A 70706-nucleotide genomic window follows, 5' to 3' on the forward strand; every position below is an offset into this window, starting at 1 on the left:
AGGCATTCCAGGTGTTTGTGTCCCCAAATAGCTGTTTACTTTTCTTCTGCAGCCCTTAGAACACTTAGTAGTATCTCTCTCACTCCAGGGCTCCCCTTTGATATTAGCCCTCACCCTTCCCTCAGGATCAACTTGATCCAAAAGATATTGGGCCACACCTGACTCTACATTCTCAACTCCAGCGTTTCAATCTCCACTAACTTCCCTCCAGGCATTTACCATGTTTTGTAGAGCTAGGCTGCAATGCCTCATTTCACCAATAGGGAGCAACCTAACATTTGACTCAGGCCTGTATTTCGGGAGAGGGGGTGCAGGAGGAGGGTGGGAAGAACAAAAGGCAGCAGAGGAAGTATCTAACATATCCCCGTGTCTCAGCCTGAAATTTTCAAGTTTGAAATGTTAATTGTTCTTAAAATACCCTTTTTAATCAGGCTTTGAAGTCGGATAATCCTGCCTTCTCTCTCTTTTTTTTAATGTTTTATTTATTTTTGAGGGAGACAGACAGAGAGAGCACGCTTGAGTGGGGGAGTGACAGAGAGAGAGGGAGACACAGAATCTGAAACAGGCTCCGGGCTCTGGGCTGTCAGCACAGAGACCGATGCAGGACTCGAAATCACAAACCATGAGATCGTGACCTGAGCTGATATCAAGAGCCAGATGCTTAACCAACTGAGCCACCCAGCTACTCCAGTCACTCTGTCAAGGGCACTCTATTAGGCCTTCAAAGAGGGTCGTGACAAGGAAGAAATCAAGTGACTACTTTCAAGGCATTACCTGATAACTTGAAAGACATCCACAAGACTGTCAAGCGTCTAATCAACTTAAACATGGCAACCGCAGGGGTGGGGCAGTTGAAGCCCATGATTGCCCTATGGGGCGGGGGGAGAGGAGGGAGCAGTGGGGGGAAGGGGCAGAGTAGGAGAGCCAAAAAAAAAAAACTGGTTGTTGATGTCCACAGGATGTAGTCGGGCAAAATGTCGGAGGAAAATGGGGAAGACGAAAATATTTCTCAGGGGACAGCGTCTCAGGAAAAGACACCCTTGGCTTGAATGGAAGGTGCAGACCCTGATTTTGAGTTATGAAGATGTTAGTACCAACAGGAACCCCAGAGAGCATCCAGCCCCAAACTAATGACGGTCAGGGCCACCGTCAGTTAGACACATGCCTGGCCTAGAATGTGCCGCCCTGACTTCCGTGTCAGGGCTCTCTCCAAGTGTTGAGCGAGGATGATGTAACACGAGGAAAGAAAACAGTTATTACTCAGAATTTCCAACTCAGTTTTGGCAACTCCCTGAGTGACCTTACGGAGGTTGCTTCTCTTCTCCGAGCCTCGTTTGCTTATCTTATCAAGCACTCACTGTATGCTTTGCTGTTCCTGATATTATATATGTTCATTCATTTCGTTCCCATTACAATCCTACAAGGTAGGTATGATTATAACTCTCCCCATTTTACAGAGGAGCAAACGGAGGTAGAGGATAGTAACTTGGTTAAGGTCACACGGCTAGCAAGTGGCCGAGTCAGGTTCAAACTGGGGCCGTCTGGCTCCAAACCTGTGCTCGCGACTAGTAGGTAATCCCTCCTCTTCGCTGGCAGGGCTGGACTAAATGACCTCCGAGGTCGATTCCAGGGCTGATACGTTAAGGTTCTGCCCACCTGCTTCCTCTAGGACTGGTCGAGGAGAACCCAGAGTTAAATGCTCGTAGATGGCGACCGACAAGAGAGACAGAATATGCAACCAGTGCCTAAGAAAATCCTCCCCAAATGGCCACGTAGCCTTCTGCTTTTCGGCGCGTTCTCTCAGTGGCTGCTTCCGTGCACAGAGGGTCTACTCTTCCAAATGTGATTTTTGAGCTGCAGCAGAAAGCGAGCAAAATAAAGACAGACTGGTCGGCCGAAGGCCCTCACGTTCTATTCCCCGGGTACAAAGTAAAATTAGCTAGCTGGTGGCCAGGGCTGGGAGATTTATTTTGGTCTGAAGTCAACCCACAGATTAACAATATTGGCAAGAACTAAACAGGAGGGGAAAATATTTTGGACAAGGCTGCATATGTTTGCAGATACATCATCCCCCTCTGCGCGGTGGCCACGGTTAAAGAGGATGGGAGTCGGGAGCAGGCCTCGTGGTCCCCTGTCTTGTGAATCGTCACTTTCTCCGGCATGACGCCAGCCCGCGCCCTCTGGGGGCAATTGCACCGTGTTCTGCAGGACAGAGGGAAGGTGCACAGGAGAGTACACTCCCCATCTGGTAGAAGACGGCCTTGCTCATCTTTTTGTCCCCCTTTCCTTCCAAGACCCACATTCCATTCTGAGGCTAATTCTCAGGCAACGGCTATTTCCGGATTCTCAAGGACTCGCCGAGGGTAGTGTCAGAAAAAATGATCCCAAATTAGAAATGGGCAAAAGACATTATTGGGTGTTCTTGCAAAGCTGGGCTGGGACCTCTGATTGATTTCCTTACTGACTAGGCTGTTTTCCAATCCCGTGGGGGCAGAGGCTGGTTAACTTTCAGATTTTGGGGGCGCCTGGGTGGCTCAGTCAGTTGAGCGTCCGGCTTCGGCTCAGGTCATGATCTCACAGCTTGTGGGTTCGAGCCCCGCGTTGGGCTCCGTGCTGACAGCTCAGAACCTGGAGCCTGCTTCTGCTTCTGTGTCTCCCTCTTTCTCTGCCCCTGACCCACTCGCATTCTGTCTCTGTCTCTCTCAAAAATAAATAAACATTAAAAAAAATTTTTTTTAAGAACTTTCAGATTCTGGTCTGATAGAGATGCAAATAATTTTTTTTAAGTTTATTTATTTATTTTGAGAAAGAGAGAGAGAGAGAGAGAGAGAGAGAATCCCAAGCAGGCTCTGAGCTGTCAGCACAGAGCCCGACACAGGGCTCAACCCCGGGAACCATGAGATCATGACCTGAGCTGAAATCAACAGCCGGACGCTTAACCGACTGAGCCACCCAGGCTCCTCAGCAAATAATTTCTAACCTAGCTACCTCACCCTAACTTTTTTCTATTAAATTGCCTATAAATACGTAGCTCCTTACATTCTTGTTAGAACCGGTTTTAACATCGTAGAGGTTCCCTCATTAGTGAAGGAGTTAAATCAAATCTTTGACCTGTGGTCATTTTCTACGTGCAGGAGGGTCAAGTGTTTTAACCTTCTGAAAGTCCATTTTAACAAAGGAGTGTCTGCATCTGTGGACATGACATTTTTCTCTAGCCACCTCGTCCTCCCAACTCAAGCCTGTGGGCCAACGCTGCGTGCTCCTCAGTGGGTTCCACAAAGCCCCTTGACAGGAGGCGACCACCCGGGCCCCATCCACAGAGATGGGGCTGCAGAGGAGACCCTGGCGCCTAGCCCCGCTCACTCCACCCTCCACTGGAGCATGCTGATCCTTCAAGGAACAGCTGCGGGCAAGGAAAAGGATTCAGGTCAAACAAGAGTCACGAGCCTTCTAGATGGCTCGTGAGCTTGGGCCAAAGAAGTCATCAGTTTTTTTTTAGGAAGTTTGCTCGTCCATGAAACGGGAACAGTCATTTCTGCCCTGCGTATTTCACAGGGGGGGGTTCTTAAATTATTAATGTGCATATGAGTCACCTGGGAACCTTCTTCCAAATACAGAATGGCGGGGTGCGGGGGGGTGCCTGGGTGGCTCAGCCCACTAAGCGTCAGACTCTTGGTTTCAGCTCAGGTCATGATCTCGAGGTTCGTGAGTTCAAGCCCCGCATCGGGTTCCGCACTGACAGCATGGAGCCTGCTTGGGATTCCCTGTCCCTCCCTCTCTCTTTCTCTGCCCCTCCCCTGCTCATGCGTGCGCACATGCTCTCTCTCGTCTCCCTCCCTCAAAATAAATAAATAAACTTAAAAAATTAAAATTAAAAAAAATGCAGAACGGGCAGGTCTGGGGGACGGCCGAGGCTCTCTCCTTCTTCTTTTTTTTTTTTTAATTTTTTTTTTTAATGTTTATTTATTTTTGAGAGAGAGAGAGACAGAGCATGAATGGGGGAGGGGCAGAGAGAGAGGGAGACACAGGATCGGAAGCAGGCTCCAGGCTCTGAGCCATCAGCCCAGAGCCCGACGCAGGGCTCGAACTCACGGACCGCGAGATCGTGACCTGAGCTGAAGTCGGCCGCTCAACCGACTGAGCCACCCAGGCACCCAGGCTCTCTCCTTCTTAACAGCCTCACAGGTAGGCCTTACTTTGAGCAGCGAGGCTCCGAGGCTGGTGTGAGAGCTGGCTCTTTGAAAACCACAGGGCACGGCATAGGTATGCCAAGGCCTCTGGGGACTTATGATTTACACTTAGGGCTCCACTGTCACAAGGCACGGGGCCACGGGCCCAAATAAATCCCAGGACCTGCCAGCTCCTGAACCCACAGCCCGGTGTGCACTTCAGGGTACCCTAAACCCGTTACACGCCCGATCTCCCTTAATCCCCCCAACTGGCCTGTGAGGAAAGAAACCGCTGTAATCCCGATTTTACCAAAGAGGAAACTGAGACCCACACCAGTCAGCACTGACTTTTGGAGCTGGGTCTGTGGCTCTCTAAGCACACTCCCCCCCCCCCCCCCCCCCCCCCCCCCCCCCCGCCAAGCAACCTTGCAGGGCGAGGGTCCTTGGCCAGAGCCGCGGGGGGTGTTTGAAAGGGAGAAGGGAGAACTTTCCTCCTTGCCCTCCTTACCACGTGGCCCCATCCATTGCCCTGGCGTTCTCTGGATAATCCCTCCACCCCCTCCCTCCGCGTTGGTCAGAGAAAGTGAGTGAGAGATTTTCTACCAATTCCAGAGTAGACACATGTTCCCTGAGAACCTAAGGTTTGTGTAGCTTGGTTCTTGGCTCCGGAGGGGAATATGGAGAAATTCAAGGAACTAAAACAGATGCCTGCCCTCAGGGAGGTTACAATCCACTGACGAGTGATCTCGTGTATACATTACTGCAATACAAATTCAAATTGTCCCTGCCTTTTGTTGTGGGAGCCTCTGGTTCCTCTGGGCAGGACCCCTGTTTATCAGCAGACCTTGTGGTCTGTGAAGATAACCCTTCTGAACTTTTTTTTTTTTAATGGCCTGGGAGCTGGGAAGGACAAGGCAGGTGGCAGGTGGGGGGAGGAGGGCGACTTGTGAGCGGCAATTATAGTCTGTTTCACTTGACAGTGTGTGCTCCCAGGGACCCAGAGACTGGGTGCTCCTTTGCCAAATGTAAATATCAAACCAATAAATGCTAATGTAGCATGAAAAAGTGCTGATTTGGGAGAAAGTTCCAATTATTTAGAGAGCTTGTCTCAGAAAGGGGAGCTGGGGAAGGAATTAAGGGGGTGGAATTCGTAGCTCCCTTCTGGGTCCTGGTACTACCCTGGCCACCAGGTTCCAGGAAGAGGGAACCAGCAAAGAGAGACTTGGCGGGGTGGGGGCAAGGAGAGGACAACAAACGAGGCAGAACCAGGAAAGGAGGTCAAGTTTCTGAACATCTGGCACCAGAACAGGGAGAGAGCAAAAGGCCCTATTATCAAGATCTCTGTGAACTTGACACGGGCCTCGATGCATGTGCCTTTGCCCAAGATCATTGTCACCCTGATGCGTTTCCTGAATGTGGCCCCAGCCTCCATCAACCTGCCTCAGGGAGCCCTTTCTGACTGATGGCTCTGATCTCTCTGTCCCCCGCCCCCCTGTTCCCCCCACCCGCAAAACTTAGAACCGCGTGCAGCCTCACCCAAACCTGCCACGCACACACCTCCCAGAGACCCCGGAGGAGGTCTGCAAATCCTTGTGAACTTGACTCAAGGTAAGTGGCCGTTCAGGAGGCTGGGAGATACAGGAAGCCGGGAAGGGAGCCGGGAGAAAAGGCTTGACTGAAGTTAGGAGGACTGGGTCCCAGGCCTGGCTCTGCCTCCTCCTCGACCTCACAAAGACACCACGCCTCTCTGAGCCTGGAGGCCTCGGTCGCTCCCTCGGTAGAATGGGAATAATCGTTCCCACGGGGACAATTAAATGAGACAAAGATATTCGTGCAAGTGCTCGGTAACCTGCAAATCCAGACGGTCACTGGGGCGTGTTTCTCAGCAGAGGAGTTTGCCTGGGAGACGAAGAACAGCGCGGCCCTCGCCCCAGACGGGCTGTAGCCGGACCCCCTGTGAGAATGACATCATGGCCCAAGCTCTGCCAGGCCCCAGGCTTTCCGGGTTCTCTTCCGGGCCCCGGAGACCCTGAGCAAACACCTTCAGCCTCCTTACGGCATTGCTGCCTCCCAACATTCGGAGAGAGAGAACTTTCCGAGAGAAAACTACTCATCCATCATCCTCCCTCCTCCCCCCTAATCCAATCGGGTCTCTCTAATCCAGTCACATTTATCCGTGAATCTTTCTCAGACCTGCCTGTCTCCTTCCCGTACACCCCCTTCCCAGGGCTGCGGCCTTGCTTGAGATCCTTGTGACGTGTGCTCAGACCTTTACGAGTCTTCCTGCTTTGTTCTCTCTGCCGAGTTCCCTCTTCGTCCTCACAGCTGCTTCAATTACGCCCCTGCCCTGAGATTTGGCTTGAACCCTGTGTTCTGGCCTCATCTGGTCTTGGGCTCACAGCCCAGCCCCCCTGCTCAGAGGCCCCAGAACCTGCGCCACACCTTTCCACCTCAGGGCCTTTGCACTTGGCTATTTAGCCAGAACGGCAACATTGACTTGTCCTCCTTGGCCCGCCGGGAACGCAGGACGTGATCTCCTTCCCGTCTCAGGGCCTGCCCAGCTCTTCGCCCTGTGGGACAGTTATTTGGGTTTCCATGAATGTGAACTCCCTTAGCATGAACTCAGAAGCCCAAGGTCAAGGTCTGAAAGGAGAATTTCTAGCAAGGAGGAACAGCTGGGGCCTGAGCCTTAGCAGCTGTCTCTCCCCGAGACTTTTCTTTCCACAGCCTTTGGGATCCTCCTTAAAACCTTGAGCCCACTGTCAACAGAGGTGCAGAAGGCAAAAAACCTTGCGGAAGAATGTAAAGGGACTGGGGCCGAAGACTGTTCTGTGCTGGGCACAAGGCCGGGCTCCGGAGATATAGCAGGGACCAAGACAGACCCAGATTCTGCCCTCCCAGAGAAACCTGTTCTAGGGAAGCCAGCCATGCCATGAGGACACTCAGGGAGCCCTGGGGAAGAAAGAAGTAAGACCCTTGCCAGCCGCGTGTATGACCCAGCTTGGAAGTGAGCCTTCTGACGACTGCAAACTCTCCGGAGATCCCCAGCCACAGGGCCCAGCCAAGGGCCCCATTCCTGAGCCGGAGAAACCAGGAGAGGGAAAGAAATTCCTTCTTCTTCTTTTTTTTTAATGTTTATTTATTTTTGAGAGAGGGAGGGGGAGAACGTGTGCACAATTGGAGGAGGGGCAGGGAGGGGGGCAGAGGATCCGAAGCGGGCTCTGTGCTGACCGCAGCGAGCCTGATGTGGGGCTCGAACTTGTGAACCGCGAGATCGTGACTTGAACAGAAGTTGGATGCTCAACCCACGGAGGCACCCGGGCGCCCCGAAAGAAATTGCTTGTTTTAAGCCACTAAGTTCGGGGGTGATTTGTGACCTAGCAATATACAACGTGCTGTGCCACAGATGACTGACCTCAGGTTGGATAAGGGGGGAGGAAATCAATACGAGATCATTCTAGCAGCTCCCATCTGTTGGATAAATACCCACTGTGTGCCAGGCATCCCGCTACAAGTCTGCACACCTTACGTGACCTGCTCCCCACAGTGAGCCCGACGCGGGGCCTGTGTAGAGATGAGGGGCAGAAATGTTAAGCCTCTGTCCAACACCCCACAGGACGCGGTAGAGCTCTCTCTGGCCCCACACTCTGGGACCCTTTCCTGGGTTCATCTCTTCCCCCTCGGGTGCCACGCAGCTTGGACTTGGGCCAGTGACCTATGCTTAGGAAGGGCGCAGACGGCGTCTAAGAGAGATGCCTCTGTGCGGCGCCCTGGGCCCCAATTCCCACCCGTCGCAGACAAAAGCCTTAGGAAACTGGTGCGCGTAGCCCATTGTATTTTCCCAGAACGGTTGTAACAATAGCGCCCGTCCCACGTGCTCCTCTGCAATGTGACATTGACACTCCCCATGGAGAGACTGGGTCTGTGTCCCCTCCCCTTGAATCTGGGCAGCCTTGCGACTGCTTCCATCAATAAGGCACAGAGGCGTGATGACAGGTGTCTCCCAAGGCTGAGTCATAAAAGCCTGCGCAGCTCCTACCTCGTTTGCTAGAACAATCCCACCTGAAGCCCTGAGCCACCATGCCAGAGGTCTCATTAATGCTGAGGCCACTGGGCTGTGAGTAAGCCCAAGCTACCTGGAGAGGCCACCCGAAGGTCCAAGACTCTGCGTTCTCCCGGCCCAGCACCAAACATGACAGTGACTGACCCCACCGATGGCCCCGCCCCCAACTATCATCGCCGGGCTTCGAGTCTTTCCGGCTGAGGCCCCAGACACTGTGGAGCACAGACAAGCCATCCCCTACCGTGCCCTGTCTAAATTCCCGACCCATCAAGTCTATGGGCATCATAATAAGAGGGTTGTTTGAAGTCACCGAAAAAAGGTGGGTGAAAGGCAGGGTCGGCTGGCGGGTTCCCCCTTCCCCCGACGTATGCAGACTTGCCCCAGTTGTGTTTCAGATGCGAAACCGAGGAACCTCTGCACCCTCCCCCGCTTATACCACTGCCCCCCACTTACCACGGAGAACTGAAAGCACATCATTCCCTCTTCCCGTGATCCTCGCCCCCCGGATATCGCCTCCCTTGCGTGGCCACCGCCCACCCGGAATAAGGCTGGCCTGTGCGACCGGTAGGGTATTGTGAAAATGACGAAGCGAGACTCCCAAGGGTAGGTCATAAGAGACGTCGTGCGTTCTGCTGGGTTCTCTTCTGAATTCTTCTCTTGGTGGGGTGGGGGGAGCTACACGGAGGGGCCCACGCGGCAAGGAACCGAGGACATTGGCAACAGCCAGCAGCATTTCACCAATCACTTGGAAGTAGGTCTTCTAGCACCAGTCGGGCTTTGGGATGACAGCTGGTAACCCTGGCCGACACCCTGGCTGCAACCTCAGTGAGGGACCCCGAGACGGGACCACCCAGGTTAGCTGTTCCCCCATTCCGGACCCTCAGCAACTGTGAAATAATGTGTTTCTTGTTTCAAGCCCCTGCGTTTTGGGGTAATCCGTTGTTCCCTGGCCCTACGTTGTTGGTGGGTTTTTTAATGTTTATTTTCTATCTGAGAGAGAGAGAGAGACAGAGTACGAGTGGGGGAGGGGCAGAGAAAGAGAAGGAGACGCAGCATCCGAAGCAGGCTCCAGGCTCCCAGCTGTTAGCCCAGAGCCCGATGCGGGGCTCGAACTCACGGACCGGGAGATCTTGACCTGAGCCGAAGTTGGCACTTAACTGACTGAGCCCCCCGGGCACCTCCCCTCCCTCCAACCTCCCTATGTGAAATAATACTGGGACCGGGCATACTTTCCTGTCCCCATGTTCGAATAATACTGAGAACACACAAAAAATGACTTAGCTATTTGCCCTAAGAAATCCTTGCTCCTGGAAGATAAGACTGAACCAAGTAAAATTACTTGTTATCAAGCACAATAGCTACCCATCAAGACTCAACTACAAGATCTTTGCCTGCCTTGCAATCCCAAACTATTTTGTCATCAAGTCTCCCTAACCCCGGTTTCTTGCTTTGAAGACCCAAGTTCAACATCACCCAGTCCAGTCTCTGTAATGGTGTAAATACCCTTCCCCACGTCCCAGCTTGGAGTCATTACTAACATTCCGCCACGGGGGTACCATCCCTTACTGAGGTAGGTCTAAAAAACTTAGCTTTGCTTGTCTGAGGACTTTTTCTGACCGTCTTTTTAGGGAGTTGCCAAACTGGGGCATCCGCTCTTGGGTCTTGGTTGATATCTGTCCCTGTGCTTCCAATATGGTAGCCGCTAACCACACGTGACTATTTCAATTACATAAAATTGAGGGGCGCCTGGGTGGCTCAGTCGGTTGAGCGTCCAACTTCAGCTCAGGTCACAATCTCACGGTTTGTGAGTTCGAGCCCCCGCATCGGGCTTTTCGCTGATAGCAGGGAGCCTGCTTCGATTCTCTGTCCCCCTCTCTCTCTGCCCCTCCCCCGCCCCCAAATAAATACTCAGGCTCTCAAAAACAAATAAACATTAAAAAGCTAAAACTACAGAAACAGTAATAAATAGATAGATAGATAAAGTAATTATATAAACTTGAGTCATATTTAAACTTTACTTCCTCAGTCACACTGGTGACATTTCAAGCACTCAACAGCCACCCGGACAGCACAGATAGAGAACATTTCCATCATCACAGGACGTTCTACTGGACAGAACAGCTCCAAGGGAAAGTGGATCATTTGCTTTGGAGGATGGCTACCCCTGAGAAAACTCACAGAAGCAGATGAGTTGCGGGAGGGGGGCGGCGGCAGCAGCAAAGTCGGGGAGGGCCGCTTCCCAGGGCAAAGCAGACCGCCAGGCGGGCTCCTTATGGGCTCGACAACTGCCCACGTCGGGCCGCAGGCATAGCTCCGCCAGGCAGGCCCCTCTGTGGGCCGCGGGAAACCAGCAAGCTTTAGACCCACAGTGCACACAGGCACGCTGAGTTGTGGGACGTGCGTGAGTTCTGCAAAGCATTCCAGGCTCAGCTGGGAGGAAAAACAATCTCCAATGCACACACGGCCTCCCTCATCGACCCGCCGGCCTGCGCCAGGCCTTGTTTTCTTGCTTCAGGTCCGACGGCGGCCTGCGGGGCCCTCAGAGCCTCCTAGCCAAGTCCCCTGCATCCTTCTTATTCCCCGGGTCAGGGACCCGAGAAGAAGTTTCAGAAGAAACAACGGCCTCGGCTGTGGCCGTCGCAGAAGGACAACTGGGCGAAAGGGCAATTTAGAGATTAATCAGACCCGCAGACTTATTTTACCTTTTCTTTTTTTGGCTTTGAGAATCTCGATTCCTTCCATGGTAACTCCTCCTGGCTGGGGAATGTCACTTAAAATAATTCTGTCTTTGAAACTGTGGGAAAAAGTCACCTCCAACCAGGTCCTCGCCATGCAAATCAAGGACATTTCAAACTGCTGGCAATCTGCTCGGGGACTTCAAAGGTGTCCAGGTCCAATTACACTTCATTCGGGGTGTGAACTGAGGAGTCTGGGGGAGGTGGCCCGGGTGGAACGTGTCAGGGTTGATGCTGTGGTAATGAACCCAGGCCTTTCTTCCTGGGAGCCCGGCTGCCGACAAGTGGGCTATTTCCTGAAGGGCAGAGATGCGCCGTGTCCCCCACCAGGTGCAGGAAGCGGGGTAGGGACAGAGTTGCCATTAAAAAAAAAAAAAATCATTTTATTTCTCTCCCACTTTTCAAAATCAAACGGTGATGGCAATTTTAAAAGGCGGGGGTGCTCCAGCCTGGGTCAATATTTCAATCTTGCCCTGTTCTAGAAATAGCCATGCTGTGGGAGTCTCGTGATTTGATTGAATTGGGGTCTGGGAAGGGACTCTCATGTCACGTATGGCTTGGGTGCCACCTCGATTTCTGTGGCTGCGTCTAGATGGGTGCTGGCAGAGGGCTGACAGGGAAGGACACCCTTGGCATTCATTCCTGAACGCTTCAAAAAAAATTTTTTTTTTTCTTAATTTTGGTTTTGCTCGGTAGGTACCATGGAACTGACTGGCTGTTACTAGTTTTAGAAATTCAGCCCTCTGTGGGCAAAGCTGATGGCTTAAGGGCATTGAAATATGATTTGCTCAAGCTCTTCTAGCCCAAAAAATCCCCTCGAAAAGACACGGTATATTCAGAAATCTCAGCCAAGACTGCCGGGTACATTCCTAGCGGGATGTGTGACGGCAATAAATCTGGGGTAAGTGGGAGAGATGAGATCAAAAGCTGGTCTCTCCCACTCGCTAGGACGCTTATGCAATTCATTATTTTATGCCCTTCGTTCTTTTTTTCACACGCAGATACCCTGAGAAAGGTAACACATCCAATTACTAACACCTTAGTGCCAATGCATTCATCAGAAACAGTACAGACGCTGAAGTCACACCCCCAGAGATAGGGTTTCCTAGGGTGGAACCCCTAACAGCAATATTGGTTTTTAAAGCCCCCCCAGGCGATGGCCATATACAGCCAAACTGAGCACCTCTGGGATTGAAGATCCAGACTGAAGGAAGAGAGACGGGCGAAGACAGCGAGGGAGGGAGTGGGAGAAATGAGAGAAGAAAACATAGTCCCTCTAACAGAAGACCTGGGTTCGAGTCCCAGCACCTCACTTGCTGGACGCATGACCTTGGTAGTTACTTAGACCCTCTGAACGTCATTTTCTTCATCTGATACATGGGGATAATAAGCTGAATGAAACAGTGGCTCTAGGTCAAGCATCCGACTCTTGATTTCGGGTCAGGTCACGATCTCGCGGTTCGTGAGTTCGAGCCCCGCGTCGGGCTCTGTGCTGACAGCTCAGAGCCTGGAGCCTGCTTTGGGTTCTGTGTCTCCCTCTCTCTCTCTGCCCCTCCCCTGCTCATGCTCTGTCTCTCTCTGTCTCAAAAATAAATAAACGTTAAAAAAAATTTTTTTTTAAGATTCTCTCTCTTTCTCTGTAGGGGGTGGAGGTGGGGGGTGGGGAGCGCCTGAGTGGCTCAGTCAGTTAAGCATCTGACTTCAGCTCAGGTCACGATCTCCCAGTTGGAAAGTTCGAGCACCACACCGGGCTTCGCGCTGAAGGTTCGGAGCCTGCCTGGGATTCTCTCTCTCACCCTCTCCCTCTGCCCCTCCCCCACTCGCACACATGCGTCCTTTCTCTCTCAAATAAGCTAAGTAAGTAAATAAACAAATAAAACAGTGCTCTCAAACTTGGACTCGAAAGAGCATCAGAATTAGCTGGAGGGCTTGCTACAAATAGATTCCCAAGCCGCCCCCCACTCCCAAAGATTCTGACTCAGTGGATCCAAGGTGAGCTCTGCGAATTCACATTTCTAGTAAGTTCCCAGGTGATACAGATACTGCTGGCTCTGGACCACACTTGGCAATCCACTGATATCAGGCAACTGAGCTGGCCATTATTAGTTCACAATTTTAACCCGCGACCAGGCTTGAAACCAAAGGTAACACCCCATTCTCTCCTGAAAGGGCTTAAGAGCCAAATAAGAGGTGAATTGCCCGCAAACATGCACATTGTTTTAGCAGAGACACAGCCGACATTCCAACCTGAGGCCTGAAGCCACCAGTGGTCCATCATGGAGAAGACTGTTCTGGAAGAATTGTGCAAGGCCACAGAGAGGCCACATTCTAACAACACCCTCCCCGCCAAAAAAAACAAACAAACAAACAAACAAAAAAAAACCCAACCTTTCTCGCCATATGCCGTTGTAAAGAGGTCTGGTCTTTCTTTCTTTTTTTAGTTTATTTATTTATTTTGAGAGAGAGAGCGTGCGCACAGGCATGCAAGTGCAGGAGGGGCAGAGAGAGAGGGAGAGAGAGAATTCCAAAAGGGGCTCCGCATCATCAACATAGAGCCTGAGGCAGGGCTCGAACTCACGAACTGTGAGATCATGACCTCAGCCAAGATCAAGAGTCAGATGCTTAACCAACTGAGCCATCCAGGCGCCCCCTGGCTTGGTCTTTCTGGAGCCCGCTGGTTGGGGCACAGTCAGCAAAAGGAGGTATAACTGATTCAAGCCTGCCGTGCTCCCTGAGGGCACGAGCCTCCTAGCCTTCTGGAACACAAGTCACACCATGTAAACACTGAGTCAGGGGACACATTTCCTCTTTAAGATGCTCGATGGCTTTCGGGGGCCGGAAGAAGGACTGCGGTGGGGTAGGGGGGCTTCTACCTTAGCTGACTTTCAGAGCAGAGCTGGCCAAGGTCAGGCTTCGAAGTTGGAAAGATCGTCCCCCATGGGTTCCTTCCATTCTGGCCACCCACCTCTGCTTTTCTTGTCCCAGAGCCCAGCCTCTTTGTATCTCCAGTCTGGATTTTGCTGCCTCTCTCTGGCCCAGACTTTCCCTACTTCTTCCTACCGGAAGATCACCAGTTCAAACTTCCAAGGTGTCAGCGGCAAGAAGATAAAAGAACCCAGTCTTCACATATTTGGGGGTGGTGGGGTGAGGCGCTACCCGTGAACCTTAGCATTCTCCGTGGGGACTAACAAATGGTGGTGGTCTGGCACAGGGATTTGCGGGGGACGCTGCAAGTTGCCGAGGAGTCTCCAGGATCAACATAAAAGCCAGAGCACGTCAGGTCAGCACCGGAAGGAGACCCTCCATCAAGAAAAGGGAAACTGAGGGGCGCCTGGGTGGCTCGGTCGGTTAAGCGTCTGACTTCGGCTCAGGTCATGATCTCACGGTCCGTGAGTTCGAGCCCCGTGTCGGGCTCTGTGCTGACAGCTCAGAGCCTGGAGCCTGTTTCGGATTCTGTGTCTCCCTCTCTCTCTGCTCCTCCCCTGTTCATGCTCTGTGTCTCTCTGTCTCAAAAATAAATAAACGTTAAAAAAAAAAATTTTTTTAATAAAAAAAATTAAAAAAAAAAAAAAGAAAAGGGAAACTGAGCCAAGAAATTGAAACTCTGCCCACATGGGCTACCTTGTTCCCTTGACATCTCTCACCCGCAGACCCCCAGTCACTGATTAACTAGGCACGAAGAGCCTGAGATACACCAGATACGCTAGGACCTCACGTGCATCTGACCACGGCCGAACACATTCCCTGCTCGCTGGACCCTACACCCTGGGCCCACCACACCCCCAGTCTGGGCCCCTTATGATGTCACCTCCCAACATGGTGCCAGTTTGAGAGTACCTGCTTCCCTGGGCTCCGGGCTTTGGGGTTTCAAACTATCACAACCTGAAGCTATTATTTAAAAATTCATCTTATTTATTTGTTAATTGAGTCATCCGTTTAAATGTTATAAGTCCCATAGGGCAGTCACTGGCAGCCTTGTTCACCGTTAAAGCACCAGTCCTAACCTATTGGTTGGAATATCTTGATTGCCTGTATGAGTGGATAAGTGAGCGGGTAGATAGATGCAAGGACGGATGGACGGATGGATGGATGGATGAGTGGATGGATGGAAAAATGGATGCATGGAAGGACAGAGGGATGGATGGAAAGAAAGATGGATGCATGCATTAAAAAAAATTAAAAAGAGGGGCGCCTGGGTGGCTCAGTCGGTTGAGTGTCCGACTTCAGCTCAGGTCATGATCTCATGGTTCGTGGGTTTGAACCCCGCGTCGGGCTCTGTACTGACAGCTCAGAGCCTGGAGCCTGCTTTGGAATCTGTGTCTCCCTCTCTCTCTTCCCTTCCCCCACTCGTGCTCTGTCTCTCTCAAAAATGTAAATAAACATTTAAAAAAATTTTTAAAGGAAGGGAGGAAGGGAGGGAGGGAGGGAGGAAGGAAGAAAGAAAGGAAGGAAGGAAGGAAGGAAAGGGGGACAGGTGGATAGAAGGAAGGACGGATGGATGGACGGTGGGTGGATACGTGGGTGGGTGGACTGGCTTTCATGTTACCAAGGTACTTCTCCTGTACACGTCATAACACCTACATCAACAGTTCTCAAGCCATTAGTTCTTGGGACCCCTCTTTTATTTATTATCGAGGACGCCCAAAAGCTTTTGTTTACATTGACCATATCCATCAACGTTCCCCACATTAAAAATGAAAACTGAGAAGTTTAGACTATTTATGAATTTATATAAAAGGAACAATAATGAACCTATCGTATGCGAGGCAAGCAGCCTCTGAGGTGATGCCAAATGACCCGTGCCTTCCGTCGCCCATGCCCGTGAGTCACCCCTTCCCTTTGAACGTGATCACCTCCGCAGTCAGATAATAAAAGGACCGCGGTACCCACTTTCACTTTCGCTGGGGGAAGCCAGGTGCCACATCACCAGGCGGCCCTGTGGAGAGGCCCACGCGGCAAGGAACTGAGGCACACGAGTGAGCCTGAAGGTGGAGGGCTTCCCTTCCCTGGGTGACCTTGGAGCTGACCGAAGCCCTGGACCACAGCTTGATCGAAAGACCCTGAGCCAGAACCACCCGGCTAAGCCAGCTGCTCCCAGATTCCGGACCTGCAGAAATGGGGAGAAAAGAAATGTCTGTTGTTTTCAGCCACTAAGTTTGGGGGTAATTTGTTATACAGCAACAGGTAACTAACACGTGAACATCAACAGCACAAGTTAATGAAGACAGAGCTAGCCTCTGAAACTAACAAAAACAACAAACATTTACAGGGTGACGCGGCATTGTCTTACATTTTTGCAAACCTCTTTAATACCTGGCTCAACAAGAAGACAGCTGCTTTCTTGTAGCTGCTTCGGCATCTAATCTGTTGTGATACGTGGTTTTGGTGGCCGTAGATGAAGAAAATCCAGCCTCATGGAGTTTTGTGACTGTCTCAGGGAGACGGTCTGAAAAGGTCTCAGGGAGACGGTCTGAAAAGGTCTCAGGGAACTGCTGACCTGGACAATCATGATCCCAAAGGATTCCAGCTCGAGGGCCCTCACCCCCAACCTTGGTTCCCTGTTTAGGACATGTGCCAGCTTCTCCAGGTGCTGGGGTGACCATGGTAATTGACATCACCCAGGCAGTCTTGTCACCTGCCGGAAGGGGTATAAGGCTGTCTTCCGAGGCCTAACGGCAGAAGACACTGATGAACAAATCTCCAGTCTTGACTGTGTCGTCATGCCCAAGATGTCACACAGAAGGGAAAGGACGCCCCACTTCTGAGAGCTGAGCTTCAGGCTGAGGCATCCAGGGCAGGGGGGCAGCAAGAAGGGGGTAGTTCTGCACAGTGAGGGCTTCTGGAGACCGGTTTGCTGGGTTCTCGGGGATTTCCCCCTCTCCACCCCTGTCCTGCACACCTCACACCCCCCTGGCCCAGCTCACCGCCCCCCCCCCCCGGCAGTTTAGGGCCTGTTTTCAGCGGGAGCCGGTCTAATTTTTGCTGCCTAGCTGGTCAGAGAAATGCGCGCAGCTGTAGCAAAGAATAAAAATAGCCTCCTCCGTGACCAGTTTCTTCCCACTTCCCTTTCTCTCCATGCGCGCCTCTCTCTCTCTGTCCCCACCTTCTGTGGAAGCAGGAAGGTCCCTGGAGGGTGTGATCATCACTGAGATACGCCAGGTGCCCGAGTGTGCTTCCCAAGCAGCACATGTTCCCGGTTCTATTTTGCTGTGGCCCCTGTAGGCTGGCACAGGCTTCCCAGGGGACAGGGCATTGTCAGATGGGTCCCTACGGGCCCAGCGTCGGTGCACCTCGCTGGGCAGCCTCGCTCTCCCGCAAGCAAGTGCGGCACACATTGGCGCGTGGAGTGCCCGCCGGCGATCTGATCTGGGGTGCCCAGCCTCGCCCGGAGCCAGCCAAAGGCCTGCCCGCGAGCGTTCTGGATCTTCCGGCACCTTAGAGGTTAACCGAGAAACCTCAAGCTGGAAGGAAAACCGGCCCGGTGCTATGCGCGGAGGCTCCAGGCGGTGTCCCCAGCGTCCAGGGCTTCCTCCGCGCGGGGTGACTGCGCGTCCCGGAGGCGCCCCCCGGCCGAAGATGGAATCCGAAAATGGGCATCGGACTTTCTAGTTTAGAAGCAGGAGCAAAGACTCACACCGGCAGCAGCTCAACTCTCCAACCCCAAGGGCTGGCCCGCCTTGGGTGAGGGAGCGTTTCTAAAACCGTCTACACCCCGCACCACTGGCCAGAGTCAGGGATACGGCCCGGACACGCCCAGCCTCTCTTTCCCCCCTGAGCCTGTAGGACCTAATGGGGAGAGAGGACAGGCCACCCCTCCCATCTCAGGGGTGGCTTGTGGGGTCCAAGCCCGTTCGCCTCTCTGTACTGCCATTTGGAAGCAGAGTAAACCACTCCAGCAAAGCCCAGCGAACTTGTCCAAACCACACAAAAGTTCAAACCACACAAACGTTGGCTGCAACCGGGCTTGGAGCGCAGGGCTGGCTTTATCTGTCCCCCGAGGGCTGCGCCCTGCCTCGCAATTGATTAGGGCTCCTGAAAACCACTGAAAGAGTTTATCTCGCCCACTCAGCCTCAAGCCCCCTGATGGGCTGGAGTGGGGCCTGGATTGTTCTGGCAGCCAAGCCCGGCCGGCTTCCACCCAGCTCCAGAGCCCCCCGGGGCCACCTGCCTGGCCCCTGCCACCACAGGCGCTCCCCGCATTGTGGCAGGAAATAGGATGAAGGAAAAGCAAGAGAGTGAGGGGTTCGGATCTCTGAGGGGGAAAAGCAATGTGTTCACTGAACACAGTAGGGGGGTCTGCAAGAAACACCCCCCCTTACTTTTGTGCCCTTTCCCCTAGTTCCCTCTTCCTCTCCTCCCTCAGTACCCAGGGCCCTTATGCTGCGGTTGCCCAGTCTCCCCAACCTCAGCCTCTGGGCCCCCTGTATTTTTTTTTAAGTTTTATTTGTTTATTTTTAAAGTTTATTTATTTTCAGGCGGGGGGGGGAGGGGCAGAGAGAGAGAGGGAGGGAGACCAAGCAGGTTCCACGCTGTCAGCACGGAGCCCAATGTGGGGCTCGAACCCACGAACTATGAGATCATGACCTGAGTTGAAGTCAGAGGCTTAACCAACTGGGCCACCCAGGCGCCCCTGGGCGCCCCTGTACTTTGAACTTCTTCCCAAGCAACGCCAAAGAATCTACATTCTGTCAGTTCTTTTCTCTAGAAAGACTTCCACTGGTGGGGCCAAGGCCATGACCATGAGAATGTGAGATCCTTCACACCTGATGGGAGGTGATGGGATGGTTTGTAAATACAAAGATTTAACGGGGCGGGGGGGGGGGGGGGGGCGGGGAGGGAGGAATTAAAGTGAGCTTGACCACAAACCAGTGGAGTTAATCGGGGAGCCCAGGCACCTACCTGTAGGGGAGAATCCGGGGGTAGCTGGCCTCGCAGGCTCACACCAGAAAGCCTGCCACCTTTCCCAGCTGCCTCTGGGGTCAATCATCGCTCTAACGGAGGACAGAGGGGCAGAATTCCCCCTGAATGCGCAGGAGAACCCTTGTGGCCTCCCAAAGCAGGCAATCCCCCCAAATTACCCAAATTCTTTCAGATTGCCCTGTGCCCAGTAGCTCTAGGTAAAAGAACCCACCGGGAGCACATAAACTTTAGTCTCCCCTGACAAGAGGGAGACCCTTCCTTGCAAAATACCTAACCCACATAATGGGCTTTTCAGTGTACAAAGCTGGGTAGCATCCACCGTCTCCTGGCATTTCAAGAACGGCGGGAGCGATGGGGGTGTTACCTCTATAGCAGTCAGGATTCCGTGGCAGGAAACAGAAAACCTCTCCAGCTATTTTAAGCAAGAAGAGATTTAATACAGGAAATCAGGTGCTTACAAAATCACCGGAAGGGCCAGCGGAGCCGGCTCTGGGCTCCCATCACACCGCTGAGCTGTGCCACCGAGACTGCTGCCATTGCTGTCACCAACCGGAAGGTGGGGAGGGAGGGGACCACCCACAGAGATGTTGATTTCAAGAGCACATCGCGTAGCTGCCTTCCAGGCTTGGGGAGCTGCGGCCACCACAACATCTCTTAACACCCACAAAGCTGGTGGCCAACGAACACTAGAATGCTGTCACACAACACACACACACGCGCATACACACATACACACGATCAACACATGCTCGGTGTCTTCAGCAGCAACAGCCAGAGCGGCGAGAAAGTAGTCTCTGCCTCGCTGCTGCCTTCCTAGCCTTACGCAAGTGAATCTAATTCGTGAAATGTTTTAAAATATGTTTTTAACGTTTGTTTAGTTTTGAGAGCAAGTGTGAGCGGGGGAGGGGCAGAGAGAGAGAAGGGGACAGAGGATCCGAAGCCGGCTCCAGGGTCTGCGCTGACATCACAGACCCCGACAGGGGGCTCGACTTCACGAACCGCGAGATCATGACCTGAGCCGAGGTCGGATGCTCAACAAACTGAGCCGCCCCGGCGCCCTTAACTGGGGAAATGTAATTCTTATCCACAGCTCCAGCTGCGGGGGTGTCTGGGAGCTGCAGTTTTGAGCCCTCCCGCCTCTGCAGGACATGACGGTACCATGGGACCAGGCTGGAATGGAGGCTGGGCGCCTACCACCTCGTCCCCATTTGGCAGATAAGGAACAAAGGGTCAGAGAAGTTAAGGAACCTGTGCGAGGTCATCTGGCTGTTTACCCCCATCTCTCTGACCCCACAACCTGCACTCTCGTCTGTTGCAGGGGCGCCAATGGCCCCATTCCATTTGTGGCTTTGGCAGTCGTGGTGCATCTTTTGGCCGCAGAGCCCAGAGTGCAGCAGAGGTTACTTGCACACCTTCTGCTTCCTCGAGGGCTGAACAGCAGCCGGTCAAGGGCTAACAGGGACCCCAAGATAGAGAACAGCTCGTCTGAGGTCGGCAGGCAGAGGGAACTCAGAATCGAACCCGGGGTTCCTGACCACTGTCACATAAGGTGTCCTTAAACACACACACACACACACACACACTTCCATTACCATCTGGAGGACCGGAAGATAAAAGATACACTCAGGCTGTTCCCGGAGGCATGCAATTCTCTAGCGCTCGCTGGGGAAAGCTGCCCTACATTTTTCCAGGTGAGGTAGGTACATGGCTGACCGGCGTCCAGTCCCCACAACCGCATTGATGACATTCTCCATCCTCCTGGTCGCCTCTCCCCAGAGAAGTTAAAAAATGCCCAATAGTCACTTTCCTCGGCTGCCTTCGTTGCCCTGAGCGGGCTCCTGATGTAGGCTCAACTGATCAGGGGCTCCCATCAAAGACTCAGGCAGGGGTTGGTGATGCAGAGATGTAGGGAGCCCGGAGGTCCATTCTGGTGGAGGGTGGCAGTCACCGTGGCGATGACATTCCATTTCTGGGATGACGGGGACCGTATCCACGTCCACAGGTGGCAGTGTTAGCCGGGGCGTCCCAGACTTGGCAGTGGGGTTGTCATTGGATTGGCCTGACCTTGGCCATGGTCCTGACCGCCACACAGTCTCCTTTGTGTGGCCTGCTTTCCAAACCCAGTTCTCCAGCCCTCCTGATTATTTTGTGAACTCCCCGAGTTCCTTTTGATAAAGTCCTTTTCTGCTTAAATAAACCAGAATTGCTTCCTGTTGCTCGAAGCCAAGAGCCCCGGCTCGGTTGCCAGATTTTGCCTGGCTTCTCTCAGCGAGACCACACAGGGCACCACCAATTCCTAGATACCTCATGCACCCCACCCAGTCGCCTCCCCGGGAGCTCCGTACCCCAGGACCTCGGCGTGTCACCCTTCCAGCCGGAGCACCGGCCTGCTCCGACAGAGGGCCCCGCATCCAAGCCCAGCAGCTGTGTGATGAAATTCCCGGGCTCCATTTCGGACCCTCTCCCATCAAAGCCGTGCTCATTGACCGTGACCTTTCCCCGGGCACAAGTCAGAGGCCTCCCACACACACCACGCACACACATGCCTCCCTAAGGTCACCAATTCAGCATCCAGAGAACATTTTCTCTTTTTTCCAGAGGTTTTGCTTTTTGTTAGCCTTTGCTCTGAGCTGAGGCAGAACAGCTGTGGGCCCTGCTCAGGCTCCAAAAATGCAGGCTGGGGCGCAGGGGGCTCCTGCAAAAGTACTGCAGATATCCAGGTTCAAGGCCTCAGCTTTGCCTTCGGCTCATGATAGGGCTTTGAACGGATGGCTTACCCTCCTGGGGCCTTAAGAAGAGGGGAGAGTGAGGGCCGCCTGGGTGGCTCAGTCTGTTGAGCGTTCCGCTCGGGTCATGATCTCGCGGTGCGTGGGTTCGAGCCCCGCATCGGGCTCTGCGCTGTCGGCTCAGAGCCTGCTTGGGATTCAATCTCTCCCTCTCTCTCTGCCCCTCCCCTGCACTTGCTCACTTTCTCCCTCTCTCTCTCTCTCTCTCTCTCAAAAATAAATAAACGTTTAAAAAGAAGAAGAGGGGAGAGTGAGACTTCAGCCATAGGAAATGTCGGCTCACTGCCGACACTGAATTAGGAGCAGGGAATGACAGGGAGAAGGATGTTCCCCATCGAAGATGCTGGGTGTAGAGGTCAGAGCGGTGGCTGGAACTGACCGGGGCCTCACTCAGACAGAGGCAGACAGGAACAGCAAGCGGCTGGGTGACCACGGTCACCGCCGTGGGGCCAGCTCAAATCAGCCCCTGGCTGCATGTAGACTCGGGTCAGGATCGGGGACCTATCTCAGGTGAGACAGTGGCAGTCTGGAAGTCCACTGGGATTAGGACAATGTGCTGTAAACCTGGGCTTATTTCCGCGATATTGTCTTTTGTTCCCGTGATCGTTGCTTTCCAATAGGAGTCCTTCTGGAAAACGGAGCTGAGGTCCAGAGAGCTGTGTGTGCCCTGAGGCCAGCAGAGACGGGATGCTGCTGTGGCCACAGAGGCCAGAATTGATAGGGCCACCGCTGTCCCTGGCTGGGACTCTGGAGGAAACGGGAATAGCTTTCTGCAGTCAACACGGAAGAGAGAGGGGCAGAGGGGGGCCAGCAGAAAGAAAAAGGGTGCTTTTTCTCTTCCATCCGGGGAGCAGGACAGGTTCAAGGTCATCATGGAGTGCTGGTAGCAGGGGTGGGCTGAGAGATGGGAAGTCACCCCACCCGCAGACTGTGGTGGTTGGGCCATAAACACCAGCCTACCATAGAGCCAGCCTCAGCCTGGCCTGCAAGGAGGAGCGTGGATTTTGCAGTCAGACAGCCCTGGGTTCAAATCCCAGCTATGCCATTCAGTGGACGTGGCATTTTAGGCAAGTCTTTTTTTTTTTTTTTTTTTTTTGAGACTGTTACATGCGCAGCCCCTGATGACCCATGCTTCCCGCACCTGTGCCCTTACATCGTCCCTTCCCACGTCAGCTCTGGGTTTGGTCATGTGACTTTCATTGGCCAATAGGACATTCACAAGCACGATGCCAAGCAGACACTTGGCAGGTACGTACATGCCGAGGTTGGCCCTCTTGGAACGCTCTGTCCTGGAATCCAGCTGCCATGCGGGGGGAAGCCCAAGCTAGCCTGGTAAAAAGACCTAAAGCAAAACACCGGGGCAGCCCGGCCAAGAGCCAGCACTAAGACCCCCCAGGCGCGTGAGAAGCCCTGTTTGACCTTTCAGCCCAATCTAGCTGCCCACCGACTGTATCCGCACGAGAGACCCCAGGAGCCTTCAGCTGGAGTCCAAGAACCACCCAATTAATGCGTAGAATCGTGAGACATTATTGCCCATTCATTATCACCCAGTGCTGCTTTGCAGCCACTAAGGATTGGGATGGCTGTTAGACAGTAATACATAACTGAAAGACTATTTAATCTTTCTCAGCCTCAGCTACCCCCTCCATAAAATGGGGTGATGATATCTGTTACCAAAAGGTATGAGAAGAAAATTTAAGACACAGTAAGATCATTTGCTGAACACCTGCTGTTTCAGGAACCATGGTCGATGCCTTATGGATATCATTTATTTTTTAATTTATTTATTTAGTTTGAGAGAGACAGTGTGAGTCAGGGAGGAGCACAGAGAAAGAGAGAGAGAGAGAGAGAGAGAGAGAGAGAGAGAGAGAGAATCCCAAGCAGGCTCCATGCTGTCAGCACAGAGCCCTGTGTGGGGCTCGAACTCACGAATGAGTTGAGATGAAACCAACAGTTGGACGCTTAACCCGCTGAGCCACCCAGGCGCCCCTTTACGTATGTAATTCAAAGCATCTACTCTGCAGAGCCTCCCTGGGCGGGAGGTGCTGTTTGGTCCACTTTACTGGTGAGGAGACTGAACTCCGAGGGGTTCAGTAAATTGTCCATGGCAGTGCATCTAGGATCAGAACTGGGACTCTAACCCATGTCCCTCTGGTTCTAGCCACTGTGGCCCAGCAGGGTCTCCGCTGTCACCCATAAACGGATGGCCTTCCAGCAAAGCACCAAACCTTCCTACCTTTCAAGAACTCGGTCTCGGGGCGCCTGAGTGGCTCAGTCGGTTCAGCGTCCGACTTCGGCTCAGGTCACGATCTCGTGGTCCGTGAGTTCGAGCCCCGCGTCAGGCTCTGTGCTGACAGCTCGGAGCCTGGAGCCTGCTTGGGATTCTGTGTCTCCCTCTCTCTCAGCCCCTCCCCTGCTCATGCTCCGTCTCTCTCTGTCTCAAAAATAAATAAAACATTAAAAAAATTAAAGAAAAAAAAAAGAACTGGGTCTTTGTCAGATCGCTGGAGGAAGGAAGCAAGCTTGTGTCCCCTTGAGAGCAGGTTAGCATGGCTCCTTTTGGTGGCCAGTCCTGTGTTCTTGGTGCTGCTTCTGCCAGCCCCGGGGTCACCAGGGATGACAGAGCTCAGAGCAAATCCATTTTCACTTCTAGGAAAGCAGCTAATGGGGGTCAGCAGCTCCACAGTCACAGCCAAAAGGTAGCTTGTTTCTCAAGAGGCAGGAAGTGCCTGGGCCATGGGTGCCCTGCCCCCATCCCTGGAGTGCCTCAAGAAGCCAGAAGCCAGCCCATTTGTCCCCCCACGAGACAGCCCCCCCAACACTAACCCATGGTGGCGGGGGTGGCTGTGGGGACCTGGCCCACAAGGGAGGGGGAGTGGGGTGCCACCAGAGAGGCCCCCGCTGGCCCAGACAGACACTGCTGGGAGGCTCCCCACCCTCCCAAGAACTGGTGAGTGACACTGAAGAAGGAGGCAGAGGAAGCAGCTGTCCCCACCCCAGGGGGCCGGGGGCAACCATGTCCTGGGTGGGCTAGAGAACCCCCCGCTGAAAAGACCCCACGGCCTCCCTGTCTCCCCGATTCCACCCACCTTACTCAGAAAGCCTTTGTCTTCACGGGATCAGAAATGCTTTCAGAAGTGCTCACCCATTCGGAAGGTGTATTGCTAGAATGATCTCAACTTTGCCTAAAGATCGTATGTATTTTGGGCACCTGGGTGGCTCAGTGGGTTATGTGTCCGACTTCGGCTCAGGTCATGATCTCACCATTCGTGGGTTCGAGCCCCGGATCAAGCTCTGCACCATCAGCTCAGGGCCTGCTTGGGATTCTCTCTCTCCCTCTCTCTCTGCCCCTAACCCACTTCCTCTCTCTCTCTTTCTCTCTCTCTCTCTCTCTCTCTCTCAAAAATAAACAAGTAAACATTTTAAAAAATTAAATGTATTTAAAATTTGTACATATATATATCTATGAAAAATATATGAAAATGAGTGGCAAGAACCATCTGGAAATGTTGACAATGATGGTCTCAAGTGGTAAGGTGAGGTTTCTTTCTTTTCTTCTTTATATCTTTCATCTTTGACTTCCCATACCAAGGGCATGATTGCTTTTCGAACCTGAAAATAAACTATATTGTCTCTGCTGCTTTTTATGAATGCGAGTGGCCTGGAAAAGTCACACCTTAAAACTCTTTCCATCCAGCACCTACATGATTGGTGCCCACCCGCATTATTAGCTGGTGTCTCAGGACATTTTAGTCTTCAACCAGGGGAGCGGTGGGGAGAAATCCACACCAACCCTTAAGGCAAAAAGGGCAGGACCACTGAGGCAAACGGAAGGGGGCAGGTCAGTAGCTTAGAGACCTGGGCCCCGCTGCTGTGCAAGGCTGGGCTGGAGAAGTTGCCGGGATGGAGGGCCACCCCTGCTCGGCCTGGGGGTGGAAATACAACCCTGAGGTTTGATCATACGTGCCACCTGGTTCCCGTTGGACCCCATCACTGAGAGTGACAGCCCTACCTCGCAGGCTGAGCGCGGATTATCGGAGGTGAGGTGGTATACATACAGTGCTCAGCACAGGTCCCAGCACACACCAGGCACTCAATAAATGCAGGTATGATTGTTAGGGATAAATGCACGCCCATGAGCACCCGCTCTCTGGGTGAGCTCCGTGTCTCAGTCACCCGATCTCAGTGCCAGAAAGGGAAGAAGCTATGCCACACCCTCAGCCAGTGATCCCCTGTTCTGTCCCTTGATGGGTCCTGCTGTCCATGCAGCCAGAGAAAGTTTTTTCTACCCCCAGAGCGGCTTTTAGATGTGCTGCATCGGCCAATGCAAGCAGCTCGTTAGCATGGGTGGGGAATGTGCAGGTGACTCTTGATTTCCGCTCAGGTCGCGATCTCGCGGTGCGTGAGTTCAAGTCCCGCCTCAGGCTCTGTGCTGACAGTGTGAAGTGACATTTCCGCCATCCTCTTGCACTTTCAGGCTTGCAGGGACCAGCTGCTCGCTCCCCGCTCTCACGTGCACGCCCGATCCCGGGAAGGGGTTTTGCAGTCAGTCATTTACACGTTAGCATGAATTTCACTGCTCCCGGGGGCCTCTGGTTTCATCGTGGAATAAAACGCTTTATTCTCATCCCTTGAAATCCCACTATATGGGAAGGTCGTTGGCCTTAAATGAGAGAATGAGAAGGAGTTCTAATTTTGGTGTTTTGACCATCCTGGGCTGAGTCACCCACATCCCCAAGGTCGGGACCTCCTCGACTCTCTGGGTCCAGTAATATGTGTACTCCCCTTTATTTCTGTCATTAAGGAGACTTGAATAAAAACACGAAAAGCTTCTCTCTGTATCCTGAAAAGAGAAGGATTTAGAGAGTAAAACATAAAGTGTTGAACTGACTAAAAGAAAAAAAAAGAGAGAGAGACAGAACCGAGAAGTCATAAAGGAAAAGATGGACAGATGTGACAACACAAAGCTCCTTTTAGTGCTTACGATTTTTTGAACGAGTTGCCAGCGCTTTGAAATTGGAAGTTTTCCCATACAAATGTATATTCCCAGCATCCTCTGAAGAATCGTTAGATCTGGCACCCTTGGTTCCCACCTTCCCACCGGGCAATGCTTGGCGGGAGCCCAGCAGAGGGGGGCGCGCTTCCCGGGCCCGCCACAGCCCCCGAGCGAGCGTGCATCACTTATTGGTACGGCTTGCCTCGCCTCAGCCGGCCCCTGAGCTGTGCCACGAACGCGGCGAAAAGACAAGAGATGCTCCAGGAGAACAGGCTTGCAACACGTCCAGCAAAGAGTTAATAGCCATTCCAGATAAATAAGAACCAGACAAACAGTTCGATGGCAACCTACCGGTGATTAGGAAAATGAAAACGAAAATGAGAAGGTGCTTTTTTTTTTCCCCCAGAAGCCATCACATTGGCAAAAAAAAATCAAACCGCTTTTCCAGCATCGCCGTTGCCAAGGGTGTGGGGCTCCCAAGGCCCCTGGGAGCAGTGAAATTCATGCTCACGTGTAAACGTGCAGAACCCACGTGGGTTATCGGTGCGTGTGCAAATTGGTGCGATCTTTTTGGAGGGTGATTTGCAGTTGTGATTATTATTTTAAATACATACGCGTTTAAAGAAATGTGGGTAAACTATCAAAGTAGAGCGCGCATATAGAAAAGGACCCAAATCATGAGTGCGTGTAACTATTGCCCGGATCGAGAAAGAGAGCAGAGCATTATCAGTGCCCAGAAGCCCCCGTGCTCTCTCCTGCTCAGTAAACCCCCCGGTAACCGCTATCCTGACCCCAAATAGGAGCCGCCTGTTTCTGAACATTCCATGGGTGGAATTACACAGTATATATTCTTTTGTGTCTGGTTTCTTTCACCACATGTTATATTTTGAAGCTTCATCTATATTGCTCTGTGAAGCAGAACACTCATTTTTGTTGCTGTATAGAATTCCATTGCACGACCAGACCACGCTTTATGATTCTGTTGTACTGTCGAAGAACATTTGGGTTGTTTCCAGTTGGGGGCTATTGTAAACAGGACTGCTATGAACATTTTTGTATGTGACTTTGGGTGCACGTAGAAACACATGTCTGCCAGGCATATCTCTCTTGACAACACTTTTCCTCTGGAATCTATCTCACAGAACCCCCCGGACAGAATAAGCCTGAATGTCCGAGGGTGTTTATTGTAACATTAAAAAAGAGTGGGGTCGGATCACGTCTCGGCCCTTTGGCTAAGATCAAGTGTAAAAATAGTGGGGTCGGGGCACCTGGGTGACTCAGTCCGTTAAGCGTCCGACTCTTGATTTCGGCTCGGGTCATGATCCCAGGATCGTGGGATCAAGCCCCAAGTCAGGCTGTGCGCTGAGCGTGGAGCCTGCTTACGATATTCTCTCTTTCTCGGGGCGCCTGGGTGGCTCAGTCGGTGAAGCATCCGACTTCGGCTCAGGTCGTGATCTCGTGGTTCGTGAGTTCGAGCCCCACGCTGGGCTCAGTGCTGACAGCTCGGAGCCTGGAGCTACTTCGGATTCTGTGTCTCCCCCTCTCTCTGCCCCTCCCCCACTTATGCTCGCTCTCTCTCTCTCTCTCTCTCTCTCTTAAAAATAATAAATAAACATTAAAATTTTTTTTGAAAGGTATTGTCTTTGTCAAAAAAATATATATATAATCTAATGCTTGATCCTGACTTGGAATAGTCTGGATCCAGGTGATAAAAAAGGAGGGTGAGCTGGATGTGTGGGCTCTGATATGTCAGGCTGCCCAGCTACCATCAAGTGAAAAAAAACGGCATGTGGCAAAAATACCGATTCTGCTTTTTAAGCCAACAAAAGGCCAAACAGAGCTTTATACATGGAGACTTGTGTGCATTAACTGTCTAGAAAGACTTTTCACATATGAGCCGGGAAAGGGAGTGCCATGGGGTGGGGACGGTAAGATGTGCCATACATCCTACGTATCATACTAAGCCACCATGACCTTTGGTGTTGACTCGGCGGGCCGCCCGTGGAAATGTTGGCCTCCAGAGGACCCTGTTGTAGCAGAGTCGATTTTTAAAATAAAAATTTTCTTATTTTTTTAATGTTTATTTTTGAGAGAGAGAGAGAGAGCGTGCGCGTGCTCGAGTGGGGGAGGGGCAGAGAGAGAGGGGGAGCCGCAGAATCGGAGGCCGGCTCCAGGCTCCGAGCTGTGGGCACAGAGCCCGATGCGGGGCTCGAACCCACGAGATCATGACCTGAGCTGAAGTCGGACACTGAACCGACCGAGCCACCCAGGCGCCCCGAAATAAGAAAGTTTAAAGTGAAAACAATACTTTACAAGTGAGCACAAACAGGCGCATTAAAATCTTTGAAAGCCGCGGCTAGCGCGCTATCTCATTGTCCACCAAGCGGGTTGCAGGCAAGTGCTCCCCTGGGAACTGCTGCCCCACGGCGTCCCAGTGACCTGCCACGTGGCCGCGCCGGCAGGGCTTGAACCGCCACTGATCTGGGTCCTGGCAGAACACGAGAAGATCGAGGTCTGTGGGGAACTGCTCTGAGGCCGGCTTCCGGGCGCCTCCCGTACTACGGGCTGGGGGCTTAAACACCAGAGATCTGATTTGTCACAGGTCCAGCGCTAGACGTCCCAGATCAAGGTGCCAGCCAGGTGGGCTCCTTCTGAGGGCTGGGGGGAGGGAGGGGGTCTGTGGCAGGCCTCTCCTTGGTTTGCAGATGGCAAAAAAAGCCCGGTGTGCTCACGGCTTCCTCCCTCCGTGCGCCCTGTCCGTGTCCTAGTCTCCTCTTCTCACGAGGACACCAGTCACGTTGGATTAGGAGCCACCCGTAGGATCTTGCTTCTGTGCAATCAGTTCTTTAGAGGCTCTGTCTCCAAATACAGTCACTAGGGGCTAGGACCTCAGCACACGAAGTGGGGTAGGGGGCGCAAAATTCAGCCCATAACACCTCCCCATCTCCCCTGGGAGGCTGTCGGGAGAAATTCCCGGATTCTGATGCGGTAGGAGACCTGCCTACCACCTGCCACGGGACAGGGCTGCAGACCACAAAACCGCCTCGTTTGATGCTTATTTCAGTGGCATCCTTTTTGGTGATCTTCCTTTCACTGTTTTTGTAAGTAATAAAGCGTCCAAATCGAAAAGTGGCTCACTGCATCTTTACCAGGCAAATTAGCCCAGCCTTGGCCTTGGCTTTCCTGGAAAGTCTCGTGTGTGCTTGACGACAGACACTGGAATGTACTACAAAAACAAAAACACAGACCTTGCTAACAGAGGGGGGAGGGAGGGAACGCGAGTTCCACCTTCCTCTCCCCCACTGCATCCTGCGCCCAGTGCTCTTATGCCGGGATTACCCAGCCCTCCCCACCCCAGCCTTCGGATTCACTGCATTTGAACTTGCTTGATGTTTACAAAATAGGGGCGCCTGGCTGGCTCAGTCAGAGAAGCGTGCAACTTTTGATCTCAGGGTCAGGAGTTTGAGCCTCACGCTGGGTGTCGAGGTTACTTAAAAAAAATAATAATAATAAATAAGGCGCCTGGGCGGCTCAGTCGGTCAAGCATCTGACTCTTGATTTTGGCTCAGCTCATGATATCATAGTTTGTGAGTTCGAGCCCCACAGCAGGCTCTGTGCCGACAGTGTGGAGCCGGCTTGGGATTCTCTCTCCCCTTCTCTCTCTCTCTCCCCTGCCCCTCCCCTGCTCCCTCACGCTCTCGCTCTCTCTCTCTCTCAAAAAATAAGTAAATAAGCTTAAAAAATAAAAATAAGTAAATAAACTCCAATAAAATGAAACAAAACATAAATTAACAAAAGATAGAATACAACTGTGGGTGCATATCTGTGCACATTGAAATATTTAGAAGAACTTTCTGCGCATGAAGTGATAAGGTACGTGGAAGGGATCTGAACATGTCATAGGTGTCTTCTACAACGGGCCCCAGAGAGCCAGTGAACCTGTCAGTCGTGGGAAGGCTGGCCTCCCGACGCCCCAAACGGAGTCCACTCACAGCAGGAATCACTACTTTCCGCCCATTACTCTCTGCCGCTTCCCCAACAAGTCAGTTTAGCTACAGCTCCAAACCACAATGAGAGACCCGTCGGCACCCATTCAGATGACGGGTGGCAAAAACAAACACACAAAGCAACAGAAAATAAAACGTGTCGGCAGGGATGCGGAGCAATCGGAAGCCTCGTGCCCTGCTGGGGAGAATGGAAAATGGTGGCACCCACTCTGGAGAACAGGAAGCCAGACACAAAAGGACAAGTGCCATACTCTACTCTAGAGTAGTCATATTCATAGAGACAGAATGGAATGGTGGCTGCCAGGGGCTGGGGCACCGGAGAAAGCTGGGGAGTTAGTAGTTAAGGGGGACAGAGTTTCTGTTTGGGAAGATGAAAACGCTCTGTACACTTAAAAATGCTTAAGATTGGGGCGCCTGGGTGGCTCAGTCGGTTGGGCGGCCGACTTCGGCTCAGGTCATGATCTCACGGTCCGTGAGTTCGAGCCCCGCGTCGGGCTCTGTGCTGACAGCTCAGAGCCTGGAGCCTGCTTCCGATTCTGTGTGTGTGTCTCTCTCTGCACCTCCCTGCTTGCACTCTGTGTGTGTGTGTGTGTGTGTGTGTGTGTGTGACTCTCAAAAAGAAATAAACTAGCATAAGAGACTGTTAAAAACTGAGAACAAACTGAGGGTTGATGGGGGGTGGGAGGGAGGGGAGGGTGGGGGATGGGTACTGAAGAGGGCACCTTTTGGGATGAGCACTGGGTGTTGTATGGAAACCGATCTGACAATACATTTCACATTAAAAAATAAATAAACTAAAAGAATTCAAATAGATAAATAAACTTAAAAATTAATTAATTAAAAATTTATTAAAATTTTTTAATGTTTATTTTTGAGAGAGAGAGAGAGAGACAGAGCATGAGCAGGGGGGAGCAGAGAGAGACAGAGACACAACATCCAAAGCAGGCTCCAGGCTCCAAGCTGTCAGCACAGAGCCGGACGCGGGGCTCGAACTCACAAACTGCGAGATCATGACCTGAGCCGAAGTCGGATGCTTCACCGACTGAGCCACCCAGGCGCCCCCACCCCGCCCACCACCAAGAATTTTTAAAGTGGTAAAGTGCTCGCTTTGGCAGCATGTATGGAACTATCTAGAGACAGTCAGCTGAGCCCATGCACAACAGTGACATGCAAAATTCAGGAAGCACTCCATGCTGGTTTTTTTTTTTTTTTAATGCAGAAGAGATATGAAGACTGGAATAAAAATGTTCTAGTATCCTACTACCTATCTCACCACAAAAAAAAAAAAAAGGTATAAAAAATGATCTCTTCCAAAAAAAACTTTATACTACACGCACGTGCGCACACACACACACACACACACACACACACACAGAGTTTAGCTAAAGATTTGAGAGGCCCTGCTGCCTGAAGATGGAACTTAATAAAGACACCAGCTCCCTGGCGCCAGCTGCTCACCTGTTGAGAGTCAGAATGAGCTCATCCACCTTCGAGCTAATTGCCAAACTCCCCGTGGGAGGACAGTCTCCCGCCAGAGAAATGGACACACTGTGGGCACATCATTTCCCTTTTCTCTCCTCTGTGTACAGCCTGAGGGAGAGGACACAGGGTCAAAAGCTGAGACACGCGCAGCCTTCCTGAATCCCCTCTTCATCCTCTCTGTCTCGCCCTGTCCCCGACCCATTGCACTTCCTCCGTGGAACCTTCTCGAACTCTTTCTGCCCCATAGCTGCCGCGGCAGTTATTTGTCCCAGATGTGTCTTTCGGTACGTCTGACTTACTACTTAATATCATTAGCTGACTTTGTATGGCTGTGCGTGTCTTCTCTCTCCAACTAGACGAGAATTTCCTCAGCGGTAGACACTGATCCTTTGCCCCTTTTGAATCTCTTTAGCGCTCACATCAACGTCTAGTGTATAGTAAGGGGCAGGCACATCCAGACAACGAAATACCATTCCATGCTAAAAACAAATGAGCTGTCAAGCCATAAGAAGATATGGAGGAAACTTAAATGCATGTAACTAAGTGAAAGAAACCAATCGGAAAAGGCTACGTACCGTATGAGTCCAAGTATGTGACGTTCTGGAAAACAGAAAACTGTGGAGACAGCGGAAAGATCGGCGGTTGCCAGGGGTTCGGGGGGGCCCAGGGAGGGATAAATAGATAGAGCACAGAGGATGTTTAGGGCAGTGAAACTACTCTGCGTGATACTGTCACGGTAGATACGTGACATGACCTATACGTCAAAACCCATAGAATGTAAAACACAAAGCGTGACTCCTAATGCAAACTATGGAGATCGGTTGGTGATAACGTACCAATACTGAACCAGTCTTCTAATGGGGGAAATTGGGGTATATGGGAACTCAATCCTGTCTGCCCAATTCTCCCGTAAACCACATCCACGTCCTCCCTCAGTTATGAGGGAGCTGGAAAGGTTTATCCAGGCCTGACATTTTTTCTAATTGAGGTATAATTGACATATAACATTTTATTGGTTTCAGGTGCGCAACATAAGGATTCGATATTTGTATACACTGTGAAATGATGACCACAAGAAGTCTAGCCTCCCCCCGTTGCCCCCACATAAAGTTACATAATATACAATCCGATGTTGTTGACCGTAGTTGCCACGCGGTACATTACAGCCCCGTGACTTATTTATTTTATGGCTGGAAGTTTGTACCTCTTGACCCCCCTTCTCCCACCCCAACCCCCTTCCCCTCCGGCAACCACCAATCTGTTCTCTGCATCTGTGAGCTTTGTTTTGTTTTGCTTGCTCATTTGTTTTGTTTCGTAGATTCCACATATAAGTGAAATCATATGGTATTTGTCTTTCTCTGTCTGACTTATTTTATTTTATCCTGTAGGTCCGTCCATGTGGTCGCAAACGGCAAGAGCTCGTTCTTTTTTAGGACTGAGCTGTAGTCCTCGGTACATATATGCCGCATCTTTTTTGTCCATTCATCCATCGACGAATTGGTCGATTCCCTATCTTGGATATTGTAAATGATGCTGCGATGAACAGAGGGGTGCCTATAGCTTTTCAAATTAGTGTTTTCATTTCCTTTGGATATATACCTAGCAATGGAATTACTGGATCATGAGGCAGCTCTATTTTTAACTTTTTGGGGAACCTCCGTTCTGCTTCCCACAGTGGCTGCACCAATTGACATTCCCACCAAGAATGCGTGAAAGTTCCCTTTTGTGCACACCCTTGCCAATACTTGTTAGTTCTTGTCTTTTTGAGTCTAGTCGTTCTGACAGGTGTGAAATGATATCTCATCGTGGTTTTGATTTGCATTTCCCTGATGATGAGTGACGGTGAGCACTTTTTCATGTGAGTGTTGGCCTTTTGTATGTCTTCTGTGGAAAAGCATCTATTCGGGTTCTCTGCCCATTTTTTAATGGGACTGTTTGGTTTTTTGCTCTTGAGCTGTAAGAGTTCTTTGTATATTTTCGATATTAATACCTTATTGGATATATGATTTACAAACGTCTTCCCCCATTCCACAGGTGGTCTTTTAATTTTGCTGACAGTTTCCTTTGCTGTGCAGAAGCTTTTTGGTGTGATACAGTCCCACGTCTTTATTTTCGCCTGTGTTGCCCTTGCCTTTGGAGTCAGATCCAAAAAAAAAAAAAAAAACATCGCCAAGAGTAATGTCAAGGAGCTTACCGTCTATGTTTTTCTTTTAGGAATTATATGAGTTTTGGTCTTCTATTCAAGCCCTTAGTCCATTTTTTTTTAATTTTTTAATGTTTATTTATTTTTGAGACACAGACAGTGAGAGCCAGGGAGGAGCAGAGAGAGAGAGAGAGAGAGACACACACAGAATCCAAAACAGGCTCCAGGCTCTGAGCTGTCAGCACAGAGCCCGACGCGGGGCTTGAACCCACGAAGCACGAGATCACGACCTGAGCTGAAGTTGGACACTTAACCGACTGAGCCACCCAGGCGCCCCTTAGTCCATTTTTTGAGTTGACTTTTGTGTGTGATGTAATATAGTGCTCTGGTCTCATTTTTCTGCGTGTGGCTGCCCAGTTTTCCCACCACAATTTATTGAACAGACTGTCCTTTCTCCATTGTATATTCTCGCCTCATTTGCCGTAAATTAAGTAGCCATCTGTGCATGGGTCTATTTCTGGGCTCTCTATTCTGTTCCATTTGATCTATGTGTCTGTTTTTATGCCCATACCATACCGTTTTGATTACTATGGCTTTGTAGTATAGCTTGAAATCAGGGAGCGTGATGCCTCCAACTTTGTTCTGCTTTCTCAGATTGCTTTGGCTATTCAGGGTCTTTTGTGGTTCCATACAAATTTTAAGATGGGCTGTTCCATTTCTGTAAAACAAAAATGCTGCTAGAATTTTGGTAAGGATTTCATTGAATCTATAGATTGCTTTGGGCACAGACCTGACACTTTTCAAAATGCAGTAAAACATAGTTGGGAGTAAATTAAAGTTTCTCCTTGAAGCCAAAGAAGAAAAATTAGAAGATGAGTAAGCATTTATCTCTGAGCTAAAATTTACTCAGAAAGTTGTGTTTCTTTACATTTTGCCCTAATTAGTGTATTGTATTCTGTATTGAAATCGCGCGTAATTTTTACAGAGAATCAAAGTGTCCTTATTTACATCCGAAATCCCCTATCGAGGCCTTCTCCAGCTCTGACCTCTGAAGGGAAGGAACAGGCCACATATCGCTTCTTCCATAGGACTGAGAAAAGGAGTTAGGGGCGCCTGGGTGGCTCAGTCGGTTGGGCGTCCGACTTCGGCTCAGGTCATGATCTCACGTTCCATGAGTTCGAGCCCCGTGTCGGGCTCTGTGCTGACGGCTCAGAGCCTGGAGCCTGCTTCGGATTCTGTGTCTCTCTCTCTCTCTGACCCTCCCCCGTTCATGCTCTGTCTCTCTCTGTCTCAAAAATAAATACACGTTAAAAAAAAATTAAAAAAAAAAAAAAAAGGAGTTAAAACCCAAACGTCTGCGGCATCTGGCAAGCTCAGTCGGTAGAGCATGCGACTCTTGATCTCGGGGCTGTGAGTTCAAGCCCCACGTTGGGCACGAAGCCCACTTAAAACAAACAAGCAAACGAAAACATGTCCCCCATTGTAGCAGTTGTATTACCTGCCTACCAAACGGCTTCTGGAAAGACAGTAGTCAGGGAAGTGCAGAAAGAGACACAAAGCCTCTGATGTCAACAGATATTTGTCAAGAAAGTGCTAGGCCCAAAGGCAGTGGCCCGTGTCAATTTCCGCTGCCTTCCTGCCTCTCCAAACCCACGATGCAGCGTGCAAACAGGTTGAAAACCCTCCTGGATGTCCCAAGAGCCCAGCCTTCACTATATTTTGCATCTGCAGCCAGCGGCACTACCGTTATCTTGTAGGCGTTGGGGGCTCCCGACCTCAGGGTGCCAGTGTGTGGGAAGGAGAGGCAAATTAGTCCCTCCAGCCAATGGTCCTGACACTCAGTTTTGCATGGGACCTTCCCACGGTTCCTGGCTCCTAGGTGACTGCGTTTCTCAGCTTCACACCACACCACGGCTCCCTCTCGCATTTATCATTCTTTACCCACCCCCCCATGCCAGCCTCTGATGAGAAGCTGGAAAACCGGCCCTGGGAGGGAGCCAATTACTTACGTGGGGGACCCAGAGGCCAAGCGATGGCTTGGTAACGATCTCTGTGCACTGTGAGGGTTATTATCTCGGGCCATGGTGACCAGCAGTGTCTCAGGTCAGGTTCCCTGGAATCAGAGCCCTAGACACGGATTCTCGTGCTAGTGGATTACTGAGGGAGGGCTCTCGGGAGTAAAAGGTCGAGGCAGGAAGGAAACAGACTAGGGCAGGAGAAGAAGGTATAAGTGAAGATGGAGGTTTAGCCTCAGCCTGACCCCCCCCCCCCAGTGGAAGGCGGGGGGAGGGGGCGATCACAGAGTCTTTTATCCACATACATGACGGAGCGGGTCAGGAGTTTATATCCCCCTGTGTCGGTCAGTCCTTTACTACAGGCCACCCCCACTGGGGGCAGGGAGGCACATAAACCCCAAGCCGTCGGCTGTGGGCCAGGCCGTCCCGCGGACAGAGAGTAGTTCCCCAGAGCAGACTGAAACGGTGAACCGCTCGGCTGGGGATGAGCTCTGTGGTCGGCGCGGGGAATCTGGCCGGACGCCGCAGCGTCCATAAAGGGCTGCCCGCTGATCCAACAGCAAGAGAGAAGTAGGACAGACACAAGGAAAAGCCTCTCGAGGAAGCTGGATGCTCTGGAGCTCCTTGTAGCCGCCAGCCGCCAGAACAGACAGACAGGGAACGGCCTCAACCTCACTGGATCCTTCTAGGCAGGCCCAGCAGGTGCCTTCGGAAAAGACCCAATCTAAGAACCACCACGTGTGCCGCCCGGTGCTGATCGAAGCACGTTAGGTCTGTTACTCTCACGTAGCCCTCACGCAACAACCCCGTGAGCGAGACGTTATTGTTTACTGTCCCCATTTTACAGAGAAGGAGACTGTGGTCCAGAGAGGCTAATCCATTCGCCCAAGTTAACAGCTAGAAGTAGCAGAGGCAAGATTTGAACCGAGGTATCCCGGCTCGTGAGGGCTACACCACCAGTCTGCTGGCCCCTCGCTGTCCCTCTAGCTGGGGCAGACCCGGTGTTAGAAGGCAGGAGACCAATCTGGATGCCAGCAGATGAGCGCGTTTGTAAACCTCGGCATACATCAGAATCACCCCTGGCTGCTTGCTACACTACAGAACCTAGGGCCTCATCCTGAACCTACTGAATCAGGACCCAGGACGGAGAGGCAGGTGACAATCTACACGCGGAACAAGCTCCCCAGGTGTTCTGACACCGGCGGTCCACAGATCATTCAGACAAAAGAGCAGAGGCCACGTTCAAGGCCCAGCTCTTGCACTTTCTACCTGTGCGACCTCAGAAGAGTGAAGCGACCTCCCTTGGCCTCAGTTTCTCTCAAATCTGAACGAAAAATAACAGGGGTGCCTGGGTGATTCAATCGGTTGAGCGCCCAACTCTTGATTTCCGCTCACGACGTGATCTCACGAACCGTGAGATCCAGCCCCGAGTTGGGCTCTGCGGTGACAGCAAGGAGCCTGCTTGGGATTCTCTCTTTCCCTCTCTCTCTGCCCCTCCCCTGCTCATGCTCTCTCTCTCTCTCAATAAATACACAGACTTTAAAAAATTAAAATAAAATAATTACAATAATAATGTTCCTCTTAAGATGTTATGAAGTTTGGGGGCGTCTGAGTGGCTCAGTCAGTTAGGCATCCAACTTGTAATCTCAGCTCCGGTCTTGATCTCAAGGTTGTGAGTTCAAGCCCCATGTTGGGCTCCACGCTGGATATAAAGGGTACTAAAAAAAAAAAAAAAGATTTTGTAAAGTTTAAATTGCTATGCACACCTAGCATATATATATATATATTTTTTTTTTTTAATATATGAAATTTATTGTCAAATTGGTTTCCATCATATATATATATTTTTTTAATTATATGTAGGTATATCTTACATATATACACATATATAATGTAATATATATTACATACACACATGATATATCATCAGAGAGCATATATAATATGTATACATTATGTATGTAATACATCATATATATAATGAATATGTGATATATATGCAATACATCTGATCTCCCGATTACAAAGATTATGCGCTATGCGATATATATGTGTATATTAGACAGAGGTCAAGTAGACCAAACTATTATGGGTGGCTACTTCTAGGGAGAGAAATAAGGGGGTGGGGTAAAAAGGGTAGAGAATGGCCTGGAAGAGGCGTTCACTTTTTACTCTGCGTATTAAATTGTAAGTTTTTACAAAGAGAATATATTAAAGCTCTGCATATATAAAATGTATTGCATCAAAACCAAAAAGGCTAAAGGGAACCATCTAGATAAGGTGCCTGACACACAGTAGGTGTTCAATGGTAGCTGTCAGTATTATTTGTTGAGTAGTGCCATCATACCAAAGCTCCGTAGGGAGGCAGAGAAGTACAAAAAAAGTCCCTGCTCTTACGTGCACAAAAACCCCCCAAACGCCCAATGGCAGTGTTTACTTTGGGTCCAATGAGTGCTATAGAAAATAAAGCCTTTAAGGAGTTGAAATGAGAGAGAGATCATTTCCAGCTGGCCTCTTCAGGGGAGGTGGGGCTTGTGCGAGGCATTGAGGAAAAGGGAAGATTTCAATAGGCAGAGAAAGGGGGAGAGAACATTCCAGTGGCAGAAAAGAGCTTGGTTCAAAGGGCAAAGGGACTCCGTAGGCATGCGCAGATGCTGAGGGGACATTTGGCTTGGCTCCCCGGGTCTGCAGGAGCCAACCCCGCCGGATCCGAGGCAGGCAAAGGCTCCCCTCCCTCAACTGAAATAACACAATCTCTAGCCCCAGCCCTTCCGGTGCCTGGAAGGGGGCCAAGATCGACTTTCTGTAACAATTCTTGACCCTTGTGGGCTGAGCCTAGAACGGGAAGCAAAGTAGCCACGGCGATGAAAAGCATTTAAAAAGGGGATCCTCTCCCTTCCCCGCAGGGGCCCAAGGGTCCGCAGGGCACACGCAGGGAGTTCCGGGCGCAGGGTGGAGCGCGCGTGGTAGCGTGGGTCCGGGCGCAATACGTGCGTGTGCGTGCCGCTACGTGTAGCATGTGTGGAGACCGACGCGTGAGCGTGCACGTTGTAACGACATGTGGTATTTCCTGTGATTGTGTGCTGTGATATACTGGCTGGAGTTATGAGTTCAGTGTGTGCTAACCACATTCCTGGAGGCTAATCTCTGTGAGCGACCAAGAAGGGGGCAGAGGGAAGCAAGGAGCCAGCGAGGCATCTATCCACAGGGCACGTCTCCGCCTTCCATGGGCGGGACTAGAGCCCGGGGGGGGGGGCCTGGGGGGGCAGGGGGGGCGGGGGGGGGGTGGGTAGCCGGCGGAGGTTGCGTGGAAATGTTCCCGCAAGGCATTGAAGTGATCAGGCCTGCAACTGGCGGCGTGTGGATTCTCCGCGGCCCCGGAGTCGCCTCGTCATCAGCAAAAGTGCCGCACGGTGGGTGTGCGTTTGGCCCTGCCTGTAAAGCACCCCGACGTCTCCCTAGATCTGGTGCCTGTGTGCGTGTATATACACAGCGTGTCTGGAGAGACTGGAGGTAAACACTTTTTTAAAAAGTGAGAGCTTGATTAGCCGAACACCACAAGGCCCTGGGAAATTGAATTTAAAGGAAAAATTGGGATAATTGGAACAGCGTATAATATCGAGAATGTTAAACACACACGTCAGCTGAGCACACAGAGTTTATGGCGAGCCCTGATTAAAATGAAGTTTCTGATAATCAAAGTTTTAATGGCAGAGGCTCATTTGAATCTCTTCTGTCTCAAAGGGAGATTAGATATCGTGTGCACAGAATATCTTGTGATAGTTTCCATTCTTCCCGTTGGGTCACGTGCGTGCTCTGTATGTATGTATTTATTTCATGAAAAGTAACCTACCCTTTGGTCTGCCCCAAAATAGCCAAAACAGGACTTGCCACAGATGTGTTTATCAGATTGCTCTGCAAATGCAAGGAGAGGAAAAGTCTGCCTATCGCCTCAGTGATTTCAAAATCAAAGCCATCCCAAGCACACCAGAAGCCTAAAGCGGCCAAGAGATAGGCCGAGTTTATAAACTTCCATAATATGTTTATTGCAAGGATGGCAATTACCCAATATCCCTGCCCTCCTGGGTCTGAGATCAGAATATTTCCACAGAAAGAAATCTGTGTTTGACTGCATTTAACTGGTCATAATTCCAGATGTCTGGAATGTTCCAACACCAGGCGCAGGGTTGGGGAGGAAGAAAGGAAGCTGACGATCACTCTGTTACAGCTTTGTCGTCGTCGTCGTCGTCTGTGGTGGCATGTGGCTGCTGGTGCCTCGTCCTGTCCCCCGTGGCCAGGTGTCAGGGAGCATGGTTGTTTTCGGGGAAAATGGCAGCCTTTTCTGTTCAGCTCTGGAAACCCGACACGTCACGTCAGAAATGTAATTTCTTTTTCTTTTTAATGTTTATTTATTTTTCGGGTGGGGGGGGGGCAGAGAGAGAGAGAGAGAGACAGAAGATCCAAAGCAGGCCCCGTGCTAACAGCAGACAACCCAATGCGGGGCTCGAACCCACGAACCATGAGATGATGACCGCCTGAGCCACCCAGGCGCCCCCCCAGAGATGTAATTCCTTAATGAAATGACTGCAGCGTGCGTAATTTATGCCAGAACAGAAACAGCTGACATGGCAGAAGGGACACTTGTCCCTGTGGTTGCAGGAGCACATGTGGGCCACATCGCTCAGGACTGAATCAGGCCAGCATTACGGGGGCAGCCGGCTAGGAGAATTGCCTCCTCACGCGCTCCTGTAAAGTGTTAAGGTTATTTACGGCGTGCATCCACGCCGGCCCATTCTACCCGGGTTGTTGGAACACAAATTTGTGTGAGCCCAACCGGTTGTCCCGGACTCCTTCCCGAGCACGAACGAGAAAGGCGGGGTAGTTCCTCTGGGGCTCTCCTGCCAAACATTAAACATCACAACACCCCATTAAAGGAAGGTGAAGTCACTCATTTCACAGGCAGTAAGACTGACGCGGAGGGTTTGCCTCCGTGGCAAGTTATAGCCAACGGCACAGATTCCGCACCCCACCCCCAGCAAACTGTGAGATGTGGTGGCAAGGGTATGGCATGGCCAGAGAGGTCACAGTTTCTTCTGATCGTTGCGGGGCGGGGGTGGGGTGTTAAAGTCTGAAGCCTTTACCCTCTGCTCCCCACTGGGCCAATAGGAAGACTTTCTCCACTGGTCTCTATGCCAGAAAGTCTCCAAAGCGGGGTAACACACACCCTACGTGGTACACCAGACAATCCTCTGAGGGGTAGGGTTGATGGGTTGAATTGGCGTCCCGCCAAAATTGGTATGTTGAAGCCGTAAGCCCCAGTACCTCTGAACGTGACCGTACTTGAAGATGGGATGTTTACAGAGGTCACGGAGTTAAAAATGAGGCCGTTACGGTGGGACTAGTGTCCTTATAAAAGAGGGAAATTTGGACACAGACAGAGGAAAGACCACATGAAAAGACACAGGAAAAAGACCAGCCAGGGAGAGAGGCCTTGAACAGAGGCCCCCTTGGGGCCCTCGGAAGGAATCAACCCTGCCGGCACCTTGATCTTGGACTTCTGGCCTCCAGAACCGTGCGACGGCACGCCTCTGTTGTTTAAGCTACGCAGCACGTGGTGCTTTGTCACAGCAGCCCTAGGAAGCTAATACAGGTAGGAAGAAAATGCCAGAACTTTCATTTCTGTCACTATGGTGGTTTGGCTTCTTGATCCTAATTCACGGCTCACCTGGAATGGAAATAACCCCGCTGACCACATGACTTTGTCGCGTCTCCCACTGTAGGTCCTAGGTGGCTATAGTCACATCAGCCTGGGCTCCAGACCTGCCCCAAATCTGTCGCCTGGAGCTCTTCCCATCTCCAGCAATGGATGGTCGGGCAGAAATGCTCCAGCTTCCTGATCAAGAGGAACAAGCAGGGGCGCCTGGGTGGCTCAGTCCGTGAAGCCTCCGACTTGGGCTCAGGTCATGATCTCACGATTGGTGCGTTCGAGCTCCACGTCGGGCTCTGCGCTGACAGCTCGGAGCCTGGAGCCTGCTTCCGATTCTGTGTATGTGTGTGTGCGTGTGTCTTTCTCTCTCTCTGCCCTTCCCCCACTTGTGCGCTCTCTCTGTCTCTCTCTCTCAAAAATAAACTTAAAAACAAAGTGTAATAAAAAAAAAGAGAGAGAGAGAGAGAAACAAGCAGACGTTCAGCACCGACCCCAATAACCCGAAGGCTCGCAAGTCCTCTAACGACAACGGGTTGATTCACCTCTACACTGTGGGCGTGAAGTCTGGGGCTGATGGCAAACGCGTAGTGGTGGTCATGAAGCGGAGATCCCTCCAGGGAAAACCCACCACCCCCTACCTGTGGACCACCATGAACAAGAACGCCCCGGCCACCCTCGGAAGCATCAGGCACAGGATCCACACGAACAAGGACCACCCAGATCCGTACGTGGCCGCCATTCGCACAGCCAGCGCCATCCCTCGCCGCCAGAAGCCTGTGACAGTGAGGAGGAAGAGGCCCGCCCCACCAAGAGCTCCTGAGCACCTGCCCCCCACCTCCAAAGCAATAGAGATGTCAACCACTTCAAAAAAAACAACAAAAAAAAACCTGTGACCCGGAGCCACTCCCGGCCAACCTGCAGCCTGAAATAGCCAAGCCCAGCCAAGATCAATCAGATCCCCACAGCCCTGCCGGACCCCGAGCAAGAAAAATAAATTCCCATTATTGTAAGCCACTGAGTTTTGGAGTGTTTGTTCCGCAGCCTTATTGCGGCAAGAGCCGACTATTACAATGACCAATATGCAACGTGCAGATTGACCCCGGGCCTTGTTTGGGCTGTATGTCACCGCTCGGCATCCAGTGTGACAGGTGAGGAATGCTAAGGCAGGAGTGGCAGTCCTATGACTTGGACAGCATCCACCTCAAATGATTTTTCACCTTCAGCAAATGGCCTGTTATAAGTGCTATATTGAGTTAATTTACAGATTATATTATGTCACTCTAACCAAACTAATCATCACAAAGCAGACAAGGGGCTTGAAATGACTCCTCTAACGAAACTGTGGCGTAAAGAAGGTGCTGTAAATGGAAGCATAAGCTAGGAAGAAGCTGGCAGAGCTCACAATTCTCTTAGATTGAGAGCTAGTTCATTTAAAAAATTTTTCACACTCAGTGGCCCCTCGGTGGCTCAGTCACTTGAGCGTCTGACTCTTGATTTCAGCTCAGGTCACAGTCTTGCGGTTTGTGGGATCGAGCCTCGCACTGGGCTCTGCACTGGCAGCACGGAGCCTGCTTGGGATTCTCTCCCCTCTCTCTCTGCCCCTCCCCTGCTCTCTCTCTCTCTCTCTCAAAATAAATCAATATTAAAAAAAAAAAATTCAGGGACACCTGGGGGCCCAGTCAGTTAAGCATCTGACTCTTGATTTCAGCTCAGGTCATGAGCTCACGATTTGTGGGTTTGAGCCCCGCATCAGGTTGTGGGCTGATGGCACAGAGCATGCTAAGGATTCTCTCCCCCCACCCCTTCCCTTCTCCTGCTCGAACTCTCTCTCGCGCAAAATAAATAAATAAACTTAAAAAAAAATTCACACTTGACAAGAAGATAATTTGAAATATGGCTTTTTGACTTCTATCGTTAATAATGGACCTCACACGTAGGCAGATGGCCTTATGATCTTAGCAAAAAGCATTAGCACGTGAATATAAGTTATAAGTAATTAAATAAACCTATGGTGGGGGGGGTGTACTAAAATGTTTCACTGTTGGGATTGAGACCACTTGAAAGTCACTTGAAAGCTCACAAAAAAAGAAAAAAGGAAAGGAAAGAAGAGAAGAGAAGAGACGAGACGAGATGAGAAAAGAAAAGAAAAAAGAAAAGACTCTTAACCGACTGAGCCACCCAGGCACCCCAAGATTTGATCTTGTTTGGGGTCATGAGTTCGAGCCCCGCATTGGGTATAGAGTTCACTTTAAAATCTTTAGGGGCGGGGCACCTGGGTGGCTCAGTCGGTTAAGCGTCCGACTTCGGCTCAGGTCATGATCTCACGGTTCGTGAGTTCAAGCCCTGAGTCAGGCTCTGTGCTGATGGCTCAGAGCCTGGAGCCTGTTTCAGATTCTGTGTCTCCCTCTCTCTGACCCTCCCCCGTTCATGCTCTGTCTCTCTCTGTCTCAAAAATAAATAAACGTTAAAAAAAATTAAAAAAATAAATAAAATCTTTAGGGGCGCCTGGGTGGCTCAGTCAGTTGAGCGTCTGGCTCTTGATTTTGGCTCAGGTAATGATCCCGGGGTCATGGGATCGAGCCCTATGTTGGGCTCCACACTAAGCATGGAGCCTGCTTGAGATCTCTCTCTCTGTCTCCCCCTCTGCTCCTCCCTGCTTGCTCTCTCTCTCTAAAATAAAATTTAAAAAAAAAAAAGGAAAAGGAAGTCAGCTCACCATATCAAACTGATTTCTGAACTTGTTGGATGTTTTCATTTGTTTTTAATGTTGTGGAATTATGATGGTGTTCTCACTGAAAGACCCATCCCCTTGAAGCACAGAGTACACAGAACCATGGGCTTTTTCCAGTGTTGTGCTGTGCTCACGCTGTTTCTGAAGCCTAGGGGAGACATGCTGTCACGGAAAAAGTGAGGACAGCCCTCGGTGCTGGGCCTAATGAACACCATCCACAGCCAGGATCTGCAGTGCTCTGCGGCAGAGAGGGTGCCTGGGGCCCCTCACGGAGGCCCCGCTCCCAGCCCTAGCCTCCTCCTAGCTTTGCAAAAACCTCCGTTGACCTTCCCCATCTCCAACACCACCATTCCAGGCATGGAGACAAAGAGTGCCTCACTGTCGACCAGAAACTCTGCTCTGAACCCATTGGGTATCCTCCCCCTCCCTTGTGCAAATCTTGCTCCGGGCAGAGGCACCGAGCAGGGTTATGGAGTAAGGGCTTTGTCACGGAACAAGACCTCCCAAGGAGGGGGTGGGGGGTGGAGTCTGGGAAAGGAAGGGTCTGAAGGGGAAGTTGGAGGGTCAGAGGCTAGGCTGCCAGAGCGGGGCCATGAAGGAGAGCTTGGGGAGAAGCCCATGGAAGATGTCTCTACACCTGGCGGCCGGCCTGGCATGACGTGGCTATGGTGCAACAGGGCCAGCGGTCGAGAAGCAGAATTGCATGCAGGGCAGAAGAGAGTAAGGACAAGCTGACACCTTCTGGCACCTTCCGGCACCTTCCGGCACCTTCTGTCGTTCACCGCATCTAACCACGATGACCAAAGAGGAGTGACAGCTGCTTCTCCTCCACCTTCCAAATGTTGTGCAGATTTCCCTTCTGCCCAGCCCTGATCTGGAACCATAAAAGGAAGGGAATTGGGGGAGACGCCCCTGCAGCATGGTCAAGGTGACACAACAAACCCCCCCCCCCCCCGGGGGTCAAGATTTGAACTGATTGCCAGAGGGTCTGTTGTCGCTCTTCGGCCCTGCCAGTTTCAAGGGGAGGATTACGTTGCCAGTCCTCAGACATTCCTGTACCCCAGGACTGGGCAGGTGCACTTGGCTCGTGAAAGGAAAGACCTTCACGGGCAGCCTCTTCCAAGCCTCCCCTGCAGGTCAAACTCAACGCGGTCATTTTAACCCACTTACCACTTGAGAAAGATGATTTCAGGCTGGGAGACTCTAGAGAGAGAGAGAGAGAGAGAGAGGGAGAAGGAGAGACAGAAACAGCTAAGGGCCTGTGGCAGGTTGTATTTTTCAAAGATGGCCACCGCTATGGACTGAGTAGTGTCCCCCCTACCCCAGAAGTCATACATTGAAGCCCTAATCCACAGTGTGACTGTATTTGGAGACAGGGCCTATAAGGAGGTAATTAAGGCTAAGTGAGATCATAGGGGTGGGGCCCTAATCCATTAGGAGTAGCATCCACATAAAAAGAGGAAGACACTCTTGGGACGTGCACGCAGAGAAGAGGTCATGAGAGGACGCAGGGAGAACAGGTCTGCAAGCCAAGGAGAGAGACCTCAGGAGAAACCAAACCTGCCGACACCTTGCTCTTACACTTTTAGCCCCCAGAACTGTGAAAGAACAAATTTCCGTTGTTTAAGCCCCGCAGCCTGTAGGATTTTGCTGTGGCGACCCCAGCAGATGAATACGGCCACCGCATCTCTCCCCTCCCGCAGGCTCTTCCTCAAGGCGACACCGGCTTTCCAATGACGATGACGTCTCCAGGGATGGAGTCTATGTCCCCTTTCCCTTGAACCCGATCAGGCTGTTGTGACTGCGTCCACCAAGAGAAGACAGCAGAAGCTAGGTCATGAAAATGCTGGGGCGCCTGGGTGGCTCGGTCGGTTGAGCGTCCGGCTTCGGCTCAGGTCATGATCTCACGGCCCGTGCGTTCGAGCCCCGCACTAGATCTGTGAGTGAAGGAGCCTTCGGATGGCTCCAGTCCCCAGCAGTCAGGCCGCCCCAGAGACACTGTATGGACTAGAGACGAGCTGACCCCCACTGGCCTCGCCCAGACTACAGATTTGTAAGCAACATACGTGATTGCTGTTTTGAGCCCCTAATTTGGCGGTGTTTTGTTATGCAGATAACCAGAACTAAGGGGCTTCGGAACAAATGCATCCAGGACACCCCCTGGGGGGAAAGGAAGCCAAGTCAGTAGACAGGCTTTACCTGCTTTGGGGGTCGTTGCAGTGATTCTAGACAATCAAACCGATACAAACCTCTGGCATCTAAGGCGACGGAACAGGCTGTCAGCTGAGCGTTTCTGCAAAGACCACACCCACTTTTACCATTCCCGTTCGTTTTCGGATGACTGTGAAAGTCTTCCCAAGGAGATCTGTTCATTATTATTATTATCAAGGTTGATCAGGCTCCGGACAGAGTTTAAAGGGAACAGATGTGCAGAAAGAAGATGGTGGAACCTGGAGGTCAAGCTGGAGGCGAGAATAATTAAAGGTCAAACTCCAGGTTTGCATTTGGTATTTATAGAACGTTCCGCGCTTGGTGTGACGGTTTTAAAACCAGGCTGATGAGGGAAGCTCCCTTCAGCTCTTAACAGGAGGGAAAGGATTTTACCATAAGGAATCCAGCCTGTCTAGTTCAAAGTTTTAAAAGGCAGCGTGATTAAGCGGCTTTGTTGCTTCGGGTGATGCTGTAAAGGTGAACAGGGCTGGGAGAGGAGGCTGTGTGAACAAAACAAAGCCAAACAAAACACTTTTTTCCCCCGACCGGGCACCCAGGGCTGTCAGCCGCGGGTCCCCGGGGCATCAAAAGCTGTTTTCTCCTCCGTTGCTACCGGCCCCCCCCTCCTCCCCCCAGGCTCGGAAGGAGCACGAGCGCTGCTTATGGCATTTGACAGGGGCCAAGGCAAATCAGGGAGGTGGCGTTCCGGTACATTGTGAGAGTCACCAAAGGAAGCGCACCTCTGCTCCGCTTCTCGCCCCTCTTTCCCCTCCCGTCTTCAGCATAGAACATCACAGAAACTCCTCTGTGTGTCTTTCAGCTTGTTGTTATCGGCTTTCGAGAACTGGATGTCTCCTTTTGTTTCCTGAAGCTTTGATGGGGGGGGGGGGGATGGGAGGATGGGGGAGGCGAGAGGGACCCGTGCTCCAGGCTCAGACCCATCTCCCAGGGATCGTTTTGCAAACGGGTCCCGGTCCAAACCTTCCAAAGGCGCGGATGGAGAGGCTTGTAACAACTTGTCTACGCCGGCACTGCATTTCTTCGTGAAAATGGGGTTGCTCAGACGGACTGTACGCAGCTATTGAGGAGGAAGAAAGATTATGAAGACCACGTGGCAACATGGAAGAAGGCAGGCGTGATATAACGTTACACGAAATACCAGAACCCCAGACTGTGCCCGGGTGCCGTTGCAACAATGTTAAAAGCAGATCAGGAAGCAGTGACTCGAACGGATACAGGACCGCCACAGTTCATATACAGTGGAAATCACCCAAGTGCCCACAGACAGATGAAGGGAGACACAACCCGTGGATACAATGGAATATCATTTGTCCTTGAAAAGGAGTGAAATTCTGACATACATATGCTCCAAGGCTGAAGCTTGAGGATGTTATGGAAATAATATGAAATAAGCCAGTTGCAAAAGGACACCTAGTGTATAAGTCCCCTTCCTGAAGTCCCTAGGGTGGTCAGATTCAGAGACAGAAAGTAGATCGGTGTTTGCTGGTGGGGGTGGGGGTGGGGGTGGGGGGGGTGGGGTGGGAGTTAGTGTTTAATGGGGGCAGAGTTTCTGCTTGGAAAGTCGCAAAAGTTCTGGAGATGGACGGTGGTGATGGTTGCCCAACAACGTGAATGTGTTTAATGCCTAAACACAAAATGATGAAGTCTATGTTATGTATATGATACAGTGAAAAAATTAATTTTCTTTTTTTTTTTTTTAACGGTTATTTATTTTTTTGAGACAGAGAGAGAGACAGAGCATGAACGGGAGAGGGGCAGAGAGAGAGGGAGACACAGAATCGGAAGCAGGCCATCAGCCCAGAGCCCGATGCGGGGCTCGAACTCATGGACCGCGAGATCGTGACCTGAGCTGAAGTCGGACGCTTAACCGACTGAGCCACCCTGGCGCCCCTGAAAAAATTAATTTTCTTAAAAGCTAAGTCGGGGGGGGGTGGGGGGGGAGGTGCCTGAGTGGCTCAGTCGGTTAAGCAGCCGACTAGGGCTCAGGTCATGATCGCACTATTCGTGAGTTCAAGCCCCACATGGGGCTCTGTGCTGACAGCTCAGAGCCTGGAGCTTGCTTCGGCTCCTCTGTCCCCCTCTCTCTGCCCCTCCCCCATTTGGGCTCTCCCCCAACATAAATAAATCTTTAAAATAAAATAAAATGGTTAATTGTATGTTGGGTGAATGTCACCTCAATATTTTAAAAAGTGGATTAGGAGGACCTAGAAAGGGAGAACAGATTAGGATCGTATCAGTGGCTTCATTTTGGTTTCTGAAAACAAACAAACAAACAAACAAAAACTGTTAAAACAGTTTGGGCAATGTACTTTTTATGTGTTTAAGATAAATCCGTCGGGCAAAAAGTCTATTATAAAAAACAAACTGTTAATCAACTGTAGCATAAGTCTTGTACAGAGAGAAACACCATAAGGAAAGAGAAATCGAGGACTGAGCTAAGATGTGGCTTGTCACTTTTTTTTTTTAAGTTTATTTATTTATTTTGAGTAGAGGGGAGGGGCAGAGAGACAATCCCAAGCGGGCGCTGCACCGTTAGCGTGGACCCCGGCGAGGGACTCGATCCCACGAACCCCGAGATCATGACCTGAGCTGAAATCAAGGAAAAAAAAGAAATAAATATTCAACAGCCAGTGTTGCCAGCATGATGCTGGGCCCAGAACGTAGAGAAACGAGAGAAGCTGCCGCACGCAGAGGCTGCCTAAAGGGAGACAGGGCACGTCGGCCGGACCTGGGGCCATGATGGGATTTTCAAAGGCCAAGGGGAAAGAGAAGACCCTCTAGCGTGAGAGAATAGGCAGGGGGCAGGAAGGCCAATGTCTTTGGTCAGGAGAAGGGAGGGGCGGGCAGGGGGTGTGCCAGGCGAGCTGAATGCAGCACAGTTAAGCAAGCTGTGAACGGCTCCCCGAGGGACAAACGCTGCGGGCAGTAGGCAACGAGGAGCCACGGTTGACTCCTGACCCAGGGGGGGCCGGAGAGGCCCAAACACGGCCGGAGCCTCAGCCCTGACGCGGATTACAGTAGCAGCAACAAGGAGAAATTCTGGAAACCCTACTCTCTCATTGATGGCTTATAGTTTCTCGTCCCCGAGAACTCGGTTCGCGAGTTCAAGCCCCACATCGGGTGAGCACAAGACCCGCTTCTGATGAGCCCCCACTTCTCTCTCTCTCCCTCGCTCACTTGCACCCATTTTCTCTCTCTCTCTCTCTCAAAAAAAAAAAAAAAAAAAAAAAAAAAAAAAAAGGCTGAACCTTAAGCTGGCAGTGGGGAAGCGCTGAGAAACTACCAGAATTGTATCACAGAACCTGTCTCCCCTCCAAAGACCCAGAAGCAGCCACGCAGGTGCTTCTGGAAGTGGAGGTGACACTGATCAACTGAAAGTCCTTTCTAGAAGCAGTCAGGTATTCAGGTGCCTTCCCTGCTCTGTACATGTAAGTAACTGTCCCCTCACAAACACCCCCTCCAGGCAGAAGGCTGGACCTCTACTATCCGGACAGAAGTCAAGAAGAGTCTTTGGACGGAGATCCCAGGCACTGCTGAAAGTACTATGCTCAAATGCAAACAGAGAGAGTAAGTGTAAGTTTTCTTATCAATATCGTGCCCCCAGCCAAGCTCTCCTGCCCACTCAACTCCCAGACACTTGACCTTCCTGCTCAGGGGCCCTCTAGGGAGAAGGTTGGATACTGACATCAGACATTTCTCCATTAAAAAGCCTAGCCAGATCACCGTAGAACCGTGGTTCTCAGAATCCCCTGGACGGTTTGTTAAAACACAGACAGCCAGGGTTTTGAATCCAATAAATCTAGAGCAGGGATTAAGAATGTGCATTACTTAGAATTTCCCAGGTGATGCTGCTGCCGGCCAGGGGGACCACACTTTGAAAACGGCTGCTCTAGAGTGAAGTCTGCGTTTGGCAGGCCACATGCACACACACAGAGGGTCCTAGCAGCTTTTGGGTCGACACACAACTGTAAATGTCAACACAGAACTGGTGATCGCCAGACATCTAGGAAAACCTCTAATGTGAACGACAAAGACCAAAATGAACAGATAAAGCCTCCTGAAGGGAACAGACTATGCTGGGGAATGTAAACCCCACCCGAACACACGACAGGTATGTGCACATGCCTATCAATAAGGTCCCAGAGGAGACATTATTTTAATAGTATTAAAAAGAGGGGCCCCTGGGTGGCTCAGTCAGTTACGTGTCCGATTTCAGCTCAGGTCATGATCTCACCGTTCATGAGTTCGAGCCCCGCGTCGGGCTCTGTGCTGACAGCTCGGAGCCTGGAGCCTGCTTCCGATTCTGTGTCTCCTTCTCTCTCTGCCTCTCCCTCTCTCTCAAAAATAAAAAAATAAAAAAAAATTAAAAAAATTTTTTTAATAGTTTTAAAGACAAGCATTCAGGGGTGCCTGAGTGGCTCAGTCAGTTAAGCATCTGACTTCCGCTCAGGTCATGATCTCACACTTTGTGAGTTCGAGCCCCATGTCAGGCTCTGCGCTGACAGCTGAGAGCCTTCTTGGGATTCTCTCTCTCCCTCTCTCTCTGCCCTGCCCCCGCACTCTCTCTCTTTCAAAATAAATAAACTTTAAAAAAAAGAAGAAGAAGAAGAATTCAGGGAATAAAAATGAACTTCCAGAGAGTCAAATTTGAGCTATTGGAAATTTAAAATATGACAGCATAAATGAAAAAAAAAATTAAGTAGAAGAAGTTGAATATAAAGTTGGGAATGTTTCCTGGAAAATCGAGAAAAGAAAAAAAAGATGAGAACTGGAAAAAAATTATAAATGATTAGCTTGAAAGTTCAAATAAACAGAGTTTTAGAAAGAAAAAACAGAGGTGGAGGGAAGAAAACATCAAAGAAAGAATTTAAGAAAACATCCCATACCTAAAGGACATGAGCTTATAGATTACAAGGACCATTGAAGGGGTGCCTGGGTGGCTCAGTCATTTGAGTGTCTAACTCTTGATTTTGGTTCAGGTCTTGATCTCAGGGTCTCAGGATCAAGCCCCTCATGGGGCTCTGCACTGAGCGTGGAGCCTGCCTGAGATTCTCTCTCTCTCTCTCTCTCTCTCTCTCTCTCTCTCTCTCTCTCAAACAAGGAAGGAAGGATGGAAGAAAGGAAGAGAGGAAGGGAGGGAGGGAGAGAGATAGAGAAAGAAAGGAAGGAAGAAAGGAAGAAAGAAAAACAGGAAACCATTAGAATACATACAACAGTGGATGACAATAGACCCACATAAGTGCAAACCATCATGAACTTTCAGAGCGCTGGAGACAAAGATCCTGAAAGCTTCTAAAGAGAAAATATGTATTATACACAAGGATTGAGAGTTAGTATGGCCCTGGACTTCTCCATAGCAACCCCGAAATTTGGGAAAAAAAGAGAAAAAAATGCCTTTCAAAATTCTCAGGGGAAACGATCCAACTTAGAATTCTATATCCAGCCAAACTATCCGTTAAGTGTGAGCATAGAAAAATACTTCTCTGACGTGCGAGATCTCAAAACATTGCTGCCCATGCCTCCTTTCTCAGAAAGCTGCAGGACGAGATGAGTCATCAAATGTTGGGAAAAATCAAGAAAGAAGAAATGTGGAATCCAGGGAACTTGGGGTGGCACCGAAGACAGAGGCAGAGAGAATCTCCAAAATGAGAGGAGACACAGAGTGACCACTGAACAGTAATCACAGGGAGTGACTCCTCTAGATGGGGACTGCTCAGAAGCTTTCTGCTAAGCCATGGCCAACGAGGTCTTGAGCTGTTTGGACACAGTGAGAAATCTAGTAAATTGGGAGAGTTTGGGCTTTAGCAACCTCCTTAAACCGAGGCAGCCAGAAGGTGGTAAGACAGCTCAGTGACTACAGCCTGGCCTGAATTCCGATTTTCCATGCAAAGATGAAAAGGCCCAGATCCCGCCTCTGCCTTCCTCCACCAGCAGCCACATCCCCGTGCACATTTGGAAAGGCAAAAATATCTAGGCCAATTTTATCACACTAAAAAGGGAAAAGAATCATCAAAGTTCAAACTCTCCATCATCAAATGACCTCAGAGTCTCCCCAGTGTGAAATTCCAAATGTCTGGATCCTGGCACTCTCATGGGTAGAAGGGAAACGGGTGATTGGCAATGGTCATTGTTTTATTGAACGAGAACTTGCTAGGGTATAATTAGATGACACAGATTCCTTTTTCGTTTTTTATAGGGAAGCATTTTGCCGTTACATCGGAGTATGGCATATGTTTTGTGGCCATGGATTTTTCACTCAGATAGTATCTCTTTCAGTGGTTCATTTAAAGCCAAAATGACACCAAAATGGACCAAGTGGCCCAACTGTCCTCTCCCCAGCCCCACCCCAGAGCTACAGGGCAGGTAAGTGTCTGTCCCTTTTTACACTTCCCTTCCGTGGGCCTGGCTGCCATTAGTGATCTGCGTGAGGGATCCCAGTCCCATTCTACAGTTTTCCTGGTATAAAATGTAGGACTAATCGGGGGTGGAAAAGTATCTCAGTAGGTTGAGGTAAATAACAAGTCTTGTCTAGGTGCCCCCCCCAAAAAAAACCACCTGCACCCTCCAAATAATCCATCGCATGACTCCATGATATAATCAAGAGTCTTTCAAAGAGGGACGAATCCCTGCGGCCCAGGCTTTGGCCTCATCCTCCTGCCTGTCACGCATTCACATGCCCACCAGCCGTGAGGACCCTTTCCAATCTCCCTACCCCAACACATCTCCTCCAACCAGATGAGGGGTCACTTCCAGACGGAGCCCCCAAACCCCTGTGCCCCCTACCTTCTGTCCACCTACATAGGCAGCCTACTCTCAGAGGCCCAGGACTGTTCGCTGCTCGTCTCCCCTCAGATTGTGCCAAGGGAGGGTGGAGAGCAGAGATAATTCATCTTTGAACCTGAGCACCTAGCAGAATCTCGCATGAAGCAGTGCTTAATGCATACTTGTGGAACGAACGAACAAATGAATGAGCAAACAAAATAAATGCATGGACAATATGACTTCGGCGGAGGGGCGCCTGGGTGGCTCAGTAGGTTAAGAGTCTGACTCTTGATTTCAGCTCAGGTCATGACCTCACAGTTCATGGGATCGAGTCCCACGTTGGGCCTCGCGTGCGGAACCTGCATGGGATTCTCTCTCTCTCGCTCTCTTTCTCTTTGCCCTTCCCCTGCTCTCGCTCTGTCTCAGAATAAAGAAATAAACTTAAAAAAAAAATATGACCTAGGGGCTTTGGTAAATGCCACATAAATTTATTGTGTCATGTGACTGCCAAAAAATGCTAATACCAAAGGCTTATCCTGTTGAGCTGTTGTCCTCAGCATTGTGCTGTGGTGCATTGACAACTTTAGTTTCTCTCTTATTATTTAGGATTAAAAAATACACATAAAGCCGTAAGGTAAATATTAATGAAGATTCATTTCTTTTTAATTTTTTCTAATGTTTATTTATTTTTGAGACACAGAGTGCGAGCAGGGGACGGGCAAAGAGACACAGACTCCAAAGCAGGCTCCAGGCTCCGAGCTGTCAACACAGAGCCCGACGCGGGGCCCGAACTCACAAACCGAAAGATCATCACCTGAGCTGAAGTCAGACGCTCAACCGACTGAGCCACGCAAGCTCCCCGAGATTCATTTCTTTTTATTTGTAGATTCAAATCAATGTGACTAGCCTCTATGTTTACTGTGCAGCTTGCCATTTGCAAATGCCCTTACTCGGCCAGTACAACGGTAAATGTTTGTCACCCGTGGCACCTGCGTGACCAGGAGAAGAACAGGAGGCCGACCGACTTTCTCCTCCACTGTCAGCATATTGTGACGCATTGCAGCTTACAGGTGCCTAGCGATGTGGATTTACTGATCATATGACCTAGTTTTAACTTAACTCTGGTGAACAGCAGAAGCCTCCAGAATGGAGGTCCTTAAAAGTAAATAAATACAGTGGATTGCAAAGGAAGCCAACAGCATTTAAATCATTACCAAATTATTAAAACAAATTTGTGATACAGATATTTATGTGCTTCTTTCGTAAATCATTAACTAACAAGTTCCTGTGGCAGATCGAATAACTATCATCATTTCATAGTGCTGATGAGTATAAATGATATTTCAAGGTATCTGCCACAACGGGAATGTGATTTCAATTGGTGACGGTCGCAGGTACGGCTAATGCTACAGAGGTTTGTTGCTTAGGTTCGAAATCGAAGGAAATGCTGAATTTCAGTGAGAAGCTAGTGAAAATGAAGATATCGTTTTTTTTCCCGCATCCAGTTCACAGACCCTGTGAATTTTACCCTTGAACCTCGGGTTAAGAGCCCTGGCCTATGACAAAGTAAAGGCTACTGGTCCCGTTTCTGGCAACCTGGCTACCAGGTGTTCTGTTGAATCTCATTTAAAAACAAGTATAGCCAGCCTCCAAGTGAATCACGAATCGCACATGAAAGCCCCCTTGTGTGTGGTCCCTGGGCTTGTCAGATTCATAGACCCCCGCTCAGGCAATGGCAGAGGTGCTAGTATATTTCCAGTCAATTCCCCATGTCTGGAGCATCGCTTCTTTTCTCCACGAAAACTTATCTCCCACAGATGTAAATCCTAATGGGTGAGCCTTCTGATGCAGATTTAGATATCGTTGATGGGCTCGAGGTAGTTGTCTTTGCAGCTTGGATTTCTGATTCGGGTTTTTCAAATGCTAACCATCCCTGAGGTGTGCATGCTTCATTAGTGTGTTTCAAATGTAAACCCACCTCTTCTACGGTGGATATTAAAAACAGCAAAGACTCGCAGAGCCACACTGAAGCACTTTGTTACAGACTGGATTGTGTCGTCCCCCGACCTCAAATTCATAGGTTGAAACCCTAACCCACAATGTGGCTGTGCTTAGGATCTGTAGGGAGATAATGAAGGTCAAATGAGGTCATAAGGGTGAGGCTCTGATCCTATAGGACAGGTGTCCTTATGAGAAGAGGAAGAGACATCAGAGAACTTTTTCTCTGCATGCACAGGGGGAAGACCGCGTGAGGACAGAGCAAGAAAGTGGCCATCTCTAAATCAGAAAGAGAGGCCTCACCAGGAACCAAATTTGCCAGCAGCTTGATCTTGGAATTCTAGCCTCCAAAACTTGGGAGAAAACAAATTTCTGTTGTTTAAGCCACCCAATCTGTCATACTTTGTTACAGCAGCCCGAGCTGGCTCGGACACCCGCCCTCCATGGATGGGGCTTTTGACTATTTCAAACAACAGCAGAAGTGACACTTTGTGACTTCCAGAGCTAGATTTAAAAAAAGCCATGCAGATCTTGTCTCGCTTGGGGGGAAGAGGGAGAGGGGGAACACTCGCTCTTAGAGTCTGAGTCATCGAGTAAGAAGTCTTGTATTATGGGTTAAATTATGTCCCCCAAAAAGATATGTTGAAGTCCTAACCCCCGACAACCTCCGAAGGTGACCTTATTTGGAAGTAGGGTCCTTGAAACCGGTGGTTAGCTAAGTTAAGATGAGGTTGGGGGTGCCTGGGTGGCTTCATCGGTTAAGTGTCTGACTTTGACTCAGGTCACGATCTCACGGTTCGTGGGTTTGAGCCCCGCGTCCGGCTCTGTGCTGACAGCTCGGAGCCTGGAGGCTGCTTTGGAGTCTGTGTCTCCCTCTCTCTCTGTCCTTCCCCCACTCATACTGTCTCTCTCTGTCTCTCAAAAAATGAATAAACGTTAAAAAGAATTTTTTTTTAAAAGATGAGGTTATACTGGCGTAAGGTGGGCCCTGATCGAATCTGACTGGTGTCCTTATAATAAGAGGGAAATCTGGGGGCACCTGGGTGGCTCAGTCGGTTAATCATCTGACTTCAGCTCAGGTCCTGCTCTCACAGTTCGTGAGTTCGAGCCCTGAGCTGTCAGCACAGAGCCTGGAGCCTGCTTAAGATTTTATGTCTCTCTCTCTCTCTCTCCCTTGAAACTTAAACATTAAAAAAAAAAAGAGGAGGGTAATTTTGGACATGGAGCCACAGAGACAAAGGAAAGTTCATGTGAAGATACAGGAAGAATGCCGCACAAAGACAAGAGCAGAGGTTGGAAGGATACATCCAGAAGCCAAGGAATGCCCGGGGCCACCAGAAGCTGGAAGAGATAAGGGAAGATCCACCCCTAAAGGCTTCAGAGGGAGCCAGGCCGACCCCTTGATCTTAGACTTCTGGCCTCCAGAACTGTAACCCCATTTCTGTTGTTCAAGCCGCCCAGCTTGTGGCACGTGGTTACAACAGCCCTGGGAAACTCAGACGTCCCTCCAGCCCGAGGCTGCCATCAACAGTCGCAGCTGATCCTGACCTTCAGCTTTTGCGGGCCCAGGTGCCCGCCATGCTAGGGAAGAAGCCATCTTGGAACCAGACATGACGGAGCCGAGACAAGCTGTCCCCTGCATGCCCTTGCCAGATTCCTGACTGGCAGAGTCTGGGCGCTGTTACTCTGCTTGTTTTCTGCCCCTGAGTTTTAGGGTAGTTTGTTCCGGGCAGAACAGTAGTACTCAGTATATTTGTCCTTCGTTTCTACACATCGGTGATCATTCTTCCTCCTTTCTGGCAGCCAAAGGGGCCCCGTATTTGGTTTGATGCTTTGCTGTGTCCGTGTGGAAACTCTGAATAATCTTTCGAACGCAGGCCCTGCGTTCGAATCTTTTCGAATGCAGGCCCTGCATTTTGATGTTGCGCCAGGCCCTACAAATTAGGCACCGATCCCGGCTGGAGCCTGAGAAGGCACGCTGAACCCCGAGAGGACTTTAGGAAGGAAGGACGCACGCCACAGATGAGAGGAAGCTGACGAAGGGTCTGGATGCAGGAGCATTTCCCAGAGAAGAGCTGCCATACTGGTTTTGGACGCCTTCCTCCACACTTCGATGTGACTGGGCATCTCTCTTGTCGAAGCCACTGTTTTTAGGGTTTTCAGTCACTCTCGGTTGAGACCAATTCCCCCTGATACAATGTGGGAGTGTGAACTCTGAGTCTGCCAATCATCGTTCTGGAAATACAGCTGCCGAGGCAAAGCCTATACACCCCTGGGTCTCTTACAGCTGGATGTGACCATGAGACCGCGTTCTGGCCAATGGGATATAAGCAGAAACTTCAGATGCAATTGCCAGAAAGTGTCCTTAAATGGAGATTGGGTGCCCTTTTTCGTCGCTTCCTCCTTCCTGCTGGCTGGCATGCAAACGTAATGACTGGAGCTTCTGCAGCCATCTTGGGCCATTAGACACAACCCATGCTGAGAATGTCAGAGCCACAGGACTGAGGGAACTCCAGTCTCTGACAGCTTTGCACCAGCTCTCAAATGCCTATCCTGGACGTCTTTTGTATGTGAGAGAAGTAGGGGTGCCTGAGTGGCTCAGTTAGTCGAGGATCCGACTTCGGCTCAGGTCGTGATCTCACGGCCCGGGAGTTGGAGCCCCGCGTCAGGCTCTGTGTGGACAGCTTGCCCTGGAGCCTGCTTCTGATTCTGTGTCTCCCTCTCTCTCTCTCTCTGCCCCTCCCCCACTCATGCTCTGTCTTTCTGTCTCTCTCTCTGTCAAAAATAAATAAACATTTAAAAAAGAGAGAGAGAGAGAGATTCGGGGGCTCCTGGGTGGCCCTGTTGGTTGAATGTGCGGCTCTTGATCTCGGCTCAGGTCATGGTCTCGCGGTTCCTGAGATCGACCCCCACGTCCAGCTCTGTGCTGACAGTGCTGAGCCTGCTTGAGAAGGCCAACAAGTCCCAAGATCTGCAGCCTACAGTAAGTAGTTCCAGCCTGGATGCCTTCAGCCTCAAAACCCGGAAAAGTCATAGTTTCAGTCCGAGTTGGGAGTTGGAACTCATGAGTCACCGATATGGCAGCTCAAGGCAGTCAAGCAGGGGGAGTACCCCCTTACCCTCCCCACCCCCCCCCCCCCCCGAGAGGCAACCTTTATTGTGGCACTCGGGCCTTCAACTGATTGGGCCTTCAGCTGATTGGACGAGGCCCACCCACGTTAGGGCGGGCGATTGGCTTTCCTCAGTCTTGCCAATTCACACGTGAATCTCATCCAAAACACTCTCACAGACACACCCAGCATAACGTTTGACCAAATATCTGGGCGTACGTGATCCGGTCAGGTGACACCTAGAGTGAACCATCACAGGGTCCTCCGTGAGCTCAACTTGTTTACCCCTGGACACTTTTAGCTTGTACTACCAGTTTTGCTCTTACTTGGCCTAAATTTTCTGCTGTAAGGAGTCCTGCCCTCACCTATACATAATTTATGTGTTTTCATCTTTTTATTGATGTTGATAATATCTCTTCTTAAATTAGGAGGAAATAAGTAGAGACAAGACAAAAGGGGCGTCCTAGTTCTAAATACTTTTTCTTAATAGATCTTGGGAGAAAAATCAATGAAAAATACCTTAATAGGAAAAACTGAGGAAAAGTTTAATAGTCTAGTGCGGTGGCTCTTACATGATAAAGTGCATCGGAGTTCCCCAGGTGCTTGTTAAAACACAGATGGCTGGGTCCCTCTCTCGGAGTTTCTGGTTCAGTAGGTATGGGGTAAGGCCTGAGAATTTGCAGCTCTAACCAGTTCCCAGGTGATTCTGATTTGCTGGTTCAAGACCACATGTCAAGTAGGAAAATGTTAGGGGACCAAGCCTGTCCATAATGTGCCCAGAACTGATATGGCACTTAGGGACCCATGTTCCTTCCATCTTGGCACTCGACCCTTCTATGCCACCTCATAGCCCAATATGGCCACCTGAGCTCCAGCCATCAGGACTAGATTCCAAGCAAATGTTAAAAGGAACCCAGAACGACCCCTTCTTTTAAGGACACTTCCCTCTTCCCAGAAGTTGCATCTACGACTTCTGCTTACGTTCCATTGACCAGAACGTAGTCACGTGGCACCCCTAGCTGCAAACAAGCTGGGAAATAGAGGGGCTTTTTTTTTCTCCAGGAGGCTATGTGCCCCAACGAACATTCTATTACTTACAAGTAGTGGGGGAAAGGGCGATTTAGGGTCGGCTGATGGCCTCCACCCTGGGGATCTTCCAGCTTGTTTGGAACACGAAACAATTCATTCCCTATGACAGTGTGTAACCCGGGCCTGTGTTTCCTTCCGAGCCGGAAGCACCATCGACGCAGCCCAATAAACAGGACTTAGAACCTGGAAGACTGACCATGAAATCCAAAGCTCGATATGGACATTTTCTTGCTCCCTCTCACTGGGTTAGTTAATTGGTTATCCTGTTAACTGGCAAAGGTTTGTCTCCTCTGGATCTCTGGTCTCCCAAAGTCCAGTCAAGACCAGACATCAGCAAATTCAGGGGGAAACGTCCTCTGGAGGAAAGACCAGGAACGCCAGCAATGCACATAATTACACTCACTCAGCTCCAGAGAGAACACCAAATAAATGAGCTTTTAACAAACCCCGTAACTGTGCCAGATGACAGAGGTTTTCTCCCTCCGCGGTTCTGGGCTCAAGATGGAAGATGGGCCTCAAAGTTCCCCGCTGCTAAGAGGAAAGGAGGCTCGGGAAACAGAACGCTGCCCAAGCAGACAGTTCCTTCAACGCGTGACTCAGTGGTTTAATTTTTAAGTGGGGCCCTGCTTGGTAGAACGGAGCAAAAAAAAAAAAAAAAAAAGAAAGGACTTTGGTAAAGCAGGAAAGGAATGTTGGGAAAAAAAAAAAAAAGCCTGTGCGTCTATATATTCCCTTAGATGTATGTTGGTTATTTCTTTTCTCTTGACTTCCTGTCGCCAGAAAACATCATACTTTTATTTCTTTGTAGTATCTCCTCCTTGATCATTCTCTCATAATAAATTTCAGAGCAACATTTTAACAGCCGCTTCAAAAATTATGTTTCCTAGGGGCGCCTGGGTGGCTTAGTCGGTTAAGCGCCCAGCTCTTGATCTCGGCTCAGGTCACGATCTCAGGGTTCTGGAGACCAAGGCCCTTATCGGGCTCTGTGCTGACAGTACAGAGCCTGCTTGGGATTCTCTCTCTCTCCCTCTCTCTTTCGACCCCTCCCCATCTTGCACACATGTGCACTCCCTCTCTCTCTGAAAATAAACTTAAAATATATATATATATATAATTATGTTTCCTGAAGTCCCCTACACCTAGAAAGAATTAAGAAAGAAAGAAAGAAAGAAAGAAAGAAAGAAAGAAGAAAGAAAGAAAGAAAGAAAGAAAGAAAGAAAGAAAGATGTAGGAACTCTACTGCTCTATGATTTCATAATTATTTATGTATGTCATCATCAACAACAAATGTTTCTAAAGTGCCTACTAGGTGACTGGGGCTGGGGAATAGAAAACTCAACAGGGTTCTTGCCAGCAAGGTTTTATACTCTCTCTTAAAAAAAAAATAATAATCAAAAATAAAATAAAATAAACGTCTTGGGGTGCTTGGGTGACTCAGTTGGTTAAGCGTCTGACTCTTGATCTCAGTTCAGATCTTGATCTCAGGGTGGTGAGTTCAAGCCCTGTGTTGGGCTCTGCACTAGGCAAGGAACTACTTAAAAAATAAACTAAAATAGGGATGCCTGGGTGGCTCAGTCGGATGAGCTCAGGTCATGATCTCATGGTTTGTGAGTTCGGGCCCCATGTCGGGCTCTGTGCTGACAGCTTGGAGCCTGGAGCCTGCTTTGGATTCTGTATCTCATTCTCTCTCTGCCCCTCCTCCACTTGTGCTCTGTCTTTCTCTGTCTCTCAAAAATAAATACATGTAAAAAATTATTTTTAATAATAAAATAAAATAATCAAAATAAAATACATCTTATCTCCCACAAGAAACATTTTTTTTATTTTAAGGAGGCTTCACATACAACGAGGGGCTTAAACTCACAACCCCAAGATCAAGAGTAGTATATTTCACCCACCGAACCAGCCAGCTGCCCCCATACTCTCTTTTAATGGAAATATGACATACAGTTGAGAATAAAAAGGTAGGTAGGTAGATTGGTAGGTAGGTAACTGTGGCCAAGGCTATTGGTTGCTTATCCAAGGGTCATTTCTGTCCTTCTGTGTCCCCAACTTCCCTCCATCTCCCTTGACGGCCAAGCGTAAATTACCTTCTAGTAGTCACCATTCCCTGTGGCCAGAGAAGGTGACCCTTCCCCAGTCCTGGGAGCAGTGAATCATGCTTGGTCTAAGCCTACCATGGTGGCTTCATATACATCCCTTTCCCAAGATGATTGAGCACGGCCATGTGACCCAGTCCTAAGACAATGAGACTAGAAGTGAAATCCACTAAATACTCTCAAAGAAGGAAGTATCCTTTTTTTTTTTTTTTTAAGTTTCTTTATTGTTGAGAGACAGTGAGAGCACAAGCGGAGAAAGGGCAGAGAGAGAAGAGAGAGAGAATCCCGAGCAGGCTGCACGCCGTCAGTCCGATGCGGGACTCGAACCCACGAACCACGAGATCACGACCTGAGCCGAAGTCAAGAGTCAGATGCTTAACTGACTGAGCCGCCCCGGCATCCGAGGAAGTATCAATTTCTTTAAGCCGAACCTATCGTGGCTGGAATTGCTTTGGTCATCTTTAGACCACGAGGAGAGTCACCTCCAACAAGCTGAGGACAGCAGAGCAGAGAGGTGAAAAACTCAGTTGCTAGACCCACCCGGGAACGAGTGTGCCTCAGGAGTCCTTGTCTTGGGAGATACAGTCCCCTTCCTGTTAAGCCACTTTAAGTGGGGTCTTTGGTTCCTTGCAGCTGACGGCACCCCATCTGATGGCCATATGTACTGGCTGCTTTCCATATGTTAGCTCATCCATCGTCCACCTGCCTGTGAAGAAGACATTTTAAGCCCATTTTAAGGATGGAGTCTGAAAGGCTGATATCACATCCAAGGTCACACTGGTGGAGCCGTCTTTTCATTTTATTTGTAATTTTTTTTCAGTGTTTATTTAATTTGAGACAGAAAGAGAGAAGGCAAGCAAGGGAGGGGCAGAGAGAGACACACAGAGACAGAAACAGAGAATCCCAAGCAGGTTTCGTGCTGTCAGCGCAGAGCCCGACTCAGGGCTCGAACTCACGAACGGTGAGATCATGACCTAAGCTGGAATCAAGACTCAGATGCTTAACCGAGCCACCCAGGCGCCCCTAATGGAGCCCTCTTTTAAATTTTTTTTTTTCAACGTTTTTTATTTATTTTTGGGACAGAGAGAGACAGAGCATGAACGGGGGAGGGGCAGAGAGAGAGGGAGACACAGAATCGGAAACAGGCTCCAGGCTCCGAGCCATCAGCCCAGAGCCCGACGCGGGGCTCGAACTCACGGATCGCGAGATCGTGACCTGGCTGAAGTCGGACGCTCAACCGACTGCGCCACCCAGGCACCCCTGGAGCCCTCTTTTAAACACGGTCTGTGCCCAATAAAGGCGCAACGGATGAATGAATGACCGAGCAGGGGGTGCTGCTAAGGGGCTGAAGGTCACCGCCCATCCTGGGGGCCCAGAAACACAACCTCGTGTACGACGCACCCTGTCCCAGTCTTCAGATCGTTCCTTGACTCTCCAGCCTAAGCATCTTCAAATTCACCCCAAACCACAGCTTTCTGTGTTTCATCAAAGAGCCGCCAATCAAAATCCAGATGGAAGACAATCCTTCCGGACAGGAAGTCCTTCCTCAGGTCTCAACCTCAGAGTCCTCTGCTGGAGTGCGGTTTGGTCCCTGACCCGAGCACAAGACAGCCCTGCCCTCTTCCTTAGACTCAGCACCCCTCCCTCCGGGCAGAGCAGCGACTATGAAAACAGATCTCACTGGGGGACAAAGGCTGCCGGGCTCCGGGACACCCCCCCCCCCCCCCCCCCCCCCCCCCCCCCCCGCTTTCAGGCGTCCTTCACGCTCCTTAGCCACGTGCTGCTTATGCTTCCTTTTCTTTTGTTCGGCGTCCATTACAGGACGGCGACGACTGTTCAGCACGCATTTCCCTCTGGCTCGCCACCCGGCTCCGGAGCTGGGACGTGAGGGCTGTCCTTCACCTGGTGCCACGCTGCATCAGATCACCGCCAGCTTCCCGAGGGCGGTGTTCCAGGCGAGGAAAATTGCTCCCGAGATTGCTTAAGGCCCCTGGGGAAATGACAAGGAGAGATTAATCTTCCATTGCTAATCTTCCTACGCGGCTGGATCAGAACGGTTGCCTGCAGGAGACGGCCGCCTGGCTCCCGCGGGGGCCCCGGGGTCCCTCCACGTTGCCGCCGGGAAGGGGGCAAGGCAGAGGTCGAAAGGAGGCGCGGTGTGTGATTCTCCCGCGCCCAGCCCTGTGTCTGTCTACATGACAGACTTCCCCAGCAGTTTGGTCCAAATCGCTGCCGTTTGAGACCGAGCGTCCGTCTACACCTACCCCTCGGGGCCCACGGGATCTGGATCTGCTCCAGCCTCTGCTGACAGCCGCCCCCCTCTGGGCTCCAGGACCCACGGCCTTCTTCCCACAAGGCCTGGACTTCGGCCGGGCTCTCTGCCTGGAGCCCTTGGTTGTCCCCGGTGTGAGGACTTTCATGTCCGTTTCCCTGCTGGACCGTGAGGACGGGTACCCCATCTGCCTGCTCTGCCACGGCGCCCCTGGCTCCCGGCAGGTGCCTGCTGTGCCCTGAGTGCCCAGGAATAGGTGTGCGAGGAAGGAACCCGTTCTGGCAGCTGACGACGTGCAGGCACTAGGGAGGTGCAGAAGGAGCACGCGGCTTTCGTGGTTGTCACCGTAGCCAGTAAACTTAATCTGCGCCGGTGACCTCAAGGGGCAGGTACAATTATTCTCTCCATTGTACAGAGGGAGAGGCTGAGGCACGGAGAGGCTAAGTACCTTGCTCGCGATGCAGGCGACTGGTTCTCGAACACCTGCTAGCCATCCCCGTGCCTCTCTGACTACAGGCTGCCATTGGGGGGACTCCCCTGTGCCTTCCCACCCAGGCCGCATCTTGTTTTAGGACAAAGCAGCACTCAGCCCAAAGGAGCCATAGCCTGGTTTTCGCGGGACTGCACGCTCTCAAAAACAAGCCAGAAAGGGAGGAGGAAATGCAGATCACGGGGAAATCAGGAAACCGTCCAAGACTTCGGGGCGGCTCAGTTGGTTGAGCATCTGACTGTTGGTTTTGCCTCAGGTCATGATCTCTCCCCCCTCCACCACACCCCCCGGTTTGTGGGTTCGAGCCCCGTGTCTGGCTCTGCTCTGGCAACGAGGAGCCCGCTTAGGATTCTCTCTCACCCTCTCTGTCTCTGCCCCTCCCCTGCTTGTGCTGCCTCTGTCTCTCGCAAAATAAATAAATAAAGCTTAACATTTTTTTTTTTTCCTAAAAAAAAGGACGTTGGGGCTGGGAAGTTAGTTAAGGGGGCCAGAGACCTGCCCAGCAGTCTCTGAAGCCGCCCGAATTCCTTGTGCTTTCGGTGCGGGAAGCAGGAAGCAGGATTCCCAGGGATGCCAGTCCAGCCCGCTTGGTCACTGGCAGGAGAGGGGAGGCTGTGCTGGCCCGGAGAAGCCTGACTCGCTGGCCCCAGGACTCAGATATCTGGGAAGCAACCCCTGCTGACTCCGGTGCCCTGAGCAGCTGTACCCGTTAGAACTGCCGTCCGATGCAAATAACCACCAACTCCACCAACAGCATCCCGAACAAACCTAAGCGTTATTTTGCTCACCCAAGAAGAACTCAAGAATGGGGTGCCTACAGGCGTGAGTTCAACGCATAAAACATCAGGGACAGCATTTCGGGGATTCTCTTGCCCCCGCCTTCGGGCCTCAAAATGGCTGCGGAGGTTCCAAGAGCATGTTCACGGTCAAGGCACAGAGGTGGGAGGAGGTGGGGTGGCACCAAAAATGTCTGTTCCCTTTATGAAGAAGTGAAAGCTTTCCAAGAAATCTTCCGGAGGACTGCAGCTTATGAGGCACCTATAACTGTGAAGGGGTCCCAGCAAGGTAAGCACTCAGCCCCTCCGCCTCCTCCATCAGGGGAAGGGGTTGGGAATGGGGGTCGGTTGAGGCTTCCCCAAAAGCAGAGCCTGAGAGGAAGGCTTGGGTAGCTGTGCAAGCAGCTTCCTCAGAAGGTGACCCCAGGAAGTATGGTGAGGGAGGGGGGGAAGTGAGACCGAGAAGGAAGCTGAATCAGGGGGCTGTTGATGAGCGAGTTACCGGCTCGATCCCACCGGAAACCCCATGACAGGCTGCGTACGACACGCTTCCGGACACACCCCCCACTCTAAACATCCAGCTTGGGGCGCCCAGGTCGAGGGTTCCCCCCCATGGTGCTAGCTCCGTGATATTTGCACGTTGCATGCTTACAGCAAGATCTCTGATGCCAAGGAAAGCCCAAAGGCCAAGAAGAAAAGAGAGGAGAGCACTGTAGGCATTCCAGAAACAGCCCACGGCAGGCGGGCTCAATCAGAAAAGCATGTGACTCTTTTTTTTTTTTTTTTAAGATTATTTATTTATTTTGAGAAAGTGAGCACAAATGAGGGAGGGGCAGAGAGAGGGAGAGAGAAAGAATTCCAAGCAGGCTCGGTACCATCAGCGCAGAGCCCAACGCGGGGCTCGAACCCACAAACCGTGAGATCACGACCTGAGCGCAGTGCGCTGCTTAACCCACTGAGCCACCCAGGCACCCCAGAGGAGCCTGTGACCCTTGATCTCGAGGTTTGTGAGTTCGAGCCCCCGTGTCGGGCTCTGGGCTGACGGCTCAGAGCCCGGAGCCAGCTTCAGATTCTGTGGCTCCCTCTCTCTCTGCCCCTCCCCTGCTTGCACTCCGTGTGTGTGTGTGTGTGTGTGTGTGTGTGTGTGTCTCCCCCCCAAAATAAATAAACATTTAAAAAATTTTTTTAGGTGGCGCAGTCGGTTAAGCGTCCGACTTCAGCCAGGTCACGATCTCGCGGTCCGTGAGTTCGAGCCCCGCGTCAGGCTCTGGGCTGATGGCTCGGAGCCTGGAGCCTGTTTCCGATTCTGTGTCTCCCTCTCTCTCTGCCCCTCCCCCGTTCATGCTCTGTCTCTCTCTGTCCCAAAAATAAATAAAAAACGTTGAAAAAAAAAAAATTTAAAAAAAAAAATTTTTTTTTAATAAAATAAATAACTAGCCCCCCTACCCTCAGGCCCTTTGGCACTCCCAGTAGAATGTGATGAGCTAAGTTACACTACCTTGTATTGATATATCAATAACAGTAACATCTGTATGGTTCCTTGGAGTTCACCGTGAACTTTCACATGCGTTATTTTGTTTCAAACTCACACCATTGCTTAGACGGGAATCGACCTCAGAGAAGTTAAGGAATTTGTCCAGGGATACTCAGTGAATAAATTGACCAAACTGAGTACCTTCTAAATGCTAATACTCCTGGGGCGCCTGGGTGGCTCAGTCGGTTAAGCATCCGACTTCAGCTCAGGTCACGATCTCCCGGTCCGTGAGTTCGAGCCCCACGTCGGGCTCTGGGCTGATGGCTCAGAGCCTGGAGCTTGTTTCAGATTCTGTGTCTCCCTCTCTCTGCCCCTCCCCCGTTCATGCTCTGTCTCTCTCTGTCTCAAAAATAAATAAACGTTAAAAAAATATTTTTTTAAACAAAAAAATAAATGCTAATACTCCAGGGGCTCCTGGGTGGCTCAGTAGGTTAAGTGTCTCTTGATTTTGGCTCAGGTCACGATCTCCCGGTTTGTGGGATCGAGCCCCTTGTCGAGCTCTGTGCTGAGAGTGGAGCCTGCTGGGGGTTCTCTCTGCCACTGTCTCTGCCCCCCCCCCAAAATAAATAAATAAATAGATAAATAAACAAATAACTTTAAATGCTAATACTCCAAATATCAAGCTATCCCAACCTCTCCACGATGCCTCCTGGTTTCTTGTCATTAGTAGGCACGCAATAAATATTTACGTTGAACGGACTTTTTCACCAAAAAAAAGAAAAATTGCTAATTGTGGGAACGGTCGACATCAAAGAGTCTGTTAGGAAACAGGTTCTAGAAGAAAATCCAAACTCTTTACCCTGGCCAACGTGGCCCACAGGGTCCGGTACCTGACCACCTTCCCTTTCATCCGTCTCTCTCCTCCTGTCTACCTGCCCTCCCTTCGACAGGCCACATCCTTCATTAATTACCCTCCTGTTCCTTGAACGGGCCAAGCTGTTTCCTGCCTGTGAGCCCTGCTTCTGCTGTTCCCTCTGCCTAAAATACTCTTCCCCTTGTTCTATCATTATCAGCACTGACTCACCCTGAAGCTCTCAGGTTAAATGTTGCCTCTTGTCAAGATAGGAGTTCCCCCTCGGGGCCCCTGGGTGGCTCAGTCGGTTAAGCGTCCAACTCTCGATTTCAGCTCAGGTCGTGACCTCACAGTTTGTGGGATCGAGCCCCAAGTCGGGCTCCATGCTGACAGCACAGAGCCTGCTTGAGGTTCTCTCTCTCTCTCTCTCTCTCTCTCTCTCTCTCTCTCTCTCCAAATAAATAAAATGAAAACAAAAAAAAAAGATAGGAGTTCTCCCCCCAAATGCATTTTTCTCTTCTCCCTTGATAAATAGCTTCCAATTTTTGACGCCAGAATACGGTCTCCATTTCCCAATTAGATGTGGCCGTGTGACAAAGTTCCGGCCAACAGGGTGTAAAATGAAGGGGTGTATACAATCTCCATTAAGGGTCCCTAACCAGGGGTCTTCACTTCCTTGTGGCTTCCCCGTCTCTGCCAGCCGGAATGGGTGCCAGAGGGCTGGCACTGGAGCAGAGGGGACCAGGGGCGGGTGCAAGCTACACAGGGAAGCCTCCCATCCAACATGGTGCCAGGGCCACAGGGGAGCTACAGCCCAAGGACACCTGGGGGCCAATAGCATTCTCGAGCCTGGAAAGTAGAGCTCTAAAAACGTCCCCCATCCCCAAGATGGGCACAGAGCTGGCTGTGAGGCTGGAACACCAAGGGGCCTCTGGGTAGCATGAGGGAACCAGAGTGGATGTAATGAGCCAGCAAGCTCTGCGGCTGTAAAATGGTCCACAGTAAACGCGTTGAGAAGAGAGGGGGCAGCACACCGTATTTCGCAAGTGGCCCCTGCGGTATCTATGATCTCACACACTCTTCCAGAACCGCCTTGCCGTCCCCCATCAAGAGAGGAGTGGGTCTATTTCTCTCTCCCCTTGACGTTGGGCAGGACTTTGGGACCATCTTGACAAACGGAATGTGATCAGAGTGGTACCATCTGATTTCTCAGGACTGGATCATGAATGGGAGATTGGCTTCTCTCTCTTTCCTTCTCTCCCTCTCTCTCTCTCTCCACTCCCCCATCTCTCTCTTCCTTGCCCTTCTTTTCCCCTTTTTTTTTTCAAAGTTTATTTATTTATTCTATTTTTTTTAATGTTTATTTGTCTTTGAGAGACAGAGAGAAAGAGAGAGAGAGCATCAGCAGGCGAGAGGCAGAGAGAGCGGAAGACACAGAACTCGAAGCGGGCTCCAGGCCCCGCGCTGTCAGCACCGAGCCCGACACGGGACTCGAACCCATGAAGCCGTGAGATCACGACCCAAGCCTGAAACCAGGTGTCGGAAGCTTAACCTGCTGAGCCTCCCAGGCGCCCCATCCCCCCTCTTTCCCTCTTTCTCTCTCTCTCTCTTCTTCTCTCTGTCCCTCCCCCCACTCAGCCCCTCTCCCCCCCCCTCCCCCACTCCAGCCCCACCCCCTGCGCTCAGCCTTAGAACCCAGCTGTTCCAACAACACACCCAACGTCAACCCACCGAGGAGGCCTTGAGGTGATCCCAACCCCCAGCCTTCTACCCCCGCGGCTGACATGGCTGTCTCTGCCAAGCCCTGCTCAAATCACATATTTTATGGGGAAAATCAACGCTGTGCTCGTTTCAAGTCTTGCCGTGGTTTGGTGCGCAGCTGGAGACGGGCGAAAGTCAGTGGGTCCCAGTAGGGGCGTGGGGACCCCTTCCTCATGCCACGGCCGGGGCTCAGCCCATGGGGAGAAGGGAAGCAGGGGGTGGATGTGAGGGAGAGCCTCGTCCACCCTGAAAGGGAACTACCTTTAAACTAGAAGGACTTGAGCTGGTTTGAACTGTGGAAATGTGAGCTCAAGGGCCAAGGTAATTTTAGTTTCGGGAAAATAAAGAGCATTAGTCTTTGCATACCAGACTCTGTGACCAAGCAACAATCCCTACCGACTTTACAGTGGGTGGCTGGGACGTGTCCGGCCACAGCCCTGATCCTAGCCCGTGAGCAGGCACTCGGTTCACATACACAAAGACTAAGCCGGAAATCATGACTGAGCGGTATAGAGTCACGGGCCCTGGAATCCAGTGGGTATCTGCCACACCCGGAGCCCCGTCCTGAGGCTTCTGGCAACGAGGGAGAAGAGGAAAGAGAGGAAAGATCAGTGCGGTGTGGAGAAGCCCGTGCTGCTCCAGCGTGGGGAGGGGGGCACACACGGGCGAGCTGCTCAGAGGGTCGTCACATGCTGGCCTAGTCGCTTTGTGGACAATCCAGACAGAAGGCAGCGGCCGATGGACCAGATGCGCCTCCAGGCATCCCCAGCCTTCCAATTCTGAGACAGATGTTTTATGACTCAAGAGTTTTGGGAAAGCAATCTTGCTTCTAATATTCCTAGTGTAATCTACATCTGAAGTTTTTACAAAATACGCTTTTTTTTTTTTTTTAACTTTAAAGTACCTGAAACGGCTCTCTGTCCCCAAACATGTGTTGGGAGCTCTTTGGCTCAGTCCATACAGCTGAGCAGGACTGTAATTTTTTTCCCTCCTCGAACAAATTAGGTGCCTATTCTCAGGAATAACACATGGTTGC

At 50.8% G+C, this 70706-nt stretch overlaps 1 protein-coding gene and 1 long non-coding RNA gene across 2 annotated transcripts; both read left to right on the forward strand.

The window, feature by feature from the left end:
- The first annotated feature begins 13788 nt into the window (after positions 1-13788).
- LOC109248111 (60S ribosomal protein L28-like) lies at positions 13789-42993 on the forward strand. Its single transcript, XM_019417513.2, has 4 exons — positions 13789-13824; positions 14007-14111; positions 42135-42248; positions 42500-42993. The coding sequence occupies exons 1-4, from the start codon at positions 13789-13791 to the stop codon at positions 42914-42916; spliced, it is 672 nt and encodes a 223-aa protein (XP_019273058.2). The 3' UTR covers positions 42917-42993.
- Positions 42994-64564: 21571 nt separating this feature from the next.
- LOC128773930 (uncharacterized) lies at positions 64565-65238 on the forward strand. Its single transcript, XR_008418424.1, has 2 exons — positions 64565-64705; positions 64889-65238. It is a non-coding gene; the product is annotated as an uncharacterized LOC128773930 (long non-coding RNA).
- Positions 65239-70706: the final 5468 nt, after the last annotated feature.

This window comes from Panthera pardus, unplaced genomic scaffold (assembly GCF_024362965.1).
Source record: "Panthera pardus isolate Hobbes unplaced genomic scaffold, ASM2436296v1 HiC_scaffold_27, whole genome shotgun sequence".
In the NCBI taxonomy this organism is placed as follows: Eukaryota; Metazoa; Chordata; class Mammalia; order Carnivora; family Felidae; genus Panthera; species Panthera pardus.

Bases quoted from the DNA above. Each gene is read 5' to 3' on its own strand.
- LOC109248111 (XM_019417513.2), top strand. From the start codon at position 13,789: ATGGCTTTCGGGGGCCGGAAGAAGGACTGCGGTGGG. The intron at 13,825-14,006 runs GTAGGGGGGCTT...TCTCTGGCCCAG, and splicing joins GGAAGAAGGACTGCGGTGGG to ACTTTCCCTACTTCTTCCTA. The intron at 42,249-42,499 runs GTCCGTGAAGCC...AGAAACAAGCAG, and splicing joins AGGGGCGCCTGGGTGGCTCA to ACGTTCAGCACCGACCCCAA.